This window comes from Coptis chinensis, chromosome 1 (genome assembly GCF_015680905.1).
Source record: "Coptis chinensis isolate HL-2020 chromosome 1, ASM1568090v1, whole genome shotgun sequence".
In the NCBI taxonomy this organism is placed as follows: domain Eukaryota; kingdom Viridiplantae; phylum Streptophyta; class Magnoliopsida; order Ranunculales; family Ranunculaceae; genus Coptis; species Coptis chinensis.
In genome coordinates this window covers 30275210-30347298 of record NC_141456.1, presented here as the reverse complement: position 1 = coordinate 30347298, position 72089 = coordinate 30275210, and the positions used below count along the sequence as shown (strand labels likewise).

Below are 72089 nucleotides of genomic sequence, written 5' to 3'. Positions count from 1 at the left end.
TAAGGTTTACCAAATGGTTATTGAACTTAAATTGTCATTGTAGGTATGCATTGGTTCACATTTGTTAACTAATGAAAGACTTTAGAGTTGATCAAGGCATACATGAGAGAATACAAATCCTTCTGTACGAGAATGTTCTAAAACACTATTAACAATATTGTTCTATTTCATAAATATTTTGTGGTTTTATATCCTTGAAATTTGAGCTTAATGAGCCTTATTTGGACATACAGTTTGTACAAAATAACTTTACAATGAAGCAATTTTTACTGACCTTAACCATGTTAACACAATTTTGTCATTTGTAAGAGCAATTATAATCGTGTGTATATATACGGTAAGTATAACATTCATAGTAGCACTCGATAACACGACCTTAGAGTTCAAACACAAATCCCATGGTTTTAATTTTTGTTTTGTGCTAACTACATTTTAGCACAATCAAACATAAATCCCATGGTTTTAATTTTTGTTTTGTGCTAATCACATTTTATTACAATGGCATTCCATATTGCTGCATTGCTACTATTTTGTTGTAGAGCTACTAATGCTAGCCAAGAGTTTGACGCAAACATACCATCCCAAATGATTGTTTTTGTGTTGATTTCTTACTTGGACTATTAATTAAGTACATTTATAATATTTTGGCGCCATTGTTTTCTCTTTCCTAACAGTGGCACCATGTTTTTAACCCGGATTCTCTTTAGTATTTGTTGATATGATTTTAAGTTATTTTCATTATTTTGCTACAGTACCCCGCGTTCCCTCGAAAAATATTTAACAAAATAACTGATATAGACAATTAACTATTTCCACTAACTTATTTAGTGGGGATTCTTTAAAAGAATGCTTAAAATCTTTTGTGCTTCAGTTCCAAACCAATACATTTCTCTCGAGTTTCAGCCATAATATGCACGCATCGTATTAGGAAGGTCCCTTTTCCATTTTTAGGCGTTACAAATCTCTCTAAAACAACGTTATATTGGGAAGTATACAATGCTCAATTATCTTACATTGTAATATTAACTCCTTCCTTTATCTCCTGTGTCATTCTTCACTTGTTTTTCCAGTGTAGTGTTAATAAAAAATCTAAGCTCTTCGTCTATCTTATGTTGAAGCATTTTAACATGTGAACCGGTTCGTATGGATACACACAAACTGACAATCTATCTATATGAGGCATGGGTAGAACTTGATATCTCCAAAATAAAAAAGAATAAAATATTTTTGGGAAAACGTTCGCAAGACAAAAAGATGTCAGAACAGGATGCTACAAAAAACGCAATTAGTTTTTTACAATAAGACTACAGATGTGAAATAGTCAACTTCAATTACGAGGACACAAAATAATATTGTGACCGCTATCGAAGAATAGAATATGCCTTTGATAAACTACTTGAAGAACATGAAACTATTCAGGAAAATTATCAAAAACTCATTGAAGAAAATAAACTTCTAAAAGAGCGTATTACAACTGAGAGGACAAAGAATGTTGAAAGTTATAGTGAATATCATAGCCAATACGACCCATTGGAAAATTAGGATGTCCTTGAGTTGCTTTTATCTCTTAACACAATCAAACTTACTTTTATATCCCATTTTGTTTTCTGATTTGATTTTTCTTATGATTGGTTATAAATAATCACTATGGAAAAAAAAAAACATCTTTTTTATTTATGATTTATAAAGGGTATATATTTTAAATAAATTTACAATTTGAACCTAACCAACCAGTAGTAGTAAATGTTGTCCGTCGGAAATATTTCTTAAATTCCTACTACCCTATTCTTTCCATTTATTATTCTGGTCTTGATTTCCTAGGTAGGGCAACTTAAATAAAAAAAAATTGTACAAATTATGGACCAATTCCTAGACTTAATTGATTGAATATGATTCTAAATTGAGAGACATGCCCCTCCAAAACCTTTTTTGGATATTGGATCACAATATTTACATGCCTTTAAAACATAATAAAACATCCATCAATATAATAAGTAAGTCATATAACCAACCGTGCCTACGGCACGGGTTATATACTAAATAACATACCTAATTGAATGACTACAACCAAAATAACAAACAAATAAATAAAACTTGTCTATATTTCTACAAACAATTCAACCCAAGAAATAAATAAAATAAAGGAAAATAAACCTTGACTCCCATTTTTTTTTTTTTTTTTTTTTTTTTTTTTTATAATCATCCAAACATTTATTTTTGGATAATAGTCAATAGATAGATAATCACATGTATTTTTTTTTCTTCGTTCAAAATTAATGTAGACTAAAGTGATAAAAAAAAAATGAAATTTTGTAACAAAAAAGAGAGTGAGGAGATTGAGAATGACGAAGGTGAATTTTTTGGGCGCCTAACTTTTTTTAAGGTGTTGGATTTTATTTTTTTACTTTTCTTTATCCTCTTTCATTTTTTGTTTAATTTGTTTGTAGAAATATAGGCAAGATTTTTTGTTATTTATTTATTTGTTACTATTTAATTGGATAAGTTATAAGTTTTTTTTTTTGTTTCTATTTTTGTTTCTTATTATTGGAAAGAGAAATATAATTTGGATGTCACCTAAGATAATGGAGTTATTAAAGGAGTCTAAATAGATTTTATACAAAGATTATTATCAACAAATATTATTGCCCAATTAGGGATAGTTTAAGAGTAATCTTATTAGTCACTCAACCCTCGCCTAAATAGTCAAGCACAAAAAAAAAAAACCCTATAAATAGTTAAGATATGTTTGGAGTGTTTTTAATTGATGTTGTGTATGAGTATGTCTATTTTGAGTCAATTGACTCATTGCAAGTTACTCTTGTAAGGTTGAGTCCAATGGCATTGTATTCCTGTATAAGTGGAATGAGAACTGGCGGAAATAACTCTCTATTTGTCGTATTACCCCTATATATAAAGAAGTGATTTTGAGGAATATAGAGTACATTCTATGCCACTTGATTTGGCTCTATTTGTAAACATTCAAATTACGCCACTAGACATGGTGCAGAAAAAAAAAAATTGGTTCATTTGGCACCAGTTTGAATTGGAGTCAAATGGACTGTGTCCCCATTAGAAAATTCTTGATTCATTTGGCGCCAGTTGAATTGGCGAAGTATGATTTGGTCCATTGAACACAAAAATGTACTACACTCTCAAAACACAGTTTTTTTCCAGGTTTAGAGATAGGGAGTGCACTTAGCCTAAGTCATTGACATGTTAAGTACTGAGTTACTAATTGATAAGCATAGTTAGTAATTCTTCGTACGAAATTCAATGCGGGGACGTATTGATGACATGTAAACAAATAAAGTAAAAATCCAAAGCTTTTATGCTACTTCCGAGTTCCAACGTCTATTTGAATGTTGCAAAGTATAATCACGAGTCTAATTCATAGAGAAAAATGAGTGAAGGCGGAAGGTGGATCTTGATTTGTAATGGATAGTGATGGTAATGTAGTTGAAAATCATTGTTTAAGCCATGGTATGGTCGGTCACAATTGATACAAATACTTTGTTGAACCGGTTGCTTTTGGGTTATCGTGCAATTCAATCACACGTCCATATAACAAAGAAGATGGCTTTCAAAACTACAAAACACAGGTTATCACGACAATGTTGTGCACCAAAAACACAAAGGGCTAGTAAGCGTCCATCAAATAACAAATATCGCCAAAAATCGCTACAATTGAAATATATATATATATAAAATAAATATAAAATATATATATATATATATATAAAAATAAACAAAAAAATACCCGACAATAAATTCATATCAATGATAAACCAAAAACACATTATAACAACAACATTTCAAAACAACAAAAGCATAATGAGGATAAATTAATCCAAATATTTATAACAATAACAATAACATGCTAGGGGAGAAACTTTCACATACATTCTTCTCAGGATTCTTTATGTGCCCATGTTTGTCCACATGAATTGCAAACCATGCCTCATTATAAAAGGCGTTTTTGCACACCTGACACACGATAGGCAAGTTTTTGTGATTGAGGGTGTTGTGTAACTCCATAATATCTCTCAAACTAAACCTTAAAAGCAAATCAACCTAAAAGGCCCGCTTAGTTGCATAATTATAAAAGTTGTAAATATGCATCCAATTTAATATGGTTATTTATACTCAAATAACACAAATCATGAGTTCTCAATCTTAGGGCGAAGACCAACAAACATGCTACACGTTGGCAGGGAGATAGTCGTCTATCGCCATAGGTTTCCCTCAATTACAACTTATCCAACAGGCAACAATGTAAAGTTGAATTGTGCCACACCAATTAGACACTTTTGATTGCAGTTTGAAAATAATAGTCTTTTTATGCAAAATTTCCTAGTTTATGACATTGAACACGAGTTCCACACATTTTGTGATTTTGTCAAATATGTCACACTTGTGGGTTGGGGTTGTTACAAACTTTTCAATATTGACCGAGATGAGGGAATTGATTTTATGTTTGTGGGTCAATGCTGATATTGTTTTATGTTTGGACCAAGGGTTATTGTTGAATTAGGCTATTTTAGGATAGTTTTCATTTCTTCGTATCTAGATTCCAATACAATATTCCAGTGCAAATTACAACATCACCTTTTATGTACTTCTAATATACCAACCTTCCAATTTATATTTTCTATCCATCCAATAAAATGTTATATCAATTAAAAAGAAATGAAACAATTATATTAAACAATTACAGTTAAGTAAAAAACTAGCTTCCAGGTTTGTGATCAAAATTAACTAATTTTTAAACAAGTAGGAATTATTTGACCACCCGAAGGCTATACCATGTTCTAGAACCAAACTGTGTTTTGAGTGTTATTAGAAATGTAAATAACTACAAAATAATATGAACTTACATAATAAAGTAGAAACTCCAAGCTTTTATTAATAAATATGAGTATACAAAAGAGATATAGAGAGAGAATAGAGAGAATTCAAAAACTTATCTCAATAAATAAAATGGTCATTTAGCTTTAGGTCCTCCCAATAATAATAATATGGGTATCTCATGCGTTAGATCAAAAGTTTTTGTTTATTAGTTTTAGGTCCCCATGCCGCCAAGGTTGACTACGTTGACTGTCATTGACCAAGTTTGACTATATGTTGTGGTGTGTCTGGTGTCGTGCACTTTCAAAATGCCTTAACTACTCCTCACACAATTTGCACATGCCCACACCATAAAATTCAAAATCCAAATTTCAATTTACCCGACACGTGTCGTAATCGTGGCTCCTAATTTAACGACTGCTGTTAAAAACAAATCAGATCTGAAAAAAGAAATATAATACAAAATATTATCATATAGTCCTTCCATATACACATTTGTTTTGCTTCAGGTCCTTCTACGGCCATTAATGGACATACTATAAAATCTTAAGAAACAAGAACGCCTTTGGTGCAACAACGATAAGATCAAGTTTGACTTCCACCCATGTCGATGCTCAAAATGAAGAAATCGAGTACATTCTTATATAACTATCATATGACCGTTGGGGACGGAGTGCTCAACAACTATCTTACAGCAGTCGTTGAATTGAGGAGCCACGATTACGACACATGTTAGGTAAATTGAAATTTGGATGTTGAGTTTTTGGTGTGGGCACGTGCAAAGTGTGCGAGGGGTAGTTAAGACATTTTGAAAATGCACGACACCAGACACACCACAATAGACAATCAAACATGGTTAATGACGATCAACTAACTGTAGGGGGACCTAAAGCTAATAAACAAAAAAAATTGGATCCAATGCAAATACCCCTATTATTGGGATCGATGACCTAAAGCAAAATAACCCTAAATAAAATGCAACCATCAGTGTTATACATTATTAGGATTTCAATATAAAATGCAATTTAACATTAGATAACGATAACATTAGAAAGTCAAACCTTTTGAAAGCAATTGCTAACTTGATCTAAATTAAAGTGATGCGTAAAACTTTTAATATTTCCACTTTTGGGTTCTTTCTATTCTTTTGAACAATCAAACTTCACGCCTGTTTTTTTTTTTTTTTTTTTTTTATCTTTAATTTTACTGATTTGAAGTCAACTTAATCTACTTAAATTCATGCCCGAGAGGTTGAATCAAGCAGTTTACGATTGAATTTAAGAGAAGTTAGATAACGAGTCTTCTGATTCTTGCTTTCTTCTCAACCAAATTTTATACTTTTGAGTCAAACCATTAGATTTGATATTGTTCAGGTATTAAAACCCAATTGATATCAACAATAAAATTAGATAAGATTTTCAAATTTTAAGACAAACACCACTTGCGAAGAAGGAACGTGAATTAATACAAAAGTTCAAACAGATCAGATAAGAAGAAACATAAACTTGTGGAAATCATACACCAAATCTTCAACTTTGATTGTCTTTTTTGTAACTTTTCCCTGTCTTTCACACCTTAGGTTTTGATTTTTATGTGAATAAGGAATGCGCTGTAAGAGATTTCTATATGTTGTTGGTTTTAAGAGAGAGTATGTTCATCCTTTGTTGATTTTAAGAGTTTTTATTTTCGAAAAGTTTTGTCTACCATGGACCCATGTTCACCCAAGTCCGCAAACGGATGGTTCGCTTAAGAATACAGTCATTCTCTAAAAAGTAGCTACTTAAGTTAACTTAAAATAAGTACGCAAGTAAAACTTCACATACAAAATGAATTCAAACCTAATTTTTAGTAGTTATGAAGCACTTACCCCTAAGATTATCTTCACAAAATTTCATCTTATTTGGAAACCTCTAACATAGATAAAAATTGTTGTCATATTTAAAAATAAATCTAACGGTCCATAAATATTGAGTTTTTGTAATCATTTTTTGCCAATATTAGAGGCTTCTAAATTAGCTAAAATTTTGTGGAGATGATCTTTATGGTAAATATATTATATCCATAAAAAAATTAGGGTTGAATTTATTTTGTAGGTGAAGTTTTAATTATGTACTTATTTTAAGTGAACTTAAGTAGCTTAGAGAAAGACTATATATATAACTGACTATCTTGACAGCTCACATCCATTGGATTATAGCTGTCGGGGCAAAAAGTTAACCTGGCACTCCTGATGTAATGGTACTTCCAAAAGCGGGCAAAAAGTTAACCCGACACTCCCGATGTAATGGTACTTCCGAAAGCTCGAAAGAGATAGGATTAGGTATTTTGAAGAAGAGATATTGTACCAACGTTCTGGTTGCCTACGTACCCAATGAGAAATCCGAGATCAAGTATCATAAAACGTAATTTTGGAGTCTGCAGAAGCCTCTATATATATAGCAATCTCCTGCCTTGGTGGCCAAGAAAGGGATTCTCGGAGATTGCCTTCCTTGATGAATCCTAGTATAATCTTATCTAAAATAGGATCATTCCCCAAGATTTCGTTCTATCCTTGTGCAAGATCTTATCGGATTAGGATTTCTCGCCTCCACGGATCTGGTTATTGGATCAGAGTCATCCGAATGGATTGGATCCATGAACTTGGGTCACCTGGATGGGCCCTGGACCTGTTGTGAACTCTGACAGGATTTAGAGAACCGGATGATCCGAAAGTGTTTATTTGACAGCCACCGAACTGATCCGGCCGGTCCCACTCTCGATCCATGGTCCGAGTACATTCTGGATCGAAAATATGATGTAGGGTACACACATTGCCCCCTCTTCAACAGATGAGCAAACGAAGTTGAAAATGATCTATTGAAGAATTAAAGTGTTGGGAAAAACCAAAATGACATGAGAAAGAATGTGTAAGGTGTAATTTGAAATAAGAAGGAATATGTAATGGAGACGGGATAAAAAGTGTGAAAATAATTGAAATAAACAAAAGTGAAAAAATGGAAGGGTATAAACGGAAATGACTTTCATAGGTAAATGGTGAAAAGGAAAAATGAGGGAGAGTGAAAAAAAAATTACAATGAGAGGTAAACTAAAAATTGAGAGAAGTGAGTGTAAAGCAATAAATGATGTGACTTATAATAGGGGCTAAAGTCGAAAGGTGGGAAAAGTAAAAGGGGTTAATGGGGTAAAGAAAAAATGTTGGTAATAAATGGGTGGGTGGAAAGTTTAAAAGAATGAGATAACAATTGTGTGGGTGGAGAGTGAAAGAAAGAGATAAGAAGAGAAAGAAGAATAAAAGGACAAGTGAATAACTAAGCCTTACCATGTAAGTGTGCTTCATTTTTTCAGTTAATTCCTTTGTGTAGTGGTCACTAGATGTTAATTAGGTAAAACCTTTCACTTCTATTTTATGATCTTTAGGGGATTTCTTTGAAAACACATAGCTTGAGTACTTTAGTGAGTAGAATGAGTGACCAAGTTAGTGATATAGCCATGGAAGAGTTTTACCCGGCCTAAAAATGGCCAAAATATGCATAAAAAGGACTGACCCGATTAGCAAATTGCTGACCCGGTAAGGAAAAATGCTTACCCGGCCTGAAAATGGTAGAAATTCGTTAGATCCAGATATAAGTAGGCCTGAACCGGCCTGTATACCGCCTGACCCGATAAAAAATGCCTAAACCGGCTGGGAAAGGCCTAAACCGGTCATGAAAAACGCTTGACTCAGCATGAAAAACACTTGGACCGGTAGGAAAATGCCTGAACCAACATAAAAAATGCCTAACCTAGCATGACAAACACCTGGACTAGCTGGAAAACGTCTGAACCGACGAAAAAATGCGTGAACCGGTTGGAAAAACACCCAAACCGGTTGGAAAATGGTTGAACCGGTGGTGGAAATGCTTAAACCGGCCAGGTGTCGGTGCTGTCGCTGGTCACCGGTGCCGGTGATAGGATAAGACCTGATGGGCCTGTTGGGTGGGCTTCTGATTTGGGTTTCGTTTTTTTTTTGGGTTTTGTTTTGTTTTAGTTATGGTTTGTGGGCCTTGTGAATAAGACTTTTTTTTTTTTTTTTTTGTGAATAAGATCAGATGGACCTTCCCAGCTTGTACTTAAACGACCTTGATCCACCATTTCTCATAACCATATGAAACTTATTAACTGGCCGTGTGAATGCAGGACGGCACATGCCGCCACCGATAATTCAACGATGGGTGCCAGGAGATAATTTGATAATGGATCATACGATGACGAAATTAATAGCTGAAAACATATGAAATAGATTCAACATACCTGACTATATTGGGATCCGAAAACCGTATAAGAGGGGAAAAACGCTAACAGATGCAGTGAGACCGGGCGAAGTGATTGTCAGTTACTATCAACTTCTTTTCGGTCTGTGTTTGCCATTAAACGAGCTCCTAGTCTATTTACTATCCATGTGGGAGGTTTCGCCAGGGCAAATGTATGCAACGTTTTACATGATCATCTCCCCGCTGGAAGTGATTCGCTAAACGTATAATTTGCATCTGAACTGGGAGTCCATATACTACCTCTTAATGCTGGAACCTGTTCCTTCCAAAGGTCGTATTTGTCTGCGAGTGACATCGCAAGTGGGGGGTTGGAATTTACTGGATTTCTCCGTAGCCATAAAGGGTGGGACACACCGTGTTACATAATCAGCAACTGGAGGCAACCCAAGTACGAGGAATTTATCCCGTACGTGTATGTTTAAAGGTAAAATGACCCTCTAAATGAATTCAAATTAATCATGTATATTTGACACATAACCAAATTTACCGTTCCTGATCAGGTGTAGATGAGATTCGTGCTCATGAAGGGAAATTGATTGAAGAGATGTGGAGTAATCTGAATGTACTGTGTAGCCTACCACCAATGGCATATGATTTATCATACCCAGATGAGGTGGGATGGTGGATACGTGATATAATGCCAACGCCGGTAGGTACTGGCCATGCTGTTGGTGGGGGTACCGAGAGCGCTAGGAAGTGCAACCTTTAGCAGTAACTTTCCCCGTGGCGCACGAGTACCAAATGTGGCAAGGGAGGCAATGCCAGAGGTGCATGGAAGGCCCCGCCGGAGACTGGTTACCCGTCACGTATCGTATGTGCCACCGGTTTACTCGTGGGAGCACACTAAAAGTGTGAGTTCCAGGGTTAGATCCAGTAACCATTTGAATTTTGAAAATAATGTTGGAACTCCACTTGGAAATAACTTCACCACAGGTAACTCATAGGCGTGCGAGCAGTGTATTTCTTCAAACAACTGACTTTGCCACTTGGAAATAAAAGCTGACTTTAATTCTGCTTGTTAGGAACAATGTCTGGTCCATCGCAAAGGAGGAATCTTATTGTCAGTAGCTCAGAGGACGAGGAGGAACTAGATTCCCCCAGAAATGATTGAGGAAAGGGTTTGCAATTGGAAGAATCCTCACCCCATACTATTCCGGCTTTTAGGTTAGTTGCCACTAGCTCCAGTGATTTTGGGTTTTGTGTGAGGAGTGGTGGGCCTTCGAGAGTACCCTTATATATAGTGCCTATCAGTATAATGATACCGACCTTTGCTACAGATAAGTCGCGTGGATCTGATAGTCGTTCGGCATCACATAGAGAGCGTACCCCTAATGTATCTAATACAGGAACGGAAGTACTAAATTCTGCGTCATCTGGATCCCGTCATCTGCAATTGGAAGAATCCCCACCCCATACTGTTCTGGCTTTTGGGTCAGCTGCCACTAGCTCCAGTGATTCTGGGTTTTGTGTGAGGAGTGGTGGGCCTTCGAGAGTACCCTTAGATATAGTGCCTATCAGTATTATGATACCGACCTTTGCTACAGATAGGTCGCGTGGATCTGATGGTCGTTCGGCATCACATAGAGAGCGTACCCCTAATGTATCTGATACAGGAACGGAAGTACTAAATTTTGCATCATCTGGATCCCATGGCTGCCGATCTGCCTATAGGCAGTTTCCAAATCCTTATCATGCTTCCCGAGAGCAGTTGCCTGTGCTGCCATATGAGGAGATTATCGAAGCGATTGACACGCTACAACGGGATTTAGACCGGGTAAACAAATGCACATGAACCTGTAAATTTATTAGTAAAGAAACGAGTTAATATGTTAATAGTTATATTGAATGCAACTACGAGTGTTAGCCACACGACGATATGAGATCCATAAGGAGGAGAATGCTCGCTTAGCCATAGATATTGCAGCGCGAGATGCGGAGCTTGATGCGCTAAAGGAGGAGTTATCCCGTTATCATAACAGTGTTTGAACTGTTCCTATCGTAATTTAGATTTGGTGTTCATGTATGTTTGCATGAATTAGCTTGTTTGAAATGGAGAGCGAAAAACTCTGTCAATAAGTTGGATATGTTGAATGTGTAACCATCCTTATAAAATATTAGACGGTGGTCTACCGCTGCCGCGACTATATTAATGCAACTGAGTCACTTGATGAACAAGCGTAGTTACATTGCAAAGATTCTCCAGTAGATAATCTTTGTGGAGACCAAAGGACAACCAAAAATGCCTCATTAGTTTGGTTAATCTGAGTGTAGCTTAGATTTCGCCACCAAGGGTAGACGCTTGATGTAACCTAAGCAATCGCACCCAGACCAAAAATGATACATTATCGTTCTTGGGTTTGCATTGTCGAACCATGATACCAGGCGTAGGCCTACTGAACCACGCAAGCCGAAACTGAAGAGGATGGCCTTCGCCACCCAGGTTTAATAAGTGTAAAACTAAGTGACCTTTTTTAAATTAAAATGCAACGTAAATGGAAATGAATTTTATTGATGAAAAATGGAAGGAAAGTACAATGTATGTGAAATTTATTGGTGGAACTGATGATAAGTAATTTACTTGTGAAATAAACGCAAATGATACACGTTCCAGGGTTTGGTTAGAACATCGCCAGTCAAGTTCTTGAGAAAATAAGAACATTTGGATGCGAGCCTTTCAATGATAAAAAGGGACTCCCAGTTTTCACCGAGTTTCCCGTTGTTAGGTTCTTCGTTGCTCCTTTGCCTTGTACGTAATACCCAATCACCTGGTTAGAATGATCGTGCGTGCAACTTCTTGTCATAACTGCGCTTCATAGAGTCCTGGTAAGTCATGAGATTCTGTAGGGCTTCATCTCTAAGCTCTTCCACAATGGCTTTGTCACGAGCCAAGATGTCAGCATTCATCTCTATGGAGATGACCTGTGTTCGCGCTGTTGGAGCGATTATTTCGGTTGGGAGTACTGCTTCCGTTCCATATGCCTATGAAAAGGGTGACATTCCTATTGAATGACGGGGGGTTATCCTGTAAGCCCAAAGCACCCCCAGTAATTGTTTTGCCCAGTTTCCTTTGGCTGATTCAAGCCTTTTCTTCAACGTGTCAAGAATGACACGCCTTAGCGTTACCTAGGCCGGCCCCATTTCCACTTTATTAAGGGATAGTAGGGCGAGAAGTTATGTCGTGATCTTCTTCGAGATTTGCGTAAGATGTGGATCTCGCCTAGAATCAAACCGGCGCCCGTTGTCCGATACCATTTCAGCTAGGGCTCCGTATCGACACACAATATCGCGCCAGATGAACCGTTTGACATCGAAAGACTGAATCTGACTCAAGGATACGGCTTCAACCCACTTTGTGAAGTAATTTCGCCAAATTTGACCAAGAGAAACCTTTACGCTACTCCGGTGCCTTAGGTAAAGGACCCACAATGTCGAGACCCCGCCACCAAATGGCAAAATCAAGCCCTACACGTCCTTAATGCTAAGGGCTAAGTATGGGATGAAGCTCATTCGCCCATGAGGAAGCTTAACGATTTCGAGCATGTTTCGGCATGGTAGAATTAATCAATTAGATCCGACAAACCGGGTCGAAATTGGCATCCTTTTGCATATATGGCCACCAAAGATCCTTGGGTGAGAGCTTTGTGAGTGAGACTCCTACCACCCAAAACTTCGAATGATTTCCACTAGAACATGCTTTCGAAGATGAATTTCTTTTAAAATTTGTTGTCCACCCGCTTCGGGAGTAAGGCACCACCGGAATGGGGGCCTAACCCATGGGTTTTATGTAAAGGCGGGATCCCCCCTCCGAGGTAGGTAACAACACAAACTGCCACACATCCCGTTTGACTTTGTTAGATAAAGCCTTGTTTACGGGGAGTTCTCCAGTATGTAAGAATTCAACCATATTCCGATGCCAATTGGGAAGAAGAAGTTCTATTGACTCGATGTTGAAAAACTAATTGTCTGGTATTTCAGGAGTATTGTCAGCAATATCTATTTCGGAATTAGCTGCAGAGTCCTCCTCCTGTACAAGCTCATTGTCTGCCGCTGCAGAGTCAGTATCCATCGTTGGGGAGATGTCAAGGTCCTGCGCATGGCTGCGAGGAGAATCCTGAGTGGGATGCTCTTGGTGCTGGTCTCGCACTTTGTTGCGCGTCGTAACTGTGTAAATCTGCATGAATGCCTTGCATTCGGCAGCGTAGACATCAGCCATATCTTGCAATGGGAGGTCGATGCTAGGCATTAACTGGACCTCTACCCTGACATTTCGAGGTTCAATTGAATTAACTGTTGCTGAAAGGTAGGCCAATGCATCGGCGTGTTGAACATTATTCCTTGGTCTTTGCAAAATTGAGATTCACTCAAATTTCGCAACGAGATCACATATAACATCTAAATAAGCCGCCATTCGCGCATCCCGTGCTTGATATGACCCTCCAAATTGACAAGCAACTAATAGATTAGAATCTGTTACCATATTGATTTCCTTTGCCCCCATTTCGAGCGCCGCTCTCATTCCAAATATTACGCGGCTTCATATTCGGCTTCATTGTTGGAAGTAGGAAAGCAAAGTTGGATGGACCTTTTGATTCGGCTACCGTTTGGGTCGACTATCACACAACCGATCCCGGACCCCTTCCTATTACTTGAACCATCTGTATACACAACCCACGCCTCGCCTCTGGTGAAATTCTCTTCAACGAAATCAGGTTGGTGGTTAGGAAAATCTTGTAGTTGTTCAAACCACGATATCTTCTACCGGGAAATCCGCCATCAGAGAACCTAATGCATGACCTTTTTCTACAATGTGAGGCTCATATAAGATGAGGTAAGCACTTAGATAGCTAGACCAATCAGCAAGGCGGCCAGACTCTTCAGCTCGTCCGAGTGCCTTGCGAAGGGGATATTTTGTATATACTTTAACAACACGTCCCTAAAATTATGGCTTAAGCCTATGTGCTGCATACACCAAGGCAAGCGCGATTTTCTCAATTTTAGAATATCTGCTTTCTGATCCAGTCAACATTTTGCTAATGAAGTATATTGGGTGCTCCTCCGGGTTTTCCACGAACAATACTGCGCTTACTGCGATCTCATAAGTTACCAAATAAACTCCAATGTCTTGGCCAGTTTGCGAACTGATCAGGACGGGGGGTGATACCAAGTACGCTTTAATTTCTTTAAAGACCTATCACAGTCCTCGTTCCAAACTGAGGCACCTTTCAAAGTTTGAAAAATGGCCTACATCGATCCGAATACTTTGATATAGATCTATTCAGGGTTGCCAAACGACCTAGCCAGCTGAAGTTTTTTTTCCCATGGTGGTGGCATTTCGAGAATGGCCCGAATCTGTTCAGGGTTTACCTCAATACCCTATCTTGTCATTAGGAATCATAAGAACTTCCCAGATGCTAACCCAAAAGAACATTTCGAAGGGTTCAACTTCAGTTTATATCTGACGAGCCTATCGAATACCTCTTGTAAATGCTGAAGGTGGTCGATCGGGTGTTTCTTTGGATTTGACCACCATGTCATTTATGTAAACTTCCATGATACGCCCAATCAAATCGGCAAACATTGTATTCATCATCCTCTCATAGGTGGCGCCTGCATTTTTCAGACCGAATGGTGTGACTTTAAAGCAATACAGGCCTTGGTCCGTGACGAATGCCGTGTGCTCCTAGTCTTTCTCAAGCAGAGGTATCTGGTTATAACCAAAGGAAGCGTCCATGAACAACAGACGCTCGAAACCCGAGGTTGCATCGACTAGATCTGAGATGCGAGGTAATGGGTATGGATGCACTGGGCAAGCTTTGTTGAGGTTGGTGAAGTCAATGCAAACCCTGAGCTTCCTATTTTTTTGGAACCGCGACGATATTGGATACCCAAGTCGGGTATTCAACGGGCTTAATGAACCCTACTCCAAGCAGTTTACCAATCTCGTCATTGACCTTTAGTTTTCGCTAAGGAGCCATCCTCCTTGGTATTTGTCGAACCGGTTTGAATCTCGGGTTAATATCGAGCCGGTGGCAAGCGACATCCGTGTCGATTCCAGGCATTTGGTCGATATTCCAGGCGAATATTTCTTGGTAATCCCCTAACAGGTGAATTAGAGCTCTTTTTTCGGCTGGGGGTAAGCCGACAGCGATGAAAGTAGTTTCATGGCTCTCACCCCCTATCTGAACTTCTTCCAACTGATCGATCGAGGGACCTTCTTCAGAGCGTCGGGCTTCTCGTACCTGATAAGCCCAACGTTTCTGTAATTGCTATTTGGCATGATCAACCTGGAAGATCGTGTTGCCCCGGACTTTGGATTTCCGTGTATCTCCTAGTGCCAAATTGTGACACTGATGTGACATCATCTGGTCACTGCGGACCTTACATACTCCCGTTGGCATTGGGAATTTCAATGCCTGGTGGAAGGTGGATATAACAGCCTAATTTGCATGGATCCAATCCCTACCGAAAATTGCATTATAACAAGACCCACAATCCACCAGAAGGAAATTTATCCCGACAGATTGATGCCCAACCGTGACAGGGAGATGAACCTTTCCAATAGCATGGGCTGGTTCTCCGTTGAATCTAATGATTGGATTACGGTCTTCTACGATCAGGTCCTCTGACAGTTTCATTCTGGAGTAAGCCCTGGTGAATAAGATGCTAGCTGAGCTTCCTGTGTCGATAAGAAATTTTTGCACCCTAAAGATTCCTATCCATGCAGTAATGACAACAATGTCATTATGAGGGTAATAAACCCCCTTCTCGTCATTCTCAGTGAACTTCAACTCGTGGCCTTCATAGGTCTCAGTATTGATACCTTGGTCAAAATTGAAACTGTTGACCTGGTAATGATCTTGTATATGACGAAGTTTCAAGTGAGTTTCTATCTTTCGCTGACGGTGAGAGATGTTATCGATACGTGCGCGGCATACATCAATAACGTTGTGTTCAACCAAGTTGATATGGGCTGACCGAGTTTTGTTTTGAACAAACTCATGAGTAAGCCATCCATCGTCAACGAGGCGCTGAACTTCTTTCTTTAAAGCTCTGCAGTGATCTATTTCATGCCCAATATCATTGTGATATCTGCATTTTTTATTTTTATCCCGCTTCACCGTAGGATCTTACGGTAGTGGCGAAATGGGCGATAACATTTTCTTAGTTCTAATTTTTTCATACATGTCTGCAAGGCCAAGAGTCAAAGGGGTGAATACCTTTTCATCTAGATTTGGGGCCTTTGTATTATTCTGTACTCCTCTTGTTACCTTGATTGGTAAGCTTATCCTTTTTGAAGTCCTTGGAAGCGGGATCTGCGCCATCCTTTTTCTGTCGATATTTCTGATCATCTTCTACTTAAACGTACCCTTCAACTCGGGTGAATAAATCAGAGAGGGTGGTGGGCGGCTTTTGAGTAAGAGAGTTGTAAAGTCCATCCCTGTCGAAATGCAATGCTTGATGGAATGTTTGTATTGCGAAAGCATCACTCACATCATGAACTTCGGCGTGAAGCTTCTTGAACCGTCATACCAAACTCTTAATTGTTTCACCTTTCTCCATAGCAAGATTGAACAGTGTGCTCGGACTCTTCTTATTTTTCATATTGTATTGAAAACGTTCAACGAACATATCACTGAGCTTGGTAAATGAATCAATCAAATACGGCGTTAACTTGTTGAACCAGGATAGTGCGTATCCTTTCAATGTTGTTGGAAAAATACGACACATTAATGACTCACGAAATTCCCATAAGGTCATAGCCGCCTGGAAGCTCATGACGTGCTCGTTTGGACAGCCATCCACGTCATCGTAAGTCGGAAGAGGGGGCTGTTTGAATGCCTCAGGGTGAACACAGTCCCTGATGTCATTTACAAAGGATGAAAATTCCGGACCTCGCACAACCCTTTCCAAGAGGGGGTCGTCTCGGACATGGACCAAAATATCGCCGATATATCCGATATATCGCCGATATATATCGGTATTTTGGTACACCGACATCGATATTTCTGATATATATCCACCGAATATAGAACTCTTTTTTTTCTGATATATATCTGAATTTCCGATATGAAACTTTATATCGCCGATATAATCGATATTTCCGATATAATCGATATATATCGGTTGACTTTTTGACCATTTTAAAATATAAATCCGATATTTCCAATATATTTCCGATATTATATTTCCGATATTTTAAATAGTTTGGACTGGTTACCCAAAAAAATGGATATATCCGAAATATCCGATATATATCGGTTTTTGGGTACACCGATATATTCATCGATATCGATATTTTGAGCCTTGGTCTCGGATGGTTTGCTGGTCACGGCTTGGTTAATCAATTCCTTAACCCTTTGTTCATTTATATTCTCATAGCTATCTTCATCTGGATTCTCTTCTCTCCAGATCCGTTTATCACGGGCTAAGATTCGATTGGGATTCGGTCGTTGCCGACGTCCGATTCTGCCCCGCCTTCTCCCTGCCACTCTATTAGCAGGTAGTGGACTCTCATTCCGAGTTGTGTGTCGAGATTCATATCTTGATCCGGACACTTCCATGGATGTTGGTGTTTCCGAACTAGAACTCACTGCAGTTGCTGGTGTTCCAGATTGTTGTGACTGGTGTGTTTGAGGATTTGTGCCCAAACGATCCGAAACATTGTTTGACAGTGAATGAGTGGGGACAGGCACGATAGGGTGGATAGTCCAGCTTTGGCTTGGATCTCTAACTTGACCATTATTTTGGATAAGGTTTTGGCCATTGTTAGGATCTTCGCGCTGTCCTGGTTTGGCCCGTTGCCTTTGCCTATGTTCAGACAAAGGGGCGCACAGTAGCATTGCGGGTGGATTCAATAGGACCATCCCTGATGTGCATTCTGGCAACTCTTGTGCTCCGCACAGCGTTGCAGCGAGGGACACGGGGATTAGATCCTTGAGTTCCTAACGGTTCCAGAGTGTGTGGAACTACTTCAGACAGTCCGTTTTCTCCATTTTGAGAAAAAGATCTACGACGGTTTGACTGCCCCACCTCTGTAGTGGTGCCTGGAACAGTCTCCATGTTATATCGAGTTGCTACATACCGATTGGCAGCTTCTGTATTAGTCATCGCAATTTGTTCAGCCATGGTAACAAGGATGTATGAAAAATAAGGCCGAGGATATTAAGCTCCGATGGAATACCACATGGTCGTGGGTTCGATCCTCACAGACGATGCCAAAGAATGTCGGGGCAAAAAGTTAACCTGACACTCCCGATATAATGGTACTTCTGAAAGCTCGAAAAAGATGGGATTAGGTATTTTGAAGAAGAGGGACTGCACCAACATTCTGGTTGCCTACGTACCGAGTGAGAAATCCGAGATCAAGTCTCTTAAAACGTAGTTCTGGAGGCTGCAGAAGCCTCTATATATATAGCAATCTCCTGCCTTGGCGGCCAAGAAAGGGATTTTCGGAGATTGCCTTCCTTGATGAATCCTAGTATAATCTTATCTAAAATAGAATAACTCCCCAAGATTTTGTTATATCTTTGTGCAAGATCCTTGTACAAGATCTTATCGGATTAGGATTTCTCGCCTCCGCGGATCGGGTTATTGGATCAGAGTCATCCGGACTGATTGGATCCATAAACTTGGGCCACCTGGATGGGCCCTGGACCTGCTGTGAACTCTGACAGATTAGAGGAACGGATGATCCGAAAGTGTTTATTTGACAGCCACCGTACTGATCCGCCGCTGATCCCACTCTCGGTCTATAGTCCGAGTATGTTCTGGACCGAAAATGTGACATAGGGTACATACAATAGTCTATCCAACTCCCAAATCTTGATCGAAAATATGACGTAGGGTACACACAAATGACACAATAGTCTCTCCTATATCCCAAATCGATGAATATCTTTTAACAAAAACCGAAATATATCGGGAATCCATTTTTTTTTTGACTTTCTTTTCTAAATAAAAACCCAAAAACAAACCAACATTTCTTCCCCTTCCACCCAACAAAACCTATCTCTCCCTACAAATCCCATATTGTGCTTCAGATGAACTCTTTATTTTAAAATGGTCAAAACCGCTATCCTATTTTTTTTGTTCCATTGGAGCTTTACTGTCTTAATTTGCTATTATGAAGAAGGTCTATTTTTGCATTGATGTTGTCTGTGGATGACTGTCTTTTACAGTTGCTTCAGAAGGCCATCCATTTATCAAAAAAAGAAGTCATTTATATAAGCTATACAGTTCGTTACAGGATTATGTCCACTGATTTCAGCACATGTTGAGGATAGTTCTGATTCGCTGAAACAAATGGTTACAGGAGATTACGGCTCAACACAATAATTGCAGAATGCAGACATCTCAGTGTTTTCATCCACTTTAATCCATCTCTCTAACCAATGGTGTAGCATAATTGAAATGAGCTGCTACCCTACACCACAAACAGAGCACCCATGGAGTGGGAAATTCGATGACGCCTTTGAACCCATGGATTGAGGGCTAAGAAGATTAGTTAAACAAAAACAAGAAGTGGATGGTTGTGCATCATACGGAGAATCCTCTACCCATGTATTGTATTGACATGACAAAGGAACTTTTAACTTCTTCCATAATTTGCCAAAGCAGCAGCTTTAATCCAATTTAACGATGTCTTTCTCTGCCACTTAAGAAACGCATACACCACAGCTGAAATCCCAAACAAACCAGCAACTAACCATCCCAAGATAAAAGAACCATAACCATCTGTTGTCAGAACTCTGAATAGAGAAAAGCCCAACTCTATCATTCTGAAACTATCACCCCCTACAATCAACGACCATCTTCTATAAACGACGTAACATCATTTCCCTATCTCTTCTCCATCTTATCAAATTCTCCCCGACAATACCGCATTTATCCAATTTCAGAAAATGATGTTTTGGATTGTGAGAATGGAAATAATGGGAAAAAAAATTAAAGTATTCGGGACTACTACTTCGAATAATCATGTTATGTTGTGGAATTAACCGAGAGTTCAAGCTCTCGGGTGGTTTTTTGGATTTTTTTTTAGAATAGAAAGTCAAAATTACACTCCCTAATTCATTTGTTAAATGAGATCAAGATCTGGGCGTTGGATGGACTATAATCCAATGGACTATAATTCATTTGTCAAGTAGCCCTCGGTGTAATGGTGGACACTACCCCCCAAATTCTTTCTATTCACCGTCTTCTTCAATTTGTCAACTTAAAATTAGATAATATAGTGGAACACTTAAACATCGGTGTTGGACCCCCCCCCCAAAATTCTTTCTATTCACCCTCTTTTTCAATTAGATATCATATAACATCAAAAAGTCAAACCTTTTTAATGCTAACCCGACGACATTAAAGTGATGCGTAGAACTTTTAAGAGTTTTTAAGGTCTTGGTCCTAATAATAGTTTGTATATTAAGGTTTGGTCCAGAAAAACTTGAATATTAGAGTTTGGTTCTACTTCAAGTTTTTGATTGTAAGTGAACTCAGTTGACTATGGTTTTATTTTTGAACCCATGTATTGACATGACAAAAACTTTGAAATTGTGTATTTTGGAGTCAAAACCATTAGATTTGATATTGTTCAGGTATTAAAACCCAATTGATATCAACAACAAAATTAGGTAAGTTTTTCAGATTTTAAGACAAACACCACTTGCAAGAAGGAACATGAATTAATACAAATGTTCAAACCATCCCAAGATAAAAGAAACATAAACTTGTGGAAATGTTGTCAAAACTTCAATAGAGATTGTCTTACTTGTATCATTTTCACGAAACTTTCACACCTTAGGCTTTGATTCAACGAATAAGGAAACGAGTTGCAAGAGATCCCTATTTCTTTATGTTCTTTTAAGGTTTTAAAGAGAGAGACCGCATCATCCTTATGATTTTAAGAGTTCTTATTTTCGAAAAATTTTGTCGCTAGGGACCCATATTTAGACTAAAACAAAAGACTTTCAATTTTTTTCACCCAAATGGAAATAATGGGAAAACGGTTTTGAATAATCATTTTATGTTGTTGTGACATTTTGAGATATTGATAGCTTTAAATAACGATATATATGATACATTTCAACACAATTTGAATATTAATAGCCTTAAACCTTTGTTAAAAGTTTTGTTAAAAGATCAAAAAAATTGGATGGACTAAAATCCAAAATTTTGACCCTAAAATTCATTTGAATACTTAAACCCTCGGTGTAATTTTGACACAATTTGAGATATTGATAGCTTTAAACCTAGCTTCAAAGATTTGTTAAAACATCTTCTTCAATTTGTGGACCACTAAAACATTAGATTTTGTAACTCTAAAACTGTAGAACACTTAAAACATCGGTAATTTTGGACCCCAAATTCTTTCTATTCACCATTTTCTTTAATTTGTCAACTTAACATTTAGATAACATATAACATTAAAAGTCAAACCTTTTTAAAGCTAACCCGACAAAATTAAAGTGAATTAAAGTGATCTTTTTACTTTTTATATTTCCAGTTTTTATTTTCTTTTTGGTCATTCTTTTGAATATTAGAACTTTGGTCCTATTTTTCTTTTAATTTTTACTAATTTGAAGTCAATTTTGTTATACTTAAATTCATTCATGAGCAGTTGAATCAAGCGTTTGACAGTTGAATTTAAGAGAAGTTAGAGAACGAGTCTTACAGTTCTTGCTTTCTTCTCAATTGAAATTTGTATTTTGGAATCAAAACCATTAGATTTGATATTGTTCAGGTATTAAAACCCAATTGATATCAACAACAAAATTAAGTAAGGTTTTTAGATTTTAAGACAAACACCACTTGCGAAGAAGGAACATGAATTAATACAAAAGTTCAAACAGGTCAGATAAGAAGAAACATAAACTTGTGGAAATCGTACACCAAATCTTCAACTTTGATTGTCTTATTTGTAGTTTTTCCATGTCTTTCACACCTTAGGTTTTGATTTAGATGTGAATAAAGAATGAGTTGCAAGAGATTGATTTCTTTATGTTGCTGGTTTTAAGAGAGAGTATGTTCATCCTTTGCTGATTTTAAGGGTTTTTATTTTCAAAAAGTTTTGTCTGCCAGGGACCCATATTTAGACTGAAACATGTGACTTTCAATTTTTTCACCCAAGTCCACAAACGGATAGTTCACTTAAGTAATATATATATATATATATATGGGGAATCCAACAGTGTTCCACAGTTTTAGATAACCCCCCCCCCCAAAAAATTCTTTCTACTCATCATCTTCTTCAATTTGTCAACTTAACATTAGATAACATATAACATTAAAAAGTCAAACCTTTTAATGCTAACTTGGCGAAATTAAAGTGATGCAAAGTCAAACCTTTTAATGCTAACCTGACGAAATTAAAGTGATGCGTATAACTTTTAATATTTTCACTTTTGGGCTCTTTCTATTCTTTTTGAATAATCAAACTTCATGTCTGTGTTTTTTGTCTTTAATTTTTACTGAATTGAAGTCAACTTGTTCTACTTAAATTCATGCCTGAGAGGTTAAATCAAGCAGTTAACAATTGAATTTAAGAGATGTTAGAGAACGAGTCTTACAATTCTCGCTTTCTTCTCAATTGAAATTGTGTACTTCGGAGTCAAAACCATTAGATTTTATATTGTTCAGGTATTAAAACCCAATTGATATCAACAACAAAATTAGGTAAGGTTTCCAGATTTTAAGACAAACGCCACTTGCGAAGAAGGAACATGAATTAATACAAAAGTTCAAATATGTCAGATAAGAAGAAACATAAACTTGTGAAAATCGTATAACAAATCTTCAACTTTGATTGTTTTCTTTGTAGCTTTTCCATGTCTTTCACTCTTTAGGCTTTGATTTCAATGTGAATAAGGAATGAGTTGCAGGAGATCGATTTCTTTATGTTGTTAGTTTTATGAGAGAGAAAGAGAGAGTATGTTCATCCTTTGCTTTTATTTTCTAAAAGTTTTGTCTGTCAGGGCTCATATTTAGACTGAAACACGTGACTTTCAATTTTTTCACCCAAATCCGCAACCGGATGGTTCGCTTAAGAGCCAACATTTTGAGATATTGATAGCCTTAAATAACATATATATGATACATTTCAACACAATTTGAGATATTAATAGCCTTAAACCTAGCTTAAAAATTTTGTTAAAACATCGAAAAAATTGTGGAACACTACAAATCGACACAATTTTGTAACCCTAAAACTGTGGAACACTTAAACATCAGTGTAATTTTGACACAATTTGAGATATTGATAGCCTTAAACTTAGCTTCAAAATTTTGTTAAAACATCGAAAAAATTGTGGAACACTAAAACATCGACACAATTTTCTAACTCTAAAACTGTAGAACATTTAAACATCGTTGTTATTTTGGACCCTGATGTTAGCACTTTGGTGGTTTATATTTATGAAATAATAATAACCATTTACGTACTAATATTCAATAATTCCTTACTCACATGTTTTTGTTGGTATTTTTAGAGTAAGGGTTTTCATCCAACCTTAAGACTAGGATGATGTCACAACTAAAATCCTAGCACCATAGAGAACTATGTGAGTATGGTTTTATTTATTTTGATTTTTTTTTTTACTTCCTACAAGAACTTATCATGCAAGACAAGGTAAAAAAAATGAAACTTTAGTTGTTTAACAAGAAAACTAGAGAGAGAAAAAAAAAATAGAGGATTAATCATACTCATGCAAGGTTTAACTACGTATTTTTTTAAGAAAAATGATCATTTCCATCTCTAATCCGTTTTGGGTTCATAGACAAACCCGAAGACGAACTCGAGTACTGATCCCTAGCAAGATGTACTCATCTCTGAGTTCATTTTACTAGCATGAGGAGTTGAACTGATATTTCATCTCTGAAATACTATCTCAACTCCTGGATTCATCCTACATCAACCTGTCAAATAGAAGTTTGAAATCACCAAGAGCTCCAGGCTTTGAATTTGGTCAGACACTACCATTTTGGGGTAGGATGTCAAATGAGTCCTAAGTCCCTAAGTAGTGGTTTTGTAATCTAAAAATACGTAGCCTGATCCTCATATGAGCATCATTAACCCTCAACCTTGGAGGGTTTTAGCTCATGATCATGGAAGTAATGATTATGCTAAATTATGTTATAATAATTGAAGAATGGAAGAAGAAGAAAAATGGAAAGATTTGATTTTACCTAAAGAAAATGTTGATTTTATTTAGAAGAAATCAAGTGACTCCATTAACACTATTCAAGATAACTTAAAGCTTGTTTTCCTAAAAATGAAATATGCATGGAATGGAATAAATGGAGTGAGTCCAAAATGAAATACAAATTATCCCATTTCAAGCTTTCTCTCCTTTCACCAACGTGAACCAACTCCCCCTATTACTCACCTTTAATGCTATCTTATCTCCAAATAAAAACAAATTGACACCTTCACAATTTGACATTATTAGCACCTAAAATCATAACCAACATAATTAATGTCATGCAAGGTGTTAATTTGTGCCAATTATTTGCACATTCTGTCTTGACTTGCTCCTTGATTGATGACTCATCCAATCTTGTGGGCCTGCAAAATGGGTCCACATGCTGTGTCTAGTGGCGGGTCGGGTTTTTGGTATTTTTATAACTTCTCGCCTTTGCATAGAGTTTGTCATTGTCACCAAGTTCGGTGTTTTTTTAAAAAAAACGCGTTTAAAACCCAAGATATTGACAAGGCGTCTGGTTCTAGTTTAAAACCCGGGTTTTTTAAAAAAACCTGTTTTAAACGTTTTAAACGCGTTTTAAACTTAAAAAACGTTTAAAACCCAAGATTTTGAAAATCTCCCGTTTAAAACTTTTTTTTTTTTTTTTTTTTTTAATCTAAAAGAAAACACGAAGAATAAAAGGGGTTTTGGAGTTTACCTTTTTGAAGAGTGGGCGTTAGATTGACTTATTGAGACAGTTTTATTTTGTTTTGGACTATTAATAATTAATTATAAATTTTAAAGTTATTAACTTATTTGTAGAACTTGATTATGCCATTATGGTTGGTAATTAGTAGTATCTTATTTAGAGTCGTGTTTTTGTACTGAATCTAAAACTTCTAGTATTTGGATGAATAATGATAATTTGATACTTTCATGTATTTGAATTTTCTTTCATTTGTATTATTTTTATTTTTATTTTATGTGTCAATTATTTTTTCCACTCTTATAAAAAAAATTAAATTATTTATCTATTATATTCTTTATCATCGGTTTTTACCGTTTCTTTTACGTATTGTACGTATTATACGTTTTAAACCCGTTTTTTATGCCCCACGTTTTTTTATGTTTTTTTTTTTTCCGTTTTTTTCCGGAGATGTTCCGTTTAAAACACGAACTAAGTTTTTTTTAAATACACCGTTTTAAACCCGTACCGTACTTGGTGACAATGGAGTTCGTCGAATTATCGTCTAAGCATCTCACTTGCCGAAATCGGAGTCCTGGTTCAAGAGATATGAACTTTGGAAGTTTGATGCTTCTGTGCACGTAATCCCGTTTCTAACTTGATTATGTCATGTTTGAGTCTTTGGGTTTCAGTCCGGCTTTGTTGGGCTTCACATGGGCTTAATCAGAAAGGTTTACGTATACTCACTATTCTGTGTTTAATAACACTGTCTTTATCATCATTTTTAGGTTAGTTATGCAAACTTGCAAAAGCATGAAAATACGATTATTTCATGATTATTGAGCACATAATTAACCGAAATATTATATCTCTATGGGGTTTTATACTACAGTTTTGGGTGCTTATCACACTACCCCCAAACAGCACTTTGCTTGTTGATAAGCACCCAAAACTATAATATTAAACCCCGTTGAGACATATAAATTTGGTTAATTATGTGTTTAATAATAATGAAATAAGTATATTTTCGTACTTTTACAGGTCTTCGTAGTAAACATGAAAATATTGGTTAAACCTGTGTTAAAGCACGGGGAACGATGTATATATGAATTCTTCCAAATCAGCCATGTGAAGCTAAACAAAGACGGATCAAAGCCGGGGACTCAAACATGACATAATTGAGTCAGAACGGGACTATGTAAAGGAAAGCGTAAACTTTCGGAGCTCATATCTCGTTAACCTGGACTCAGATTTTGGCAAGTAAGCTGCCCAGATGATTAGCTCTACCTTAGGCCAGAAATTGCAGAAATTGACGTCCGGACCCACCAATGGACATAGCACATGGACCCACTTTTTGGGCCCACAAGAAAAAATGAGTCATCAATCATGGAGCATGTCAAGACAAAAGTGTCAAATTATTGGTGCAAAATTGACACCTTGTATGTAATTAATAATATTAAGTGTTAGTAGTGAAAAAAAAATAAGGTGTCACTTTATTTGAATGTGGTGGATAAAAGTGAATTAAATGTGTGTGTGTGTTTTCACGTGGGATAAGGGGGAGAATTCTAGAAAGGAAGAAAAAAAACAAAACAAAGGGGGATGCACTCCATTTACTCCCTTGACTTCTTTTCCTTTATCATTCATTGTTTTTTCTTTAGTTCCTTAGCTTAGTTTAGTTGTAGTTTTTAGTTTTTAGTTTTGGGTTAGATAGACGTTACCCCATTATTAGTTGCCAATTAGTGTTACCCCCCCATTTTCAAAAATATTAGTGATAATCCCCCCCCCCCTCCCCCATTTGTAAGATCCAACGGTCAGATTTCTTCATCTGAAAAAAAAAAATCATCTCGTAGCCTTTGGATCTTGCAATTGGAGGGTAAGTCTAACTAACCCTTTAGTTTTTATGAAAAAGTTTGTAATAGTTTTAATGGTAGAAACTTTTGTGTTCTTGTTCTAAATAAAATCTAAACTTCTTAATGCAAGTGAGTTCTTCTATTATTCTCTTCTTCTTTCTCTTTCTCATATGCATATATATTTTGCAACTTTCATTTTTATCCCTAGGATCATGAGCTAAAACCTTCCCTTTGTGGGGGGATAATGATGCTCATGTGAGGGATAACCTTTGCGATGTGATTTTAGTAACTTGTTTAGGAAGAACAACTAGACCTACATCCTATCCCAAAATGGTAGTTGGTGTAAAGTCTAGTTAGGAATCAAGGTGATAATCTTATAGATAAGTCATTGCTTTGGTTCTACATGCTAGCATGTATGATCTTAGAAATGAGTCATAGTGTTAAGGATCAAGTTAATCTTTTTTAGGACTTATCTATGAGTTCTAGGAAGGTTATTAAGATGCAAGAACCTAGAATCATACAATAGAGGTTATCTTCACATGAGGAGAACTAACTCTCCACACCTATTTAGAAGTCAATTTTTATCTTTGTTTTAGTTGCATGTTTACGCAACTTAAAGTTTTCATTTTTTGCATTAAAAGAAACCAAGTAGTTAGTATTAATTCAACCATAGCTTAAAACTTACTCACTAGTTTCCTAAAAGTGCAAAAACAAATTGTAAGTTGTCCTAGACTTAGGATGGTTCGAAATCCCTACTCAAAACTATGCACACGAATATCGTGAGTAAGGAAAAATATTTGTATTCGCACTTTGTCAAATTAGAGAATCAAATCTCTAACATACACAAAAGGTGAACATCACTTTTCCTCAAGCAAAGAAGATACATATATACAGATAAGTGGCCAAAAATATACAGTCCTAAGCTAATTCTCATTTTGCAGAGTGCGGTTGCATTGACCGTATACAACAAGGCCTTAAACCACTAGGAATTCCCTAGTGGACGAGTTATAACCTCGTGAGAGTTTTCCAGATAAGATACTCACAAACTTTATCTATAATACAATGACTCAGTAACAAAAGCTTGTTTCCTAAATTTATCTCAGATATCTATACATCTCCCTAGCGGGGAACGATGATTAATTTTTAAAACACAACTTAATATACATACAATAATTAAAACATCTATATATGAATATGCATACAATGAACCTTATATTGAACTGTACAAGTAGGGCCGATTCTGGATCCTTTGGAGAGTGTCCCTAAATAGGTTCTCACAGCTATGTGTCGAAACACAAATTCACTCATAATTTTTCCACTCAGGGTTCGCTAACTCTAGTGAGCAATGGACACACATTTCCTCACATACTCGATGACAGTCAAATGAGCCAAGGTCGATCAATCACATTTACTATTTATTATCATATCATCCTACTCCTAATTGAGCTAGAGGTCTTTATTAGGTCTCGTGGGGATTAGGTGGTGATGTAAAAAAAAATGAATGCAAAATAAAAAATGATAAGTATGAGAGAATAAGGTCTTCAAGATATTTACACTAAAGAAATCCTTGTTTTATTTTCCTGCTTCTACCTGAGTTCCTAGTTTGCTCTTAAGCCTTTGGACTCCTTTTTATCTGATTTTTTTTTTCAAAAGCTTAAGAAACATAATTCTGTTTTTCTTTCCTGAAGCAAGTAACTGACTTTTATTTGGGACAAGTCTTTCTCTTTATTTTTCTACATTTCATCCTATTTCTCATACTCATCATTTAGATAGGTTATTTTATTTGAGGTTAATAGATGGGTAAGGAATTTTTGGTGAAAGTGAAAAGTTTGATGAAAGGTTCAGTGGAGTGACTAGCGGTAAAATTTGTAACATGTATGAATTTTTGGCTATGTCGATCCAAAGACGACCTAAATTCTTGCCTAGGGTTTGGATGGTGATCAAGTAAGTAGACGCGTGATTTTCTCTATTCAGAAAAACTACTCATCTGTGTCATTACTCACATATCACACATATCGAGGCTTTTTTGTTAGATTCTCACAGGATTGATAATTTAAGTAGACTAACAGTGGATTCCAAAAACTTACTGCTATGTACAATCGATGATACTCAGTGCATGAATATTCAAGAAAAGATGCAAAAACTATTGCGTACGTATTATCTTAAGTTTCTTAAAAACAAATTCTAATTCGAATGCTAATGCTAATGCTGAGATTTCTAGACGATTTTCATCATCGAAAAGAAAACATGACTTTGTCACTATATACATTCACAAACAAGAAACTATAAACTATATACAGCTTACAAGTTGCCTAATTTTTGCTACAGGTTTAAAACACCCCCAAACCGAATGATGCTTAGTCCTCAAAGTATCAATAGATAAAGAAATAAATTACCTGAGAACCGTGAGCAAAATTAGGGCTGGATTGCTGTAACAGAAAGTTATTATATAGAAATATTAAAGAACAAGAATAACATAGGAAGGACCAATAAAGACAATTAGATATATATACACATTAGCCATCATCAAATTTACCATCCAGTAGGTCCTGATGTTCTCTCGTCATCCCATGTGAAATGCATTTCCTTACCATCGCGCCAATAGATAATGGCCTACCAAATGGTGCTCCATTGTTGTTCACCTGACTCATTCAAATGTGCCAACATATTATCGTTATCCGGGTAGCAACGAACTTTCCTCAGGTACCGTGAAGAACGTGTACGCCATTCCCGAAACCTTAATGAACGAATTATTCTGTTTGCCAGGCACGTAGAAGCTACTTTAACCCAGTCGTGAAAAGTAGCCAAGAATTGTGGGAAATATGTCCTCATAATTCGGCAAGCGGTTATAGGTAAAAGTAGATACTGATGCCGAACAGTGCGAGCTCTTTTCAGATGGGAGATAACACAGTTTTAGATATCAAAGAATGTATGACCTTGAGAAAGCACATTGAATACTACACAGGCAGCATCATTGGCAGTAGAAAAATATCAATCTCCCATGATGTTCAGAAGGATAAACAACATTGCATTCCCCACGTTCATGGTCATGTATGCTTGCTAAGGGAATGGTGATGTCTGGCCATCTGCTAGGTGCAGCTCCTTCGTCTTTAATGGCAAGACTATCACCGTATGTTGCAAGAAAAGTAGGCCATGAAAAGGAATGTGTAGAGTTCTGGCTGATGTATGGCCATGTTGTTGTCGACTCGTGATAGGGAAGATCCAAAGTTAGGGCAAGCGTTAGCTCAGAAAAGATATGTTGTGTGCCACCAACTTTGATTGTGAACCCATCTAAGAAGAAGTCGTGTGCATGGTTGAATGCTGGTGTGTCTCCCATATTAGCATAAAAGTATGCAGTCAAACTTGGAGAATAAGTTTGGTCAGGTCGAAGAACAAGGGAAGACCACCCGATGTTAGTGATGTAATCACGAAAATGAAGGCCATAAGCATTGGAATTCAGCATAGCTTGGAAGGATTGCTCCGAAATGATTTTAAGTTCATCCATGCTTGATGAAGAAAATTCAGTAGGAGTAGAGAGAGAGGTAAGGCAGAGAGTCCTGGCAGACTATCAATCAATGTGAGGTAAACGTCCAAAATGAAGTAGCCACGTTGCGTAAAACAACGTAAGGGCCCTACCGGAACGTACTCAAGTATATCTCCCACGCCTAATGGATAATGATATATATGAAGAAAAGTGTCCAACAAAGTTTGACTGGATGGATGAAAAAGTATAGAAGAAGATAGACCCCTCCTGTGATCAAATTTAAAATAACAGGTTAAAATTTGATTATTGGCTATTAATAACAACTTAAATTATGACAATCCTAGTAGGCATACTTGTTAAACATTTCTTACAAAAGAAGACACAAAGATAACAACAAATTTTTTTTTTATTATTAGAACACACGACGAAAAACTTAATTAATAATTTATTTTTTATTATTTTATTATTTTATTATTAATGTTATTATTATTATTATTTTTAGGGGAAGATCATGGACTAGGATGACGATGATGATGGTTATGGGGACGAAGATCGTGCACAAGACTTTTAGTTCATCAGTTTGTTGGCTGAGCTGAAGCTGAATGTCCCCCTGGTTGGCAGAGAGCGTAGTTTGATTCTCCATTAGGAAAGCGTGATTTTCTAAGGACTGAGAGTGATTTTCCAAGATATCCTCCTGTTTAATGGCGTGCATTGCTTGACGTTCTTGGAATTCCAGAAGACTTTTGATGATGATTTCCTGGCGTGCGTGCAGTTCACGCATCCCTCAGTGAAGAAAATGAATGCCTTCCATAGGATTAAAAATGTTGTGCATGACATTTTTCATCAAAGAAATGTTAAGAGTATGAGCTTTGGTCTTCTTGTTCACCTATCAGAGTATCTGAAGTCCAAAAACCAGCAGCGCATTCTGTGTGAATTACAGTAAGGCCAGCTATTTGAAGAGGTATTTCTGGATAAACAACTGGATAACCCCAAAACAACATAATTTTTGTGACTAAAGTAGGCAGAGGTGCAAACCATTTTTTAGGCCTGGTGATCGAGTTCCAGAGATATTGGATTATGCAAAAGTCATCCCTTTGATTCTGCATAATCCAAAGTAGGTGGAGTTGAGGTTTTGTCACTTCAGATGTTTGTGATGTACCTAGCACATTGTGTCCTAACCAGTGGAGCACAGCTCATTGATTCTGTTTCAAAATGCGTTGAATAACAACGTGATGTCCGTTTCCGATTTTGCCACAAGATACAGTGGCCTGTAGTATTTGTTTGACGCACTACAACAGAAAGGCTCATTTGCAGCGCCATACCCCGTCACTAAATGTATTAAAATGCGTTGTAATTGATTAATTACAATGCCAAGCTAAGCGTCTCAAAGGTGTTGCAAAAAAGTGTGACACAAAAGCTTAACTGTGACACGTTATATGGCGTTGCAAAAACATTTTAGCTTTTGCAACGCCTAGTAGTGTTAGTACAACTTTTTTCTGTGGCTACTTATATTTTCAAAAATAAATAAATTCCCAAGCCATTTCAAACTATTTGCCACGCAAGGCGTTGCAGTAACTTGGTTTTCCCAACACTCTGAGCATCGCAAAAGGTGTGCCCATAGCTGCACCAATTGGTGTTGCATGCTACACACTTCAGCGTTGCAAAAGATTGAGCTTTAGTTGCGCTTTTTGGCCTTTTGCCATTGCAAATTATTAAGCGCCAACTGTGACTAGTTCTTTTTTTTTTTTGACTCCTGCCAAATACAATTTATGTTGCTAACAATAAGTCTTATATACCAACACTTCATCACAATAATCATATCAAAATAAATTTCATTAATTAAAATCACCCATTACAAAAGTAATTCAAGCATCCAAAAAGGTCTTTTCCAATACATCATCTCAATAATCTTCACAACTATCAAGTTAATTTAGACAAATATCCCAAAACTTGTTTTTAGCAAAATTCACAAACACCCAAAGTCTGCCGATTTGAACAGCATCAACCCAAGTTCTTTCGTAAATCTACCAACAACCAATCAACCACTCTGGTAAAAACAAATTAAAAAAGACATAAGTAAACTCATATATCCAAGAAAACAAAGCTAAAATACACTTAAGTAAGCAATGCATGTGAAAATATATTTGCCATGTCAAACCTATATGGACATGGGATGTAGAAACACGACTACAACCTGCCACATTTGGTCAAGTTCCCAGCCTTTCACAGTCTACAATATTCTGCCCATGGCAGAAAACATAAAATGGTATCAATAAAATAAATAAGATGAGAAGAAAAAAAACAACCAAGAACCAATAGAACCAATAAAGTTTTACTTACATAAAACTCACAAGAAGTTAACATGCGCGCACTTCATGGTATCTAAGTATGGTTTTTAAGTCAATACACTGACTCCATATGGGCTTAATCTTGAGTGCTATGGCCTATATGATAGTTCGCTAAATAAGAATTTTGTATGTAACTATTCTCTTAAAGAAACAAAAAGGAAACATAACTTTTTGGTGATCATAGTATATGGTATAAATCCTTATACAATGAATGGGAATGAAACTAAAGAACTAAAATACCTGCTTGTAAAGTTATTCTGCTTTGCTTGAAAGATATCGACTTCGGTGAATCCTCCGAATTAAGAATATCAGATAACTCCTACAAGCTGTAAATCTCAGAAGTGTGAACAGAATGTGACATATATCCACTACAGAAAAATTATTGAAAGTTTCATTTGAAGTGGCACACCAGCGCAGAAATTGGCACTAAGATTAAAGCATGATCATATATCCATTGTCTGATGTAGCACCAGAGTAGTTTATAGTGTTCTGCTAGCCAGTCTGGACATTTCAACTCTTTGATTCAACATAAAAGAAGATAAAAACAGAGAACCTAAGCTTAGTTAGTAACCATGTTATTGTATCATCATACTATAAGTTCTACAAGTCATACCAAAATAATACCCATTCAAATCTGTTTGTCTCTAATGAATTTTTAATGGTCTCCATTGCTGCTTTCTTTTTATGCATATATATAACACTCGATTGTCTAAGCCAAACGTTTCCTTCAAACTCTACTCATCGAGAACCTGAAAGATAGAAATATTTACTAGACAATGTGAGATGGTGTTTGCAAATCTATCCTAGTGTGCAAACAATATTCAAATGGAAGCTCCTACATTCTTTTTGCATTAAACTTAGAGGATGGAAATGAAACAAACCCAAATTGTCCCAATCCCGTCGCATGTAAAACGAACATATGCTTCATAGACACGAAGCTCAACCAAATCCGACTGCATTTCAATTGTAAAAAAAAAAGTTCTAAATAGTTAAACGTAAGTAAGATACGAGATTTTCAAGGGCTTACAAGTTTCTTAGTTGTTTGATTGATTTCTCCATCTCCAACCTGTAAAATAAAAGAACCAACCAGAAACGTTAACCCAAAGAGAAACAAAATCAATTAAGCTAAACAAGAGAAGCAACCAAGCAATCTGAAGATCGAAGCTTGACCGATGGGCGGGGTAACAGAAAAAATAAATTATCTATAGAGTAAAAAATCTGTTATAAAAAGAGAGAGGAGAGAGACAGTTAGTTTACCACGGTGGTTAGATTCGTTGCCGGTGGGAATGGGTTGGTGGTGGTGGGAATGGGGTCATTGTGGGGGGTGGGGCGGCGGCAGTAAGAGAAAGTTTTCATTTTTCATTTTTACTTTTTCGTTAGAGTGCCAACATTAAAAATAGGCCCACCCATGAAAGTTTTTGCATCTGAATTCCGAAAAAAAACCTCCCGCACATAAAAAGCCCAATAGCAACACTACTCTCGTCGCCAATAAAGACTACACTAAATACAAAATTTACATTTACAAGATTTGTTTCAACGAATAAGGCGTTGCAAATGATAAAATTAACTTTACCCGCAACAATAGCGTGGTAAATGATAAAACTCTCTAAATAAATTGCATTTTCTTTTCTTTTTGAAAATATAATTATAACCAATTGCCACACTTTAGACGTCGCAATAAATAAATCCATGTACCCTAAAGCAAATAGCACGACAAACTTTTAGCAGTCCCATATGGCGTTGCAATAGGTGACCTTTAGCAGCAAATTTTTAGCGTTGCAAAAGGGTGCGCTGCAAAAGACCCCTTTTGTTGTAGTGACGGTATCAAATGGTGACTCTAGAATATGGAACTCCGGTTATTCATTGGAATTTGAAGTATGTCGGAGATAATTTCTCTAGTCAATTCAAATCGTTGTCCATGGGCATGGAAATAGAATTTACCATGGTCAGGTCCGCTAAATTGGTAGAACATCAAAACTAATTCTCTGGAATAAGCAGCTTCCAAATCATATAGAAGAGGCATCTATCCTTGACGTATAATTTATGTGTCAAAATATGGAGAAAACATGCCTTCATAAAAAAAATCCAAATAATTTTTCTCGGGCACTATCTTTCTTTGTTGATCCATTTGAAAGTATAAGTAAGGGGAGGATAGTGAAGAATGCTTGAAATGAAGATGGCTGAAAAGAAGAGATTTATAACCAGCCTTTACGAATCAGGATGGCAAGCGTAGTTAGATCCATAATTAATATGTGGAAAATAGAAGTGAAACATGTGTTGTTGTTATACATAATTATGTAACAGCAACTATGAGTATCCATAGTAGGTCTTTTCATGTCAGATTCCCAAAACAATTAATGAGGTGTTTTCAATATTAGAAAATACAGAGGAAGGTTTCACATGGCAGTTAGACCAACACATATTTTCTATCTTGAGTTGTCAAATAGGGTATTGAAAATAACATCCCTAAGACTGTTACTGAGGTATGCAAAAAAATAGAACGTACGGAGGTGAAGTAGCCACAGTATAGTTAGACCTACAGGTAATTTCTGAATTAATGTAGCAATCATCAATAATGGAAGATGGATAGAATGATAGAGCTGCGTGCGCGACATGTGCTAGGCCTATCGTGTAGCGTGCGTGACTTGCTATGAACACAATGAGTCAAAATTGATTTATTTTTGTGAGTTATTGATTTTGTTTATTTGTTATGATTTTTATGATTTTTTTTATGTTTATGATAAGGTAAAAATACAACTAATACACAAAAATATTAAATAGGGGACTTCTCCATTTAATATGTAAATCGTACAAATGTTTGAGAATTATTTAACACATCACACTAATATACAAAACGACAAAGAAAAATAGAGATGTAGGTTACATAGATCTAGATATTCTGGAGGATGTTATGCATGATTAACATTATCACAACGATAAATACTATTATCAGGAAGACTTGAAATGCAGCATTACGTTGCTGCTTTTCGAATTTCTCGATCGGATCCATTATGTTGAAGAAGATGAGAGTTTGTGAAGATTAAGTTGTGGAGAGTGAGAGAATGGGATGAGTGAAGTTTGATGAGGAGTGTCGGATTTGATTGGCAAAAATCTGACCGTTTGTGGATTAGAGTGCCTAATCAAGCCGTTGGGCCTAGTGGGGTATCTGACCGTTGAGCCTACTTTGGATAAGTCCGATGGACTTATTATTTGGATCAGTCCATTGGACTTAAATATTAGGCCCAATGCATAAAGGAACAAACTAATATATTTATATTAGGAAGATAATAATCTTATAACATAAATAATTTTTTATTATGTCCCGAATTGGTCTGAAAACTTCAAACGTGAAATCTCGATTCGTTTCAACTCCAAATGGAACGAATGAGCTGCCAAAATGATTAGCATTAAAAATGCCATCCAATGGGATATGGCAAGTGCACACACACACACACACACACACACACATATATATATATTATGTATTTATTTAGTTTGGGTTGAGTCCTGTGGAAACAGAACTCAACTTATATATTTATTTTTTTTAATTATTTTATGTACAAATGTACAAGGGGAGATTAACGTGTTAACAACACCGGACGACCAAAAGACTCACCACATACAATATCAGGCAATTGTTATGTCGGCTCTGGAGCGAACCCAATCCAACCAGACTGTGACTTAACCTTTATGTTTTGGGGGGCCTAAGGTGCAGGACGGTACCATCCCTGACCATTATGCAATGGTCTAATAATAATATTACCCTTAGTACATATAGTATATCCTCAAACTACCCTAAAATGAAATCAAATAGCAAACAGATAGGGGTTGGCCTGGTGAAATCCATTGCCCGCCCTGAGTAGGCGACATCCGATGTTGAACACAAATCTCTTTGTGCACAATGCTTAGTGCAAATGGAAATATAAAAGACACGAGTATATACATGTTGAGTCTTTTAACATCAGATCCTCAAGATGATTATGAGTCTTTTAACGTCAGATTCTCAAGATGAATCCCAACCTGTGGGAGCAACGGGCGACGACGAAGTTTATCTTACTCAGCTGGTGTCAGACAAAAGTATACCTTATACTGGCAAATATCGGATAGTAATTTAAGACCTGGACAGAAAGGTGTTTGACAATGCATACACCACCCCATCCTTCGCACACGTCGCTTACGAGCAAAAGTACTACGACCATTACCTATTCGAGATGAGTGAGACTTACACCAAATGATGAGCTGAAGTTTGCGAGGAAGAGAATAGAAAAGGGAAGAGAAACACGTTTGCTCGATTCTCAGAAGACATTTATACTCAATTTTGAAATAGAGTTTTTGTGGACTACGGTTCCAGCGCTTGCAACCACACACTCTAAGAGATTTGAGAGAATAAAAGAGAAAAGGGCTCGGCTACCCTAATGGTGTACTTCCCCTTTTTTAAACACATGAAAGGAAGTACACCAGCGAATCTAGTAGTCTCTGTAGACTGGATCTTGGATAAGAGTATTTTCGACATCTGGAGAACGCAACTCATGATAATGTTTAAGGCGTTGGCCATTTACTTGAAATTCGCTGTTATCGTTTAAAATTTTCAAATAAATAGCCCTATAAGGGGTGACAGCAGAGACAGTGAAAGGACCAGACCATCATGTTTTTAGTTTTCCTGGAAAAATGTGTAATCTTGAGTTGTACAACAAAACTTTTTGACCAATTTTGAAATCTTTTCTTAATATGTGTTTGTCATGCACTCTTTTCATGTTGACTTTATAGGACTTCGAGAGATCATAAGCATCACTTCGAATTTTCTCAAGATCATTTAATTGCAATTTTTGCTTCTCGCCTGCCGCATTGGTATTATAATTTAGGTTTTTGATATCCCATAGAGCGCGATGCTCAAGTTCAACCGGCAGATGACAAGATTTTCCAAAAACGAGGCAATAAGGAGACATGCCTATACTATAGGTGTCTTGAAGGTCGTTCTATATGCCCACAAGGCATCAGATAAACTTAGAGACCAGTCTTTCCTAGATGGATTAACTATTTTCTCTAAAATAGACTTAATCTCTCTATTAGAGATTTCTACTTGGTCACTAGTCTGAGAATGATACGGAGTTGCCACCTTGTGAGTGACTCCATATTTCTTCACTAACAACTCATAAATTTTATTACAAAAATGTTTCCCCCATCACTAATGATAGTTTTTTTTTTTTTTTTTTTTTTTTTTTTTTTTTTTTTTTTTTGAAATAGATAATAGGGTTAGGCATACCCCTTGGACCTACATTAAAATCTGATAAAAACCTTTCCTCCGACATCAGTATCTACAAGCTCATCTAGTGTAGCATCAAGAGGTGGGTAGTTACATACATATTGATCATTACTGGAAGAAGACAGACTAGCTTAGTAGTCCGCACTCCTATTTACATCCTTATATACATGACAAAATTTAACATCAAGTAAGAGAGCAACTAGCTTAGTTATAGCTCATACAATGTTCATACAATACAAAGGCGTTGTCTATTTCCCTTTCAGAATTTGAATTGCCCTTTATGAGTCTGAGCAGACCTGAATTAGAGTAAGTTTAGTCTCTAGACATAAAGAGAGACCTGCTTCTATTGCTTTCAGTTCTTGGAATAAAACTGACCTCCTGGCTCCACCTCCTGAATATGTGAAAATCACATTTCCTTCACGATCAATAGTAATGCCACCAAATCCAACTCTCTGGTCAGCTACCAAACCGTCTGTGTTGAGTTTGAAATACCTTGTAGGTGGTAGCTTCCATTTGCAGAGAGTAGGATTTCTAACCGAGTACTTTACCTGTATATCATGTCTTGAGAGTAAGGCTTTGATTTCTGCAGTGTCAATCATAGAGTCTATCTTGATGCTAAGGTAGAGCTACATGTCCTTCAAAATGTTACTTTACAGGTGCTGCCAAGTAGTATTTTGGTTCTGAAATCTCCTTCCATTTCTTTCTGACCAAAGATAGCCAATGGTAGCACATACATAAGCTTTGTAGACTTCAGCAGTGGGAGATTTTTTCTTGCAATAGTTGATAATGCTGCACCATTCTTCATTTGAGATTTTCACTATGTTTCCCAATCCTAGAGCCTGTTTCACTCTTGACCAAACATTAGTAGAGTAATGACAATAAAAAAACAAGTGTTTAGAGTTTTCTCTCTCACTATTGCAAAAACAACACTGAGAAGTGTTTAGGTCTTTCTTGTGCATGAGCCTGTCTCACTAATGATAGCTTTGGGAATACCAAAATGAGAGAAAATATTTTTTTTTACAAATAAAATGACAGTCTTATGATCATTCGCACGACATGCCATTGCCTCAATCCATTTTGACGTGTAGTCAACAGCTACTAGTATGTAGTGAAAGCCATGAGAATTTGGAAAGGGACCCATGAAGTTAATACCCCACACATCAAAAATTTCCACAATTAAAATTGGACTTAAGGGCATCATGTTGCGCTGAGTAATGCGTCCTAGCTGCTGGCAGTGAGTGCATGCTTTACAATGCTCATGTGCATCTCTAAATAGTGTTGGCCAATAAAACCCACATTATAGAACCTTGGTCGGAGTTTTCTTACCATCGAAATTACCACCACAAGATTGTTCATGGCAGAAAGATAACACGTCATTGTGTTCTCTATTGGGAATGCAACAGCGAATCAGTTGGTCTTAACAATACTTGAAGAGATAGGGATCATCCAAGAAATAAAATTTCACATTGGACAAGAACTTTTTTCGGTCAGTACGAGACCAAGATGAAGTGACTTTCTCAGTAATTAGGTAATTTACTATATCAGCGTACCAAGGAGACGAAAAGACGGAATACAAGTGTTCATCAGAAAAAGAATCACAGATGGGTTCGGTATCATTATCTACATCACTAATGAGTCGTGATAAATGGTATGCAACAACATTCTCGCAGTCTTTTTTATCTCGAATTTCTAGAGTAAACTCTTGCAATAATAGTATCCATCGGATTAACTACTGTTTTGTATCTTTTTTCGCTAGTAGGTAACGAAGAGCCGCATGGTCAGTGTAGACTATTGTGGAAGAACCAACTAGGTAAGAATGAAACTTATCCAAGGCATAGACAACATTGAGAAACTCTTTCTCAGTGGTGGTATAGTTACGTTGAGCTTCATTAACAGTTTTACTAGCGTAGTAAATGACAATTGGCTTGTCATCTCGGGGTTGCCCTAGAACATCTCCAATAGCGTAGTTGCTCACGTCACACATTAATTCAAAAGGTTTAGACTAATTAGCTGGTTGAATTATAGGAGCTATAGTCAAGGTGGATTTTAAGGTCTCAAAAGCTTGTTTGCAATTGAAATTGAAGTCAAAGACGACATCTTTAAGCAGGAGATTTGTTACAGGTCAAGCAACCTTAGAGAAATCTTGAATAAATCTCTTATAGAACCCTGCGTGTCTTAAAAATGCACGTATATCGTGAACTATTTTTGGTATATGAAGGGAAGCAATTTTTTCAATCTTAGCTTTATCGACTTCGATTCCGTCCTTTGAAACAATATGTCCTAGAACTATTCCTTTTGTAATCATAAAATGACATTTTTCCCAATTAAGAACGAGCTTTTTCTCTTCACAATGTGCAAAAATCTTTTCAAGATTTGATAGACATCTATCGAAAGAATTACCATATATTGAGAAATCGTCCATGAAGACTTCCATAAAACATTCAACCATATCACTGAAAATGTGAAGCATACAACATTGGAATGTACCAGGAGCATTGCAAAAGCCGAAAGACATTTATTTATTCGCAAATGTACCAAATGGATAGATGAATGTTGTTTTTTCTTGATCAGTAGAATCTATGACTATTTGAAAATATCCCGAATAACCATCAAGAAAATAGTAATATATATGACCCGCTAAACATTCAAGCATCAGGCATCTGGTCGATGAAGGAAAGTGGGAAGTGATCCTTACGAGTGACCGCATTAAGTTTGTGATAGTCAATGCATATTCTCCATTTCACTGGAATATGAGTGGAGATGCATTCATCTTTATCATTTCACACAACTATAATTAGGGGTGCCAACGGGTCAGTTTTGGGTCGGGTCTTAGCGGTTTCGATTTGGGTTTTACTATTTGCGGTTTTATCGGTTTCGTTTCTCAACGGTTTTAGTATGAGAATTATAGAGCCCAACCCAAAATCATAAAAACCCACGGGTTTTTATCGGTTTCGGTTCTAATTCGGGGTCTTTATTATTTATTATGATTATTAAACAATTTCAATCATTTAAACACTAAAACTTTTTTTTATTTTTTATTTTCCTACATGATAATATTTTATATATAATTAGTGATGTATCAACAATCATATTTACATCAATTTATGAATACGTATCAATCATACACGTTAAAACATTTACAATTCATGTGATAATTTAAACCTTTGATATAGAAATTAAAATAATCAAATATCTAACCTTATAATTTTGATTTTTTTTTACGTGCATACACATATATTTGTTTCATTGTATTAACTCTAACGTGTACACGTGCAATCACATATATTTGTTACCTTGATATATTTTACGTGCATACATATATATTTGCACACGTGTATTAACTCGCATTTTAAATTGAACATGCGAGTAAATGCGTCTTACAATTACATCTCATCACTAATTTTTAACATGAACATTATATATTGGTTTATAATAAGTGTGTGTACCACAATATACCAAGCATGTATATCATATTTAAATATACACGTGCATAAGTTAATAAATATAAAATATATTAGTTAATTCATAATATATATATTGACATTATTATTAACATCTATGATACACTTGTTTAACGTATAGTTATAAAATATACATTTAACAATACACATTTACTATTATGCTATATATATTTAATAGACTTTTACACGTAAAAAATATATTTTATATTATAATGTATGAGTTTGATTATCTTAAATGTAATATAATACTAAATTTTAAATATCGAAATCATAATAATTGGTTTCGGTTCCGATTCCGATTCGGGTATCCACGGGTTTTTTACTATTCGGTTCAACGGTTTCGGTTCTTTATCGGTTCGGTTTTTAATGACCCATTTTAAATGGGTCTAACTTTTTAAGACCCAGAATCGGAACATTCGGTTTCGGTTTTGGTTCGGTTTCGGATAATCGGGTACCCATTGGCACCCCTAACTGTAATGCCATACTTCTTGGGAACAACGTGTTCTGGACTTACCCAAACACTATCAGAGATAGGGTAAATAATACATGCATCGAGTAACCTTAAAATATCCTCCCTTACCACATCCTTTATGGTGGGGTTTAGACAATGTTGCTGTTCACGCGACGTCTTTGCATTTTCTTCAAGATGTATGCGATTGGTGCACACACTAGGGTCAATGCCCTTAATGTCATCGAGAGACCATCCAATAGCAGAACTGTGTTTTTGAATGACATTAATTAAACGGGATTCCTGATCGTCAGTTAATTGCGATGATATGATAATTGGATGACTACCATCTGGATCAAGATGTACATATTTTAAATCTGAAGGAATATGCTTTAAGTCAGGGGTGGGAGGAGTGGGTATCAAAGATTCTTGAGGAAAGTTGTCTCCATAGAGAAAACAGATTGATGTTTGTCCAAATTGCTTGACAGCATGGTAGTAGGGTTAAATAGTGGTATTGACTTTAATAACGCGTTTACTTCCTGTGTATAAGCATTGACATCAAATTCGGAAACACTTAAGGAAAGAAATTTTTGTACTTCATCGTTAGGAAAAGAGTTTGTTAAATACTCTTGCACAAGGCTGTCAACCAGGTTAACCTCACCATCAATGTCAGCCTCTAAAATTTGTTTCATTAACTTGATGAACACATTAACCTCGATCGAAAGATTTTCGAAAGATATGGTCATTGAACCATCCCTACAGTTTATGAGAGCATTAACAGTTGCTAGGAACGAACGCCCTAAGATGATAGGAATGGAGTCACAGACAGCTTCTGTATCCAGAATGACAAAATCGACGGGACAGTAAAAGTCTTGGACTTTTACGAGGACATTTTTCATAATGTCTTTTGGATACTTAATGGAACGATTGGCTAACTGAAGAGTCATGGTGGTAGGTTTAAGCTCATGAAGACCTAGTTGTTTGAATAAGTAATATGGAAGTAAGTTCACACTAGCTCCTAAGTCTAGTAGCGTAGTAGCCGTATATTTGTCACCTAATGTGTATGGAACTGTTGGTCTACCAGGGTCCTTGTATTTGACTATACCATTGTATTCAGTGATGGACGGAAACTGTTCGGTGATGAACGCTTGTTGAGGAACATTGGTTCACCTTTTTGTGGTGCATATATCTTTTAGAAACGTTGCATGTTTTGGCAATTGTTTGAGGGCATCGAGAAAAGGTAAGTTGATTGTTAAATTCTTAAAAGTTTCTCAAATTTCATCAAAATTTTTGTCAAGTTCATTCTTGCCAAACGGGCAGAAAACGGTGCCTTAGGGCGGAATTTGGAATATAGATCCGCTTGCTCGTTTACCAATTTTGAGTTGGTGAATTTGTTGGACTTGGTGCTTCCATCGTAGGTTCATTATCGGAAACAGATTCATTGGAACCTCCGGTTACCTCTGGTTGATCATCTGGCATATGTATTTGATTATCTACGATTTTGCCAGATCGAAGAGTAGTGATTGCATTCACCTCACCCTAGTTTGGAGCATTTGTACCAGGTGCATTGGTGAGTTCAAAGGCAATGTTTTCTGGTTTAGGGTTCAAAACTAGTTGTCCAGGAAACACGCCTTTCTGACTCTTTTCTTGTGCTAATTGTTGAAGTGATTGTTGGATAGACATCAGTATTTGAGATTGTTGGTTCATGTAAGCTAAGAAAGTCTCGCTTGTCCTATCAGTAGCGAGTGGCACCGATTGTGCAACAGGAACTAGTTCAAGATTATTGATGAGAAGTTGTGGATTATAGCTGGAACTGGGATTGGCTGGAACAAGGCTATGGTTGGTTGGTAGTTAGTATTGGAATTACTTTGAAACTAATTTTGACTTTGTTGGTACTGCTGATTATATCATTGGCGGTATGGAATAAAGTTGGTGGATGGTCGAACAGGTGGATTGGTGAAACCTAGAGGAGCCATATGTTGGGTATTCGGGCGCCAAGCAAAATTCGGATGTTGTCTCTAAGGTGCATTAGGAATGTTGAATGCACATGCCTCTTCTGATGGTTGGGAAGGGGAGGCATATAACAATGGACAATAAGCATCAGGATGGTCAGGACTGAGACAAAGAATACATGGGGAGGTGTTAACGTTCATGACCTGTTTTGGGAGTTTATCGTTTACTTGAACTGCGAGGGCATCTACTTTTTAGTCAAGGATTCTATTAGATTTTTTAATTCGGGATTGGGTTTTACCTAAAAAATAGATGTATCTTTTGTAACAGTGTCCTTAGATGATCTAGAATAATCAGTGTTACCCCAATGTGTACCTCTTGTTGCTTGTTTTTCAAGAAAATTATATGCCTCAATAGCTCCTTTGTCCATGAAGCAACCATTGTTTATTATCTCAAGTGTTTCTTTTTAATGATCGGAAAGTCCATTAAAGAATGAACAAACAAGGACAGTGTTGTCGAGCTGATGATGAGAACATTCTAAAAGAAGATTAGTAAATCGACTCTATGCTTCCGTAAAGGATTCATGAGGATTTTGACGAAATAATTGGATTTTCTTAAGCATTTCAGTAGTTTTCTTCCGAGTGTAAAATTGTAGCATGAAAGCTTGCACAAATTTATTCCATGTTTCTATGAATTGTGGTTGTTGTCATGCTAGCCAAATTGAAGCTTTATCAGCTAAAGTGAAAGGAAACAACCTAAGCAAGACTTGTTCGGTAGAGACAGATAGATTGTGAAATGTGGTGGCTACTTGCTACTACAGAGGTGATTGTAAGGTTTCTCATGGTATAGACCATGATAAACAGGTAACAATCTAAAAACTTAGGCGGGATTCGAAAATCACCGGCAATATCCTCGAGTTTGATACATGAAGAAGGTCTTTCCTGTAAGGCAGTATAAAAGTCCGAAAGGGGCTTCTCAGCTGGTGGAGTTTTTTCAGCCATAACAAATAAAGTTAATGGCGACAAGGGATCTTTATGATTTTTATTAATAGATGAAGAACTATGTTGATATGAGAACTTACGCAATTGCCTATCGTATTTTCTCCTACAATAAGTATGTTCAAATTCTTTATTATTATCATACCTTAATCTCATGCAAACATAAAATTAGATTTGATGCACAAAATGAACTTATTATTACTTGAATTTTATTATTTTCTGAATCATTAGAAGTGAACAACATAGGCCTAAGCTACTACTAACGTAGCAGTGAAACTAGGAATATGTGTACATAAACCAACAGCTAGGTCACAAGAAAGATATGAGGGAGGTTTTCTGTGCAAACACGGTTCTAATTAAGTAACCTCAATCTTTTAAGTTTGCTAGACACCGTTGAAATATGTTTAAAATTATGTGATTTTTTTTTAAAGTTATTTAAAATTTATGCATAGGATAAAGCCGCAAAATATTAATATTATTATTATTATTATTAAAATTTATTCACGGTCCTAATTATTATTATTATTTTTTTATTTAATTAAAATTATTAAATATGCATATACAATCTAATCATGCAAAGATAATATACTCAGATGTAACTAGAGACTGTAGCATGTGAAGATATTCTACTTAGACATATATAATTACTAATAGGCAAAGATATATCATCTATAAATATTTCTATACGAACAAGCAAATACACATCAGTAATACGTATATGGAGGCTAATAGACAAATATATATTATGTATACGTATATCTACGCTAATATGCAAATTGAAACTACTCATACATATCTATATATTACTCATACGTATATACTGATAGGCAAAAACGTAATATATACGTAAAAACTAAACAGGCAATGTATTATATATAGACTAATATACTACTCGTGTTTTGCATAATAAATTGACTTCGTCAATACTCAGTGAGATTGCGAATGTCATATAGAGAGCAACTTCATTTCGAAGGGTTTAGAAATAACTTACCCAACTCAGATTTTAACCTTCGTTGGAGTGTTCTCATTTTTTATGATAAAATTAACTTATTAAACAAGACAATTTTCTAAAATGATGAATTTGGAAGGGAAAACAATGGATTTTAACCTCATAAATGGCTACCACGGAGCGTAGTTGGGTGGTGACAGTGTGCGCGCTGTCGAGATCTTTCTGAATTGAAGTCACATGTGTGAGTCAGACAACCGTAGCTAAAGTTATGGCCACTGTAGCCAAAGATCGCGATTACTATGTGTACAACTTAATATATATATATATATATATGCCAACATGCAAATACAGTCCATTGATAGATATGAATATGTTAACAGGCAAAGATATACCACTTATATGTATAGAGATGGTATTAGGCAATATTAAACCACTCATAATGTAATATATATGCTAAACAAGTCATTGTAATATATATATATATATACTAGTGAGTGCCCGTTCCTTCGGCACGGAGTATATAAATTATTATTATTAGGTGTATTAACATCTCCGAAATACTTATTGTACTTTTTGTTACCTTATTATATAGTTGTAATTTTTTTTTGTATGTTTAGTATACGTATCATGATTAGTTATAGGCTTGATTTTGTATATATATATATATATATACATGTTAACAATGTGTCGCCTGGTTTGAATATGCTCGATATTTAGTAAATGCACAAAGTCGATTCTATGTAATATAAACTAACGCATACATTATTTGTAGTTTGATTATTTTTTTAAAATGTAGGCAACATGGAAAGTGTAATCAGCCCAAAAAAACACTTAATTAGGGATGCAGTTTGGGGTAACTTTATTTACTAAATATTTCACCAAGGCATTGAAAGCATTTAGAAGTAGATAAATAATACATAAATTTGACTATCAGGGGAAATAATGGTAATAAGAAAACTCGACAGTTTCAATTTGTTTGTTGAAGGTAAGATAGTGGCAAGTGATGATCGAGTTTAACTCGTGATGTATTACAAATTAATTTATGTCGTCCATGGAATTTGAGTCCTATTCTATATCATCATTTTTTGCGATTGGCTTCTCCCCAACCGAGACCTTTATTTTCATGTGCGACTTGTAGATGTTGTCGAAAATATAATTCACTACTTTTAGATTTGTAATAATTGAGGTGCTATGGACCTTATAAATGGTGAATTTGTCTTCAGAAGATGTTGATGGTGACTTGCTTGTATTTGGAGTTATGATTGGCAGATTATCCATTCCTGAAAAAGAAAAATATTGATTCAATCAACATATTTGAGAGGAATGAGGTAGGAATAATTCCATCGGACAAAAGTATAGATTAGTAGCAGTTGCAGTAATGATAGGTTAGTATGATTAATCGGGTTAATAATAGAGGGAAAAAAATAAAATAAAAAAATAAAACTATTTAGAAATAAAGAATTTAAAATACATACAAACATACCACAATGAAGAGGGGAAGGAGAAGGGAAAGGGAAACTTTTTAACAAATTTTGCTGTTCATCTGGTTGAAAATGATTTATATCGAGTTAGAGCTTAACGTGGAACCTAAAAGTGAAACCCAGTGTTAAATAAGTTATAATTGACTTAATTACTAATGAGTTTTAGTTATGGGTATTAACGTGCTTTGAAGTTACACGTTTTTTTTTGGCGTTAAACCCTCATTTTGTTCATAGCATAATGGAAGCATTAAATAACAGGTCATTCAGTTCACTGTACTCTGCAGTTTAGAAGCGTGATCTGTTTGCAACCACCTGGTAGTGGCATTAGGCAGTGTGTGTTTTTTTGTCGAATTTTCTTATTTTTTCAGTGTCGAAATGGTTGTGCTCTCAATTGACTGATTCCAATTGTACCCATTTTGGTTATCGAAGCTGTTGAAGGCTCTATCGCAGATAATTTTGAGGTTGCTGCTATATAAAGTCTACTGAGTGTGGGCACACTCAATATTGCTATATGTGGGTTGTTATGGAAGTGGAGTTCTTGGCTGGGGAATTGTATGTTTGCACTAAGATGCCTCCAAACCAGTATAGAGTGCAAAGTACTTACTTATTTTTAAAGCACTTGCATGTCCAGACCAAACTATTTTCTTTCACACTTCATTGAACAATATCTAGTCCTTAAAGAACAACTCAAAAAAAAAATCCAAACTTAAGCAAACAGATAGATATCTACATTCCCACACTAAACACTGATACAACATCATCTGGTCATTATCCTCTTGATGAAATCCCCTACCATTATATGAGTTAAGAATGGACCAGTCCAAACAAAGAATGGACTCAATATATATATATAATTATATATATAAATATATAATATATATATATATATATATATATATATATATGCATTACGCAATAAAAAAACATATCCAAATCTACTATGATCAAAACAACTAATTTATTCCCATAAAGTTAACTTTGTATCTCTGTAAACTGTATATAGCCAATAATATAATACAACCAAGTTCTATTGAGTTCAAGTCCTAGAATGCAAGCAAATCATTTTTCTTACTTTTAATATTAAAAATTAGGGAAAGAGATACGCATTACCACCGGCCAATCAATGAAGAAAGCTATTACCAACTTGTGTAGTACATTTTACTTCATCACAAATTTTAAAAACACACGATGTTGAATTTACAGAGTAAAATGAATACCCAAAGATATACTAATAATATCCCTATTTGTTTTCGCCAAAACAACGCTAGTAGGGTGTCTCATTTTGCCTACACCAAAATAAATTACTAACAACAAAACAAACCCACATGTACTCGGATACACAAATGGAGAACCAAATTAAAGTAGAAAGAAAAAAAGGAATAAGAAATTCTCAAACTCAGAAAAGAAAACTCAGATATATTTCAAAAAGACAGAATTTACTAACCTTATCGACTGCATGAAATTTACATAACCCACGGTTGGGCCTATTTGGGGTATTACATATTCCCAAACAACAATTCAAAGCTTCAAGAAAAGGCAAAGAACTCGCCACCATACCCGGGCGAAGGAAGGTCAGTGAATAGTGCTCGAGGAGATCCGATTCGACAACTCCGATTCGACTTCTTCATGAGCTAGCCCGTGCCATAAGCCACCTGTTGTCAAGATGGCGGTGGGAGGAGAATGTAGTAAATGAATGTTCCAAAGCCCAAAGAGGCTGAAAAGCAATAGCCAAATCAATCCACCGGGGAATGAATCTCTTTCATGGGCATCCGTAGTAGATCAAGCAGACAAAGAAAGCCTTTCTTCTCGGCTAGGGGATGTGAAGAAGTTCCACAAGGCTCTTAGTCCTTATATATAGTGGCAATTATACTCGGTTCCAATGGCTTTTCCTAAAGAGCATTTTCTGGAGCGAAACTTCAATCTTGGAGGAAGTGTAGTTTGACACCTGTTGCATAAAAGCGGATGGGGCAACCGTCAACATAAAGCTAGCTAAGCAAAGGGAGAGGGAAGGGCACATTGCGACAACTTAAGCTACTCACACTAATCAAGCCATAAGGAAAGCATTTTGGGGTGTCCATATTTTCAGCATAAGCAGGTTTCCACGTTAGGGATAGCCGGCATGCATAATTTAACACGAACAAATAATGCTATTATTATAGTATTATCACATTGGAAGATACTGGCTCCTGCTACATAGATTGGATAGTAGAATTGTTTTTGTAACTCGAGTTATGTTTGAGGCAAAATAAAACATCAACTTATCCATACATGCTTCCAAATAAAACAATGTAGGCAAAATCCTGTTGATCCTGGCAAATCACAACCTTCCTTTATAGCCATAAACCATAACAGCACTTACGAAGTCGGCTTTTCATTTTTTGTAACATTTTTTTATTCTCACTTGCACCTGACATTGGAGCAATGTAGAAGATCTAGTAGAAAAAGTGTATAAATCCATCTAAACTACCTATATATAGTCATTTGCTTGCCAATACCTACAGCATCCGCATATTAAATAAATATAGGAAATATCACTATTTTACTTCTCAACCAATTAAACGATGGCCAAATCTTATAAATGATCAAACATTTCTGTTCACCACAAACTCAAATTTAACTTGTGAAGTTGAACTCACCATTTTTTTCTTCTCTAAGAGCTCCGGGGGACGCTCTTGATTGAAGCATTCCGTTATAGAAGCTCCAAACAGATCAACTGGGAAATCTTCATATACAACTGAATATACTTAAAAGTTGCAGGCCATGATTATTGTCCCACATATTTAAAATAAAATGAATGAAACAGAATCATCAGAAACACAGATTCTTGCGAAACAAACTATCATTTGTATACTAACCTATCCACAGTTTTATACCGGTTGACTTTTTCTCAAATCAATCTTATGCTCCTCGGCATCAATATAACCACCTTCCATATACCTTCAAGTATACAACTACAAAAATACAATTTATTTTTCACTTTTTGCTCCCGTCCTCTTCTCTTCAATTTGTTATCCATGTTAATATTTCTTTTAGCAGGCTTCTGATAGAGACAAACCACCAAGTCTTTAACAGTGTTTTATATTTTCTCCATCCTGAGAAATACTTCCCTATTAATGCTTTATAACTGGGCCTTTGCTTGACCAATAGCCAGTACTCAGCAATTTTGGGTCTGTTTACAATGTAGTCAACTTCCAGACCCAAGAGTTCTATGAGTGCCAGTAGTGGAATTAACATGACATCTACCATACTGAACTCGTCTCCTACCAGATAGTAAGTTTCATTTAGTTGCAACTCCACTTCGCCAAGAAGTTGGACCAGCTGTTCCTCACTTTCCTTCAAAGCATCCGGGTCCTCATATGCGTCTTTCAGCTTTAAATGATAGACACTTGCTAAATCTGGTGACTCGGCCATCCGAGCAATCACCACCCGTCTTAGGAATTTAGAAAAAAATACACGTACTTTTTTCGATGTGGGAGAGAGTGAATATCTTGGAATTCCATCCCTATATCTTGTGCATCCATTTTTCTACTTCTCAGTTACTATCCATGTCACTTTCAAAACCTGAAGAGAGTATCCTAATTCTCTCTATGTACCTGTAAATATATGTCACTGTCAGAACTTATCCTCTTCCATTAGAAAAGAACAAAGCAGGGTAATTTTTATAAGTAACTTACTGGATTATATCAATAGATTCAATGTTGACCCAACAAATTGATTGGAGCAGCCTCCCTATGTTAAAGGCATTCTAGTTGATTTTGTTTCTGGAACCGGCGAAAAAGAAAAGAAGACTTTTCCAGGTCTTCACAGAGGAATATATCAAAGTCGGGATGGAAGGCATGCGCAGGGAAGGATTAAGCCATCAAGTTTGCAGGGCATGGAAAGAAGGATGGCTTGCTGGGATACTGGACCAAAGCAATTGATCCGAGGCTCGGTGGGAATAGGAAGAGAGATAAAACAGCGAGAAGAAAGTTGGGATAGATTGAAGCACCGATGGGATAAGAGTGATTCAACTCCAAAGGATGAAGCATGAGTAAATTCATTATGAAGGCCTCTTACAGGTTATTCATAGGCAATACCGATATTAGACACATAAAGTTAATTTATTTTAATGTATATCATACCTTCTTTGCTTGTTTCTTGGAGCTCCCCAGCAAGAATGAACTTGTTCAAAATGAGATAAACCTTTACAGATTAAATAAAAATGGGGAGGCGTAAAGTGGAGAGTTGAGAGGGAGACGTAAGTTTAGGGAAAATAGAAACGAAGGGTTTTTTTTTGTTTAATGTGGTTGAATAATTAAGACCGCTAATTAATTAAGTTTCTAACCTCTCTCATACTGTGGCGCATTGGGGACCCTCGATTTATACCCTCTTAAAACAAATCCCAGGCGTTGGTCATAAAACTTCCCTCCCTTGTTATATTAGACTAGTGAGTGCCCGTGCCTTCGGCACGGAGTGTATAAATTAATATTATTAGGTGTATTAACCATCCATACTTTTTGTAGTTTTTGTTACCTTATTATATAGTTGCAAATGTTTTTTTTTTTAGTTTGTTTAGTATACACATCGTGATTAGTTATAGGCTCGACTTTGTATATATATATATATATATATATATATATATATGTTAACAATGCATTGCCTAGTTTGAATATGGTCGATATTCAGTAGATGCACAAAGTCGATTTTATATAATATAAACTAACGCATATATTATTTGTAGTTTGATCGTTTTTTTTTGAAATGTAGGCAACATGGGAAGTGTAATCAGCCCAAAAAAACACTTAATTGGGGATGCAATTTGGGGTAACTTTATTTACTAAATATTTTTCCAAGGCATTGAAAGCATTTAGGAGTAGATAAATAATGTATAAATTTGACTATAAGGGGAAATAATGGTAATAAGAAAACTCGACAGTTTCAATTTGTTTGTTGAAGGTAAGATAGTGGCAAGTGATGATTGAGTTTCACTCGTGATGTGTTACAAATTAATTGATGTCGTCCATGGAATTTGAGTCATGTTCTATATCGTTATTTTTTGCGATTGGCTTCTCCCCAACCGAGATCTTTATTTTCATGTGCGACTTGTAGATGTAGTCGAAAACATATTTCACTGCTTTTAGATTTGTAATAATTGAGGTGTTATGGGCCTTATAAATGGTGAATTTGTCTTCAGAGGATGTTGATGATGGCTTGCATGTATTTGGAGCTATGATTGGCAGATTATCCATTCCTAAAAAAGAAAAATATTAATTCAATCAAAATATTTGAGAGGAATGAGGTAGGAATAATTCCATCGGAAAAAAGTATAGATTAGTAGCAGTTGTAATAATGATAGTTTATTATGATTAATCGGGTTAATAATAGAAGAAAAAAATAAAACTATTTAAAAAGAAATATTTTAAAATAGATACAAACATACCACAATGAAAAGGGGAAAGAAAAGGGAAACTTTTTAACAAATTTTGTTGTTCATTTGGTTGAAAATGATTTATATAGAGTCAGAGCTTAACGTGGAACCGAAAAGTGAAACCTAATGTTAATTAAGTTATAATTGACTTAATTACTAACGTGTTTTAGTTATGGGTATTAATGTGCTTTGAAGTCACACGTTTTTTTTGGCGTAAATCCCTCATTTAGTTCATAGCATAATTGAAGGATTAAATAACAGGTCATTCAGTTTGTTGTATGTTGCAGTTTAGAAACGTGATCTATTTGAACACGTGGCAGTGCCGTTCGGCAGGGTGTGTTTTTTTGCCGAATGTTCTTATTTTTTCAGTGTTGAAACGGTTGTGGTCTCAAACGACTGCTTCCAGTTGTACCCATTTTGGTTATCAAAGCTGCTAAAGGCTCTATCGCAAATAATTTTGGGGTTGATGCTATATAGAGGCTGCTGAGTGTGGGCATACTCAATATTGTTATATGTGGGTTCTTATGGAAATGGAGTTCTTGGCTGGGGAATTGTAGGCTTCAGCGACTGCCTTGACATGATGTCGGGCATGATTATAAACACCTTGTATTGCAGCATGCTCAAATTTGGTCCTATTTCGGGTAATACATATTCCCAAACAACAATTCAAGGTTCCCTAGTTAATGTGATGTAGAGATAATTAACCAAATTAGTTTTTTTTATCAAGTTAGGTTGCGTGTAAATCTAAGTGCCTGGCTAACCCTCACACAGTAGTTCAACAGTGAAAGTCTTTGACTCCTATTCTAAATAGGTAGAACTAAGGTGAAAGAAGTGATATTCATCCAGCACATGGTGGAGCCGATTCCTACTTTAACCAGGCAAATTCATCTTATTGATAATATTCTTAAAAACAATACAATAATATTTGCAAGACATAAGCAGACATATGTAAGCATGTCATGAACACAAACAGGCTTTTTGAAAGGCGAGCCTCCTTAGATATTGCAAGAGTATTAGAGTCAGGCACCATGAGCTAGCAACTGAGTGCGTTTCAAATGGGAAGCACTAAAGTAAGCTTCGAAAGGAGCACACAAAAGAGACTAAACTACAACAAACATAGCACCTGAACAATATATATGGGCATTTTAAGTAACGACTGGGATGCGCCCTTGTGTTGGCGGGGAAAGTAACTGTCCAAAGACACAGTTTGATATTCCACACCATACGAACACTTCCAGACCAAATGCTGCTACAGGCCGTTAGAAATCGCTCAAAGTTTCACCCTTTGATACAAATTAATCGGTATAAATACTGAATAACATGTCTAAGATGAACCAACACACATAAAAATCCGTTATTTTACACAAAACTCTCATCTTCCAAACATTTATTCCCTGTTACATAACATAACATCTCAAACGTCAACCTGGGTTTAAGCATGATGAACATAGTTACACAACGATGGTTGGCATCCTAGGACGTGCCAGATAGTTCAATGCCATAAACAGGTTACTTGATGAAATGGTTGAAGATGGTTCCGTCCCTAATGTGGTAACTTATAATCGTCTTATTCACAGCTATGGTCGTGCAAATTACCTGGATGAAAATGCATGAAGAGCAATCATGATGTTATATGGACTGCAGAAAGGCATGCACAGGATGGGTGGTAACTGCCATGAGCTCACGGCACTGACCCATATCATTGAAGTACTGTGTATCTGTACAACAGCTAAGGAGTAGAGTATAAGTCTGAAGAGAAAGGTTAAGACCCAGTCTAGGGAGAGCAAGAGAGCAGTTTAGGGTTTAGGGTTTATGGAGGATAGGGAGAGCAAGAGAGGGCTTGTTGATGCTGTTATTGATTTCCTTAACAAATCAGGTCTCAAGGAGGAAGCCCGCTCAGTATGGGAGGTTGCTGCACAGAAGAATGTCTACCCAGATGCAGTGAGGGAGAAGAGCTCTTGCTACTGGCTTATAAATCTTCATGTCATGTCTGATGGGACATCAATAATAACTTTATCAAGGACACTTGCTTGGTTTCGCCGCCAGTTGCTTATATCCGGGATTGGACCTATGCGTATTGATATAGTGACTGGATGGGGCCGACGCAATAGGGTGACTGGATCATCACTGTTGTGCATTTTCAAAATATTACAAAACAAACCAAATGTACTCAGATACACAAATGGAGAACCAAATTAAAGTAGAAAGAAAAAAAGGAATAAGAAATTCTCAAACTGTAAAAGAAAACTCGGTATATATTTAAAAAGACAGAAATTCACTAACCTTATTGACTGCATGAATTTACATAACCTACAGTTGGGCCTATTTCGGTATCACATATTCCCAAACAACAATTCAAAGCTTCGCAAGGCGACAACAACCGGTCACCATACCCGGGCAAAGGAAGGCTGGTGAATAGTGCTCTGAAGAGATCTAATTCTGGACAACTCCGATAACTGCACTGTGGGGGTGTCAACCCTTTTAGCATAAGTAGGTTCTCATGTTAGGGACAGCTAATTGAATGCATAATTTAACGTTAACAGATTTTTGGAGTAAGAGAAATAGGAGAATTGAGTTGTTAATGCTTGTAGAATATATACTAAAAGACAGATGGACTAACCATAATGGCTTGCGCGAAAGAAGCGAAACGTGTTGAAAGGCATTACCTTTGCTTTAGCGGTTAAACCATATTGTAGGGGGGCTTAATTCTGGGAGGAGAAATTAGCTCATGGTATGCAAGCGAAACAATATAGTGTGAAAAGACACGGGGAGGGAGATAATAGCACCAAGAAGAATTAATTATAAAAAATCAAACCCAAGCATACATCAAATTAAATAAGAGATTAAGGTCTTAAAAACACAAAGACAAATTAAGAACACATCCTGGCTTAAAGTAGAAGAAATCTTGTGACAATACATAATGTCTAACAATGTCACACAGAGGCAAACTAAAAACGCAGCAGATCTGAAAAGTGGACTGCTGAAGGAAGAGAAGTTTGTGAGCACAAAATCTCAGAGAAGGAAGAAAATGGTCACATGATTCGATAGATGCCTTACACACGTCCTGCATTAGGGAGAAGAAAATAATTAGGTATACCGATTGGTTTTTATTTTCTTGACAAACAAACCAATAGAGTAGTTCAAGTGAGTATAAGTGAAATGGAGAAAATGGTTGAATAAGTGTTTACCCACTACATTATCTTTGTTTTTTTTGCTCGGGGGAGTTCAGATTCCATAGCCTGGCTTGACACCTCAACTCCAATAAGCCCATCATCTAAATCAGTGCTTCGGTTTGTTTTATCCTGCATTGAACCAGATTTAGTTTAATGAAGGTGAATTAATATGAAATTTAGTAAAGGGAACAGAGGATCACCTTTTCAATGGTTTCTTTTTTTATTGTGTCATCATCAACAGTAGTTGGGAAAATTTTGTAGATAACAAAAGATTGGTTTTCCTTATTTTGGCTGTAGTAATTTATTTTAACTTGGAAAATGAATTCTTTTCCAGCAACTTGTTCCAATGCAGTCTGAACAGCCTGTGGCCCATTCTCCTGTAACGGTGAGAAGATAATTCAAATTGGCTAGACCTAGGTTATTTTTTTTTCAACTAAAAAAAACAAACACCGAGGTGACATGTAAAATTGCAGGGGCTTGCCTTTTTGTAGGAGTCAACCAATTCCGTAACCGGCTTTTGAATAAGATATTCAGCTTCTCTATCAAATGCAACAAATAGAGTAACCCCAGACGGATCTTCTACATCCATGCGTAGCATGTACCTGTCCATTTGAAATAAAGTTTCAAAGATAGTTAAGCTAACAAAGAATTGGTTGGATAAGGAATTTATAAGTCACCTCTCACTTCGGCTGCCAACTTCAACCCCACAAACCGCACACTCGCCTACAAACTTTTGTTACACTTGCTTGTCAAGCTTTGCATGAATTATAGTACCAATTTGTGTTGAAGATATATCCGATGGTTGCTCTGCAAGTATATGTTTCTCTCTGTTTTAAGACAATCATTTCCATCAATGAATTACGCGAATCGAAACATAAGAAACCTAAAAAGGAGAGAACGTTACCTTGTAGGATTCATCTAGACCCATTTCTTTTAATTTGTCTATCGAAACCCTACGGTTTCTAAGCACTTCTTCCTCAGAAAGGCCCAATGTTGTAGATGGATCAAGGTGGTCTATCTGCATGTGGGTACCCTCCAAACTACAATGAAAAGGAATGTGACAAAGGACATGAGTAAGAGGCAACATGATCAAATTGTATGATAGAAGAATGAATTGGTGCACGAGCAGGATAGATAAACCTGTTTCTGTAGGCAGTAACATCGGCAACATCCAAATTGAGGTAGACCTTTGTTGCACTGAGTGATGAAAGACAAATTTTACCTAACAATATGGACACGTCAAACACTTGTAGCTTTTTTTTGTGAGCACTGCAAAACAAATTCCAATAGTGTGAATCCAAAAAAGTTATTAACCTTGAATTTCTTTTGCGTTGAGTGAAGTTGCAATGACAATAACACTTTGTTGTGAGAAAATGTCTTCCGGAAACTGGGCGGTTAACTGACCCCATAATGTAATAGTCAATTCCATTTCACTGATAATAGGATCACCTGTGTTAGAAGGGAAAATTCATACTGGGGTCATTTAAGATGTAAGGACGGCAAGTCACCTCTTGTCCATGATAACAATCTCCTGGAAAACTGTCCCAAATTTGGGTGTAATCTTGCCGACGCTCTTCAGTAGGCCAATCACGTCTACAATCGTTAGTAACATAATGTTAGGAGAAAGCCAACCAACAAAGTACTGAGTTAACAAAGGTAAGTTGTCATTGAAAGAATATTACCTATTAGATGAGTGTTGTCACCAACTTGTCTTGAAACAGTGTCAAACTGGGAGAAGGCGAATTTGTGCCTTGCAATGTCAATACCTTCTTCATTAATTGGCGCGATCAATGTGCCAGTTTTGAAAAAGATCTTGTGATCATGCTCAACCGGCCTATAACTTTTCGCAAACCAAACGTCGAATTTCTCTAATGTGTAGATATTACCTTCCTTTAACACATTCCCTTGAAGGATATCTCCAAAATCCGTAAAATATTTCTTCATGGGACAACATGAATATGAGTACCACATATATGCTTGCTTGAAAATAGCCAAGTCGCTGAATAAATTAGTTTTGGCCGGGATTTTTTCTGGTTTTTGCATAGACGACACATTGTATTGTAATTACCTTTGCATCCAAAAGAAGAAACTCCAAGCTAAGCACTTCCCTAGTGTACTTATTACTCAAATTGACTGATTCCCAGAGTCTTGTGATGCGGCCTAAAACTTTATAGCGGTCAGATCCATTGCGGATTTTATCAAAATCTTGATAATTCTGCGTCGACATCTGACTGGTAGCTGCAAAGTTTAATGAAAGGGGCAAAATTAATAGTAGACAGTCCCTGGTAAACAAATAATTTTTAGAAATGGAGGAGAGAAAGGGATTACCTGATTACTGATTCTGTATAATAGAAAGTTTCTTGGTGTGAAGAAGTTGAACATATGTTGACGAAGGAAAAACCGCCTGAATTTATAGAGGTTAGAAAGATACATGAAGAGAGGGAAGGAGAATAGGCCCATCTGTTACATGGCAGCTAAATGTGGAATATGAAGATAACAGTTGAAGAAGACGAAGGGTTGAAGGTCTGATTGAATTTTGGGTGAGGTAGGATAGGAAGAAATGCGTACAGTTTGCTGGTCTTTATGCGCTTGCAATTTATAGTTTGTTCACATGTTAATACCATTCAACTTTAATAGAAATAAAGAGGTTCCCACTCCCACGCCAACTCCCACTCCTGAATATTGCTTTGCCCGCTTGTCAAAGTCAGGGGCTTCCCTATAACATGGGTTACTAAATATAAGGAGAAAGAACTCAAGCACTAAGGGGATGCATCCAGTCTTTGCTCCACATGCTTTCGAAAAGGTCGCCTAACTTCATTGTATGGTTGCTCAACAGTTATGCATATATACCGAATCATTTTTTTGAAAAAGCCCTCGCATTAAGGTCTCTCCACGAAAGCTGCTGCAATACCATATTTTGCTTTCTCAATCCGCTTTTAAGGCTCCATGAAAGATAATCTTGGGGCGCTGCACCATATATAGTCTGCTGAGGGTGAGCACACACAATGTCACTATCGAGTGTTGTTATGGAAGGGGATGTCTTGGCTTGGGAAGCATAGGCTCCAGTGACTGTCTTGACATGATGTCGGGCATGATTGCAAACACTCTAAAGTGTAGCATTCACAAAGTTGGGCCTATTTCTGGTATTCCATATTCCCAAACTACAATTCAAGGTTCCCTGGTTAATGTGATGTAAAGCTAAGTAACCAATTTAGTTTCATTAATCAAGTTAGGATGCATGTAAATCTCAGCGTCAGTCTTACCTTCAGACAGTAGTGCACACTGAAAGCCCTTGCCACCCATTCTAAACGGGTGCAACTAAGGTCTACGAAGAGGTACTCAGCGAGGGCATGGTGTAGTTGATGCCTGCTTTAACCAAGCGAACTCATTTAATTTATAATCATTAGTAAAAACAATACTATAATATTTGCAGCACATTAGCAGACATATATTAGTATGCCATGAACACAAACATGCTTTTTAAAAGGTGAGATATCCTTCCACATTGCAAGAGTATTACCATCAGGCACAATAAGTTAGCAACTAAGCTTGTTTAGAATGTTGGGTACTCAAGTAAGCTTCGGAAGGAGCAAACAACAGAGACTAAATAACAGCAGACCTAGAATGTGAACAATATTTTTTTTGCATTTAAAATAACAACTGGGCTGCGCTCTTGTGGTGGTGGGGAAAGAAATGGTCGAAAGACACAGTTTGTTTAATTCACACCATAGGAACACTTCTGGTACTTGACTCCATACCAAATTCTGCTTTAGGCCTTTAGAAATCTCCGGCTTTGTTGTATTCTATAGTGAAGCCGTAGAGAGAAAAAAACGAGTTTTACTTTGTTTTTTACATTCAGAGCGCGCTCGTGCTCAGAGTGGGCGCGACCCGCACTCATGGTCCAAGAACAATTCAGCATCCGCACATGCCTTCAGTCATTTTGTGGGCTTCATTCAAGAATCGCGATTTTGGTTTTTTGGTATAAAAACAAAACCAGTTTTTTTTTGGAAAACCTAACTTTTTCCAAAACCAAGAAAGAGAGAGATTATAAGAGAGCAATTCTTTGTGAGTTGAGTGTTCATTCTTTGTGAGTGAATTGAGAGACTTGTAATCTGTTACTCAAGACATCTAGTAAAGCTTGGAACTCGCAGTGTGGAAGTAGGCAAATTGCCGAACCACGATATATCTCGTTTTGTGGTTTGTTCTTCCTTTACATTAATTGTTTTACTTTATATGCTTGTTATTTGATATTGAGAAGTGTTGGGATATTGCTTGGAGGGTGTTGAAGTCTTGTCTAGTGTGAAGGATCGATCTTTGTGTAGGATTGATCCGTTTGTTGTGGGTAACGTTGTTTCCGCACTTATATATTCACAACAATTGTATCCGAGCTTAGGTATACGACTGGGATTTTGAGTTTAGTGCTCAAAAATTTGTGTAAACAAGGTGTTCGATTAAATTCGAGGTAAAACCGCTGTTTCTTTTGGGTTATTGTGTGTAACTTGAAAGATGGCTCCCAAGATGTCAAATGCAAGGTTTGAAGTAGAAAGTTTAATGGGAAGAATAACTTTGGGATTTGGCAAGTCCAAGTAAAGGACATCCTCATCCAAACAAGGTTTGCACAAGGCTTTAAAGGGGATTAAATCTAAGGCGGCGAAGTATGAGTAATGATGATTGGGAAGAGTTCGATCTTCAAGCTTGTTCATCAATCCGGTTATGTCTTGCTAATGAGGTTATGTATAGTGTGATGGGAGAAAATACCGCTGCCGATATTTGGCTCAAACTAGAGTCTATGTATATGACCAAGAGCATGACGAACAAGATGTACCTTAAGAAGCGTCTTTATCGGTACATGATGGTCGATGGTTCAACGATGCAAGAGCACGTTAGTGAGTTCCGTCGACGTCTAGCGGATTATTTGAATGTTGGTATGAAGATGGATGATGAGGATCAAGCGGCATGTTTAATATTCTCCTTGCCAGAAAGCTATGAGCATCTAATGACTACATTCATGAACAGAGAAGTCATCGATCTTGACGAAGTTCAAAGTGCACTTCTTTCTTATGAGTTGATGAAGAAGACACGTAGAGAATAACATTGATGCGGTCGGGGGGCTAGTGGCAAGAGGAAATTAGTATGAAACGTAATTATTCAAGTAATGAGAATTCTAGGTCCAAGTCAAAGAAGCCTTTAAAATATGTACAGTGCTACAATTGCAATGAAAAGGGACATTATGCAAGTAATTGTCCTCACCCAAGAAAGAGAACAAGAGAGATGGTCAGAAGAAAGGTAAGGCAAAAATTGAGGCAAATTATGCTTCAGGCTCTGAAGAGGATGAGTTCAGTCTCTGTGTGTCCACACAAGACTATATGACCGAAAAGTGGATTCTTGATTCCGGATGTTCCTATCATATGTGCCCGAATAGAAAGTGGTTTACTTCTTATGAGAGCATTGATGGTGGTTCCGTTTTAATGGGTAATGACGTTGCTTGTAAGACGGTAGGAATTGGAACTATACGGGTCAAGATGTATGATGGTGTAGTGAGGACTTTAACCGATGTGAGACATGTTCTTGAGTTAAAGAAAAGTCTTATTTCTCTTGGTACCTTGGATTCCAAAGGCCACAAGTTTGTAAAAAGGTGGAGTCCTAAATATTGTTAATGGCTCTTTAGTTGTTATGAAGGGTCAAAAATATGGAACCTTGTATACTCACGATGATAGGTAAATGCGGTGATAAGCGATGTAGCGTGGGTGCATGTAGTAATGATTCCGAGTGCACTAAGATATGGCATATGCGTTTAGGGGCATATGAGTGAAAAGGGTTTGTCCGAAGTTGTCTGCAAGCGGGGTTCTTGAAGAACTTGAAGAAGCCAAGTATGGGGTTCTGTGAGCATTGCGGCCTATGGGAAAGTAGTGCAAAGTCAAGTTCAAGTCGAAAGCACGCATTACCACGACAAAGGCATCCTTGATTATGTGCATCTGGGATGTTTGGGGACCCTCCGGTGGCTTCAAGGGAGGTAACCGCTATTATGTCTCATTCATTGATGATCATACCGCGCTGTGTGGGTATATATGATGAAATCGAAAGATGAAGTGTTTGAGACATTTAAGAAGTTGAAGGCAAGGGTTGAGAATCGCACGAGATAGGAAGGTAAAGACATTACGGTCCGACAATGGTATTGAGTATACCTATGGACCTTTCCAAGAGTTCTCGTATGCATGTGAATTGCCGGAATAATCGATCGAGGGGGCACGCCTACGCCAGAGAATGGAATGGCGAGAGATGATGAATAGAACTTTGCTTGAAAGAGCAAGATGTTTATTGTCTAATGCCGCCTAGGCAAAAGAGTATTAGGCGGATGTAGTGTCCATGGCGTGTTATCTGTACATGATAGGTCACCAATTACCCGGCTATAGATTGCGGGACACCTTATGAGGTGTGGTCGTAAACCAAACTGATTATAGTATTTTCTTTGAAGTGTTTGGATCGACGACTTACTACCATGTGAGGGGACGACAAGCTAGATCCTAGAGCTAAGAAGGCCATATTCTTAGGCTTTGCAAATGGGGTAAAGGGATATCGATTGTGGTGTCTAGAAACCACAAGTTCCCCGGTCGTGAGATGTTACCTTTGATGAGACTTCCGTGTTATCTTTCAGATGAAAGAAGTAGGGCGAAATGGTGAGTCTATAGAAGTTCAAGCTAATGAGCTTGAGTTATCGATCTTGAGATGACCGGTTAGATCATGATGAGGTACCAAATCATGGAACCACCAAGAACGGGGAAGAAGAGCAAGAGCATCCATCTTGTAGTGGTGACCACTAGGCCACGAGACAAGTTAAAGAAGTGCACAAGTATGGGCACGGAAGCCGATGAAACACTATGGTCGTGTGGATTTAGTGGCATATGCGATTGAATATCAAAGATGATGAGCCGATAAACTTCAAGGAAGCTATTAGAGATGCTCATTCGAGAGATTGGTTGGTAGCTATGCAAGCGAGATGGAATCTCTTGATAAAAATCACACATGGGACCTAGTTTTATTGCCAAAGGGCAAAATGACTATCGGTAGTAAATGGGTGTTCGAGAAAGAAAGAGGTCCTTCCCGAACCGGCAAATCTTGGGTACAAGGCAAGAGTGGTAGCAAAGGGTTTTTCACAGAAAGAAGGAGTTGACTACTGATCTTTGCACTTTTCAGTGTTTTTAGAAGTTGACTTACTACGTGCTAAAACTCAATAATTCCTTACTCACTGTTTTTTTTGAGAATGTCAGTCTAGTTCGAGTAGGGATTTCGTTCCAACTTCTAAGACAAGAATTTAAATGATCATAACTGGAATCTACACTTTGGAGAACTAAGTGAGAAGGATTTTATAGATAGATTTTTTTACACAAGTTCTCTAAAATTTGTAAGTTTGTTTATAGTTAAATGAAAGAGAGAGAGAGAGAGATAGGGAAGGATTAATCCTACTCATGCAAGGCCTAGCTACAAGTCTTTTAGAAACAGGTCACTACCATCTCAAATCCCTAACATAATATACCTATCTCTAAACATATCATGTTAGCATGTAGAATTGAAATGATATTTCATCTCTGAAATATCATTCCAACTCCTAGTTCTACTTTACAACAATTGATCAGATAATTGTCAATCTCTGTCATTTTGGGACAGGATGAAAAATAGAACCTAAGTCTTTTAAGTAGTGATTTTGGAATCCTAAATTTGTAACATGATCCTCACATGAGCATCATTAACCCTCCCCTTGGGAGAGTTTTAGCTCATGATCCTAGGATTGAATTAAACTATAAGAAGATATGTGAAATGAAAAAGAAAGAGAATGAAAACAAGAAAACTACAACCTGTTTACCTAAATGAAGAAGAGTTTATTAAAAACTAGAGAGAGTTCCCCCATTAACAAGTTACAAGCTTTTCTCTCAAAAGAACTAAAAAAACAAAATTAAAGACATGGATGTAAATGAAAAGTAAAAGTCAAGGAAGTAAAAGCTTCGAACTCCCAAAATCAGCCCCCCTTTACATAAGGGAGCCTTTTTCTCTTCTCCCACGTGAAACACTCTCCTCTCATTTATTTTTCACTTATCCACAACTAACTCCCATTTGACACCTTTCATTTTTTTAGATAATCATCACCTAAATCCAACTAACTCATTAACTTCATGCAAGGTGTCAAAATTGCACCAATTATTTGCACCTTTGTCTTGACTTGCATGATGACTCATCAAATCTTATGGGCCCGCCTAGTGGGTCCCGCGTCACGATGTCGATGTGGCATCCGGTCTTTTGGCATTTTTTACAACTTCCCCGCCTATTTGTAGAGTTCATCGCGACCGATCGTCGGAGCAGCTCACTCGTCGCATTAGTCCCGGTTCAAGAGATATGAGCTTCGAAGTTTGATGCTTCGCGCATGTAATCCCGCTTTCTCGATTGGATTATGTACTATTTGAGTCTTTGGGCTTTAGTCCGAATTTGTTGGGCTTCACATGGGCTTGATCGGAAGGCATGTGTATACTCCCTATTCCGCGCTTAAATGTGGCTTTATCATAATTTTATATTAGTTGCTCTAACCCGCAAAAAAACCGCACGAAGATCACGATTATTTCATGATTATTAAGCACAAAATTGACCGAAAATGTTATGTCTCTACGTGTTTTATAATACATTTTGGGTGCTTATCACACCACTCCCAAACAGCATTTTGCTTGTCCCCAAGCAAAGAAGAGATATTAAAACAGATAAGTGGCCAAAAGCTGTGCATTCTAAGCTAAGTCTCGTTTTCGAGCGAGAGCGGTTGCATTGACCATATGCAACAAGGTCTTAAACCACTAGGAATTCCCTAGTGGACGAGGTTATAGCCTCGTGAGATTTTCCAGAGAAGATACTCACAAACTTCATTTATACTACAATGACTTAGTAACAAAAGCTTGTTTCCTAAATTAATCTCAGATATCTATACATCTCCTTAGCGGGGAACGAGGATTAATTCTTTCGAAACTCAAGTTAATATGCATACAATAATTAAAACATCTACATATGAGTATGCATTTAGTGAATTTACATTGAATTGCACAAGCAGGGCTGTTTCTGGATTCTTTGGAGAGTGTACCTAAATGGGTTCTCACATGTATGTGTAGAAACACAAATTAAGCTCATAATTTTCCCACTCGTGTTTTGTTAACTCCAGTGTCGCGAGTGGGGCACACTTTTCCTCACACTTCGATGGCGGTCGAGGAGGCGGTGGTCGATCAATCACATCTACTACTTATTATCACACCATCCTACTCCTAATTGAGCTAGAGGTCTTTATTAGGTATTATGGGGCTTAGGTGATAGTGTAGAAAGAAATGGAAGTGGAAGATCAAAAATGATAAGTATAAGAGAATAAGGTCTTCAAGATATTTACACTTGAGAAATCCTTGTTTTCTTTTCCCCGCTCCTACGAAGTTTTCCTACCTTGCTCTTAAGCCTTTATTTTTTTTTTTTTTTAGGCTTAAGAAACATGATCCTGTTTATTTATTTATTTTTATTTTTGAAGCAGGTAACTAACTTTTATTTGGAACAAGTCTTCTTTTATTTTTCTACATTTCGTCCTATTTCTCATACTCATCACTTAGGTAGGTTCTTTTATTTGGGATTAATATATGGGTAAGGAATTTTTGGTGAAAGTGAAAGGTTTGATGAAAGGTTCAGTGGAGTGACTAGCGGTAAAATTTGTAACAGGTAATAATTTATAGCTATGTCGATCCAAAGAATGCCTAAATTCTCGCCTAGGTTCGGATGGTGATCAAGTAAGTCGATGCGTGATTTTCTCTATTCGGAAAAACTACTCCTCTATGTCATTACTCACAAATAACTCATATCGAGGCTTTTGGTTAGATTCTCACAGGATTGATAGTTTAAGTAGACTAACCGTGGTTTCCAGAAACTTATTGTCATGTACAATCAATGATACTCAGTGCATGAATACTCATAAAAAGATATAAAAACTATTGCGTACGTATTAGCTTAAGTTTCTTAAAAACGAATCATAATTCGAATGCTAATGTGAGACTTCTAGATAATTTTCATCATTGAAAAAGAAACAAGACATTGTCACTAATTACATTTACTAACAAGAAAATAGAAACTATATACAGACTACAAGTTGCCTTTTTTTTTTTTTTTTTTTTTTTTTATATATATATATATATATATATATATCACTCCCAAACAGAGTGATGATTAGTCTTCGAAATAGAAATAGATAAAGAAAGGAATTACCTGATAACCGTAAACAAAATTAGAGCTGGATTCTTTGGAACAGAAAGTTGTGGTAACATAATATATTATCTGAAAAAAAAAAAAAAAAAAAAAAAAAAAAAAAAAAAAAAAAAAAAAAAAACAAAGAACTATATACAATTATATACAGCTAGATATATGTACAATTCCCTACTCAAGTTTACCATCCGGGATGTGGTGAAGGTCGGCCTCTTCTTCGATTGAAATGCATTTCCTTAGTATGGCGTAAAAGATAACGATTCCCAAATGGTGGCCCATTCTTGTTCACCGGATTCGTTCAAATGTTTCATCATTTTATCATCGCTTGGATAACAACGAACATGTCTCAAGTATCGTGCGGGGCGTTTCCATTGCCTAAACCTTAATGAGCGAATTATCTTGTTTGTTTGGGCACATAGAATCTACTTTGACCCGGTCATGAAAAGTAGCTGAAAACCGTGGGAAATGTGTCTTCATAATTGACGCAAGCGATTCTGAGTAAAAGTATATCTTGATCCCGAAAAGTACGAGCTCGTTTCAAATTGAGATAACCACAGTTTAAGATATCAAAGAATGTATGACCTCGAGCAAAGCATTGAAGACTACACATCAAAGCATCATTGGCGGTAGAAAAATGCCAATCTCCCATGATGTTAAGAAGGACAAACAACATCGCATTTCCCATGTTCATGGTCATCTTTGGCTAAGGGAATGGTGATGTCCGCCATCTGCCAAGTTTAGTTCCTTCATCTTTAATTTCAAGACCGTCACCAGATGCCGCTTTAAAAGCGTGCCATGAAAAGGAACGAGTAGAGTTGTGATAAATGTATGGCCATGTTGTTGCCGCTCAGCGATATGGAAGATCTAAAGTCGGGGCAAGTGTTGCCTCGAAAAGACATGGTTTGTGCCACCAACTTTGATTGTGAATCCGTCTAAGAAAAACCATGAAGCGGCGTTGAATCTTTGGTGTATCTTCCATATTAGCATAAAAGTAGGCCGCCAAACTTGGAGAATAAGTTTGGTCGAGGCTTAATAACAAGGGAAGACCACCCGATGTTAGTAATGCAATCAATGGAAATGAAGTCCATAAGTATTGGAATCCATCATGGCCTGAAATGATTGCTCAGGGGATGAGTTTGGAGGTGTCCCTGTTTGATGAAGATGCTACGTTTGATGAAGATGCCATGTTTGATGGAGTGGAGTGATGGGGAAAGATATGAGAAGAAATATGTCCAAGAAAATTTTGGTTGGATGGAGGAATGAGTATGCAAGAAGATAAAACCTCCATAATCAAGTTTAAAAGAACACGTTAAAATTGTTAATATCACAACTTGAAATATGACAATCCTAGTAGGCATTTCTTACAAAAGAAGATACAAAGATAACAAAAATACTTAATAATAATAATTTTATTTTATTTATTTTGGGGAAAGTTGAGTTTTGTAAAAAGCGAGCGACCCCCCCTTTTTTACCATTATTATATATATATATATATATTTTATGGTGCAGAATGATGATAAGGATGGTGATGGGAATGCAGATTGTGGACAACACTGTTCAGTTCATTAATTTGTTGGCTAAAATGGATTTGAAGGGTTCCCCTGTTGCCGTGAGATCGTAGTTTGATTCTCTATTAGAAGAGTGTGATTTTCTAATGACCGAGAGTGAGTTTCCATAGTGCCTCTTGATCGGCATCATGCATCGCTTGACGTTCTTGGAAATCCATAAGACTTTTGATGATGATTTCTGGCGTGCGTGGAGTTCCCTCATTCCTTGATGAAGAATTTGAATACCTTCCATGGGATTAAAAATGTTACGCATGGCACTTTCATCAAAAGAAATGTCGCGAGTTTGAGTTTTGGCCATCCATTTCATCACGGCGAGTATCAAGCGTCCAAGAACCACCGCACGATCTTTGTGAAGTATTGTAACAAATGCTTTTTGAAGAGGTATTTACGGAAAACTGGCTGGATAACCCCAACGCATCATAATTTTCGTGACTAAAGTAGGCGAGGTGCTAACCTTTTTGTTCTTACGGTGATTGCGTTCGGAAGGTGTTGAATTATACAAAATCATCTCTTTGATTACGCATAATCAAAGTAGGTGTAATTGAGGCTTGGTGACTTCAGATTCAACACCGACTACAAGAAGAAAATCATTACAAGAAAATCGTGCAACTAATCCATGCTGCTCTAGGGCGAACCCAATCCAGCAGACTGCGGGTTTAACCTTTTATGTTTTGGGGCCTGGGTTCAGGGATTCGGGTACTCATCCCCCGACCAATGTGCAATGGTCTAATAATAATATTACCCTTTAGTACATATGGTATAGTTTCAAACCGCCCCGAACTCATCAAATAGAAAACTATTCGGGTTGGTTCAGTGAAATCCATTGTTCGCGCTAACGCGATGGACTATCCGGTGTTGTTCATCACGACTCTTTGTGCACAATGCAAGGGTGAAAATAAAATACACGAGTATATACATGTGGAGTCTTTTAACGTCCGATCCTCGAAATGTGAGTCTTTTAACGTCGGATCCTCAAGACGAATGTGAGTCTTTTAACGTCGATCCTCAAGACTAATCCCACCCCCGGAGTAACTGACGGCACGAAGTTTATCCCGGCCGAGCTGGTGTCGACAATAATATACCTTATACCGGCTCATATCGGATAGTAAATCAAGACCGGACAGAAAGGTGTTTGACAATTCATACACCACCCCATCCTTCAGCCGACGTCGCTTTTGAGCAAAAAGTACTGCGACCATTACCTATTCGAGATGGGTGAGATTTTACACCAAATGATGAAATGGAGTTCGCGAGGAAGAGAATAGAAAAGGGAAGAGAAGGAAGGGGAAAAATTTTGGTACCCATTGTTTACCGTAAGGCGCGTTGTTCGATGAACGAAGACATTTATACTCGGTTCTGAAATAGAGTTTTTGTGGATTAAGATTCCGGCAGCAACCACACACTCTAGGAGTTTTAGAAGAAAATAGAAGAGGGGTTCTACCCCTAATGGTGTACTTTCCTTGTTTTAAACACCGAAAAAAATACACCAAAGAATCTTTAGTCTTTATAGACTAGATCTTTGAGAAGAGTCTTTTCGACATCCGGAGAAACGCCAACTCATGATAATGTTTAAAGGCGTTGGCCATTTACTTGAAATTCGGCCGGCCATCGTTTTCATTTTTCAAAGAGATAGCCCCATAAGGTTTGACAAAGAAAGACGAAGAAAAGGACCGGACCATCGAGTTTTAGTTTTCCCGAAAAATGTAATCTCGAAGTTGTACAACAAAACTTTTGACCAATTTTGAATTCTTTTCTTAATATGTGCTTATCATGCACTCTTTTCATGTTGGCTTTATAGGATTTGAGATCATAGGCATCACTCGAATCTCTTCAAGCTCATTTAACCGCAATTTTAAACTTCTCGCTGCCGATCGGTATTATTATAATTTAGGCTTTTGATAGCCCATAGAGCCGCGATGCTCGAAGTTCAACCGAAGATGACAAGGTTTACCAAAAACGAGGCGGTAAGGGGACATGCCTATAGGTGTCTTAAAAGTTGCATTCTATATGCCCACAAGGCATCGATAATCGAAGAGACCAGTCTTTCTAGATGGATTAACCGGCATCTTTTCTAAAATTGATTTAATCTCTATTAGAGACTTCTACTTGGGCCACCGGTGCGAGGGATGATACGAGGAGTTACCACTTTGTGAGTAACTCCATATTTCTTACTAATGATTCAAAAATTTTATTACGAAATGTTTTCCCCATCACTAATTATAGCTTTGGGAACGCCAAATCGAGAAAATATGTTCCTTTCTGAAAAATACGAATCGTTTTATGATCATTCACACGCGACATGCCAATGCTTCAATCCATTTTGACACATAGTCAACGGCAATTACTAGTATGTATAGGAAGCCATGACTATTTGGAAAAGGACCCATAAAGTCGATCCCCATACATCAAAAAATTTCTACAATTAAAATTGGATTTAAGGGCATCATATTGCGTTGAGTAATCGTCCTAGGCTGGCGGACAATTTGCATGCTTTGCAATGCTTTCGTGTGCATCTTTAAACAATGTTGGCCAATAAAATCCACATTGTAGGACCTTGGCTGCAGTTTTCTTACCATCAAATGACCACCACAAGATTGTTCATGGCAAAAGGATAACACGCCATTATGTTCCCGGTCGAGAATGCAACGGTCGGGTTAGTCGAACAATACTTAAAAGAGGGGATCATCCCAAAATAAAATTTCACAGTGGATAAGAACTTCTTTCGGTCCGATTCAGTCCAAGATGAAGGGACCTCCTCGGTAACTAGGTAGTTTAATATATCGGCATACCAAGGAGATGAAAAAATGGAATACAAATGTTTATCCGAAATGAATCGCAGATTGGTTCGGACTCATTATTGACATCATTAACGAGTCGCGGATAAATGGTCTGCTACCACGTTCTTGCAACCTTTTTTTTATCTCTAATTTCTAGAGTAAACTCTTGCAAAAGGAGGGATCCATCGATCAACCTCTGTTGGCATCTTTCTTTGCTAATAGATAACGCGGCATGGTTGGTGTAGACTATTGTAGAAGAACCAACTAGGTAAGGATCTAAACTTATCCAGGGCATATACAACCGCTAGAAATTCTTTTTCAGGTGGTATAGTTCGTTGAGAGCATCATTAAGAGTTTTACTAGCATAGTAAATGACAATTGGCTTGTTCTTTCCGGCGTTGCCCTAAAGGCGGCTCAATAGCGTAGTCACTTTCGCGTCACACATTAATTCAAAAGGTTTAGACCAATCGGTGGTTGAATTATCTGAGCTGTAGTCGATACTTTAAGGTCTCAAAAAGCTTGTTTTGCGATCGAAAGTGAAATCAAATACATCTTTTAAGTAAGAGATTTGTTAAAGGTGGGTGACTTTTGAGAAATCTTGAATAAATCTCCTATAGAACCCTGCGTGTCCTAAAATGCACGTGATTCCCGGTGAAGTTGGTATAGGCAAAGGAAGCAATTTTTCAATCTTTGCTTTATCGACTTGATTCCGTCCTTGAAACAATGTGACCTAGTACTATTCCTTTTTGTAACCATAAAATGGCATTTTTTCCCAATTAAGAGCGAGATTTTTCTCTTTCACAACAGATAAAAAACCTTTTCAAGATTTGATAAACGATTATCAAAAAGAATTACCATATAATGAGAAATCGGGTCCATGAAGACTTCCATAAAACGTTCAACCATATCATTTGAAGATATGAAGCATCTGGCGTTGGAATGTGCAGATGCATTGCAAAGGCCAAATGGCATTCGTTTATATCTGAAAAGTACCAAAAGGGCGGTGAGCGTTGTTTTTCTTGGTCGCCAGGATCTATGACGATTTGAAAATATCCCGAAAAGCCATCAAGAAAAATGATAAAATGCATGACCCGGTAACCGTTCAAGCATCGATCAATGAATGGGAGTGGAAAATGATCCTTACGAGTGAAGTACATTAAGTTTTCGATAGTCAATGCATATTCGCCCACTTCACCGAATGCAATATATATTCATCTTTATCATTTCGCTGTTGTAATTCCGGACTTCTTGGGAACAACATGGACCGGACTTACCCAAACACTATCGAGATGGGGTAAATAATACTGCATCAAGTAACCTTAAAATTTCTTCCCGCACCACATCCTTCATGGTTGGATTTAGACGACGTTCGCGGTTCACATGATGTCTTGGCATTGTCTCCAAGATGTATCGCGATGAGTGCACACGTAGGGTCAATGCCTTTAATGTCATCGAGACCATCCAATAGCGAGCGGTGTTCTTGAATGACCTTAATTAACCGTGATTCCCGATCGTGATCAATTGTAATGATATGATAATTGGATGACTACCATCCGGATCTAATTGTGCGTATTTTAAGTCCGGCGAATAGGCTTTAAGTCGGGGGTGGGAGGAGTGGGTATTAAAGATTCTTGAGGAAAGTCGTCTTCCACG

At 36.9% G+C, this 72089-nt stretch overlaps 3 protein-coding genes, 1 long non-coding RNA gene and 1 pseudogene across 17 annotated transcripts; all 5 read right to left on the bottom strand.

The window, feature by feature from the left end:
* Nucleotides 1–15592: 15592 nt before the first annotated feature.
* On the bottom strand, nucleotides 15593–16477 carry LOC147523399 (uncharacterized). Its single transcript, XM_086570932.1, has 2 exons — nucleotides 16338–16477; nucleotides 15593–16244 (listed from the first exon to the last, which is right to left on the bottom strand). The coding sequence occupies exons 1-2, from the start codon at nucleotides 16475–16477 to the stop codon at nucleotides 15593–15595; spliced, it is 792 nt and encodes a 263-aa protein (XP_086427058.1).
* Nucleotides 16478–32159: 15682 nt separating this feature from the next.
* On the bottom strand, nucleotides 32160–34108 carry LOC147523398 (uncharacterized). Of its 14 annotated transcripts, none has more exons than XR_015196378.1 (7): nucleotides 33953–34108; nucleotides 33723–33761; nucleotides 33577–33676; nucleotides 32936–33021; nucleotides 32688–32791; nucleotides 32506–32587; nucleotides 32160–32394 (listed from the first exon to the last, which is right to left on the bottom strand). It is a non-coding gene; the product is annotated as an uncharacterized LOC147523398 (long non-coding RNA). The 14 variants fall into 14 exon arrangements; XR_015196347.1 differs by having other exon boundaries at nucleotides 33577–33648; XR_015196354.1 differs by having other exon boundaries at nucleotides 32542–32587; nucleotides 33577–33648.
* A 16137-nt stretch (nucleotides 34109–50245) lies between these two features.
* Nucleotides 50246–54350, bottom strand: LOC147523397 (glutathione S-transferase TCHQD pseudogene; annotated as a pseudogene).
* Nucleotides 54351–55843: 1493 nt separating this feature from the next.
* LOC147523396 (uncharacterized) lies at nucleotides 55844–56538 on the bottom strand. Its single transcript, XM_086562055.1, has 4 exons — nucleotides 56503–56538; nucleotides 56307–56427; nucleotides 56026–56202; nucleotides 55844–55954 (listed from the first exon to the last, which is right to left on the bottom strand). The coding sequence occupies exons 2-4, from the start codon at nucleotides 56421–56423 to the stop codon at nucleotides 55844–55846; spliced, it is 405 nt and encodes a 134-aa protein (XP_086418181.1). The 5' UTR covers nucleotides 56424–56427; nucleotides 56503–56538.
* Nucleotides 56539–56574: 36 nt separating this feature from the next.
* Nucleotides 56575–59128, bottom strand: LOC147523395 (replication protein A 70 kDa DNA-binding subunit A-like). Its single transcript, XM_086570911.1, has 8 exons — nucleotides 59089–59128; nucleotides 57894–58063; nucleotides 57508–57763; nucleotides 57334–57418; nucleotides 57140–57258; nucleotides 56966–57047; nucleotides 56730–56865; nucleotides 56575–56652 (listed from the first exon to the last, which is right to left on the bottom strand). Exons 1-8 carry the CDS (start codon nucleotides 59126–59128, stop codon nucleotides 56575–56577), a joined length of 966 nt encoding a protein of 321 aa, XP_086427037.1.
* Between the last annotated feature and the right edge of the window lie 12961 nt (nucleotides 59129–72089).

What these genes read in the sequence shown, in the direction of transcription:
- LOC147523396 (XM_086562055.1), bottom strand. Translation starts at nt 56,423, where the DNA reads ATGCTACGCATGGATGTAGAAGATCCGTCTGGGGTTACTCTATTTGTT. An exon ending in TGGTTGACTCCTACAAAAAG is followed by an intron (nt 56,203 to 56,306) that starts GCAAGCCCCTGC and finishes TCACCGTTACAG; the next exon opens with GAGAATGGGCCACAGGCTGT. An exon ending in AAAAAGAAACCATTGAAAAG is followed by an intron (nt 55,955 to 56,025) that starts GTGATCCTCTGT and finishes GGTTCAATGCAG; the next exon opens with GATAAAACAAACCGAAGCAC.
- LOC147523399 (XM_086570932.1), bottom strand. Translation starts at nt 16,477, where the DNA reads ATGGCGCAGATCCCGCTTCCAAGGACTTCAAAAAGGATAAGCTTACCA. An exon ending in ACTCTTGGCCTTGCAGACAT is followed by an intron (nt 16,245 to 16,337) that starts GTATGAAAAAAT and finishes TAAAAAATGCAG; the next exon opens with ATATCACAATGATATTGGGC.
- LOC147523395 (XM_086570911.1), bottom strand. Translation starts at nt 59,128, where the DNA reads ATGGGTGGCAAGGGCTTTCAGTGTGCACTACTGTCTGAAG. An exon ending in GTGTGCACTACTGTCTGAAG is followed by an intron (nt 58,064 to 59,088) that starts GTAAGACTGACG and finishes TAAACTTTGCAG; the next exon opens with CTACCAGTCAGATGTCGACG. An exon ending in GTTACTGCCTACAGAAACAG is followed by an intron (nt 56,866 to 56,965) that starts GTTTATCTATCC and finishes TTTTCATTGTAG; the next exon opens with TTTGGAGGGTACCCACATGC.